Genomic DNA, 72,089 nt, shown 5'->3' with positions numbered 1-72,089 from the left:
TGGAAATTATCTCTTCAAATTTCAGGACGAATATATTTACCGAAATTTCAGGACTTGTTGTCATAACATGAGTTGTTCTGTTTAGCCCAGTAATCCCAGCAGAGAAAGGTTTACCGGTGAGTAGCCCCAGTGCAGATTCTGCGGCTGAAGCTTCCCCCTCCACTGACACTTCCACAGGGCTGCTGGGCTGGGTGAGAGGCTACAATCCTGGTCAACTACTCAACAAGGTATGTAAATCATACTATAGCAAATAATATGATCCGTTGTGACACAAAATCACTTGTGAATTGTTTATGTATCTACTTTGCGTCAAACTATGGTATCTGTAGTTTATTTCATTTGACTTGATTTCATACTTTCATAACTACTTTGTATGTTTACAATAGATTGTTGACAAAAATAACATTCTCTCTCTCTTTCACAAGCAACAAATTTAAACTTAATTAACCTGGTTTTTTCTCCCAAACAAAATTTTTTGGGCAATTGTTTATCACTATTTTGTATTTTATAAATAAGCTCTAATTTGCCATTAAAAGTAAATTGTAAGTTAAATGGCTGCATATTTTATCAGTTCTAAATGTTGTTTGATAAAATTGGCTATTTTTATTATCAAATACTTGGCCTGGTGATTAACTTTATTCTGATTTCAGGTAGCAGAGAAGGCAAAAAGCTCAGTAGACACAGTCATCACTACCCTGGACCCCCAAATGAGAGATCTTGGCCTACTTTGTGAGTATTGTAATGTGAATAGCCATGAATTAATTCTATAGAATCCTTTTTACACAAAACATTATACATACCTAAACTAGTAACATATGTTTCCGCCTATAAGACTGCTGGTGCATTGGGGCATTGGACTACCGGTACCTGGTAGATTGGATTAAAAAGTGTCGGTTTATCAGGGGTCAACTGTAATATGAATATCTTCTTCCGTTCCAGATATTCTGGCAGTCGGGGCGTTGGCTAGGACTCCATCTTCTAAATATTATGTAGTCATTGTAACTTACTGTATTATGAAATTTTAATAACTAATGACCTCTTAAATTAACCGATTCATGACAGTTAATTTTTTTCAGTATACGGTATTAAGTTTAGTTTTTTTTCCATAACACAATAAGGTAATATTAATGTTACTAATTTAAATAACCATTTCGTGTTTGGACTACATTTTTGTGAAATAACACGTAGAGTTGAAATTTTAAGAAAAAATAAAAAATTATGCGATTTAGTATTATTTTTAAGTTATAGGTTAATTTGTTATATTGCAGTTAGATTAACGCTTCATTAGTGCAGGTGGCCGCCCGGTCCCTAACTATTGTTGCGAGACCTCAATCTCTTAACCGCCTTCCCAGTCTTGACGGAGCATAGTCTTGCTCTTGTTCACTAAAGTCAAATAAAATAAAAATATCTTTTACTTTGTATAAAGTTAAAAAAAATATTTTTTTACAGTTTTTACAAAAAATAATATGTGCAATAGAGGTTTATAACTGAATAACTCAAAATACAAAATGAATCCCTCATGGGAGGACCTGACAGTAGGTAGGAGTGAGTCGTTTTATCTTGTAATAGGAAAGAATGAGAAACTTTGATAACATAGTCAAAACAAAGAAACTCCTACTGGCGTTAATTATTATTTTGTATTTTATTTATAATTAAGTTCTATGTTGGTATTAAAAGTAAATAATTGGTTAGCCTATTTATCAGTTATAATCCTTATCACTCAATACTTATTTATTTGCTCCACCTTAAATGCCCAAAATTTCCTAGCACTTTCCCTTCCTGTTTGATAATAGTCATGTTTAGAATGTAAAAAGTCTTGGAAGTTAGCAAAGATAATTGAATTAATTTGTATTACACTTCAAGTTGATTTTCTGTATTGAGCCTGATGGTGAAGAATATTTAACAACCACTGTAATATTGTAACACATGGTTTACATATGAGATTGTAACAATGATAATTGAAAAAAAAAAACTGTGTTCAAATGATCTTTTGCTCTGTGAAGTGTTTAGTTTGTATCTTCTATACCATTGGTTTCAGCATCTGGAAAAGGTGATTTTGAAGTGATCGTCGCATCAGACAAAGAGGTTAAAATCAGTCCAGTGAGAGAAGCTTTCCAAAGCATATTTGGCAGCAGGGTTGCAGTGAAGTAAGCTATGTTTTACGTATTTAACCCTCACAGTGATCAGTGATAAATTTCAAATATCTTGCTACTGTATAATGCTAAAACTTTACCCTGTGATTTTATAATTTATTTTCGTAAAAAAATACAACCGACTTCAAACGCTCTAAAAAGAATGAAATAATTTCAATAAAGTAAACTTTTGTATTAGGCAAGCTCACGTATTTTAAGTCGCCGCAGCTCTATGATGATTTTTGATTGAAAGAGGGTGTCCATATTGCAGGTGACTATCTATAACTAAAGGTGTTAATCTGCATGTCTTTTTCATAGTTATGCGTTAAGTGTTATTTTATTACCGTAATCAGAGATTGGTATTAACGAGTATACTTAAAAAGATTATAACGCATTTAACTTTGAAAAGTAACGTTTTAATGCTAAACTAGCTTCTTTTCCTTATCATAATATCAAACTAAACTATTTTCCTATTCATATAGAACATTTGTGTGTGTTATTTTCATAATGTATTTATTCTGAAGTAAACATAAAATGCAACAAAATATTTCCTTTAATATATAAACAAAACAGTTTAGTATGCTTTTTATATATTTATGTTATCCAGCTACAATTTATTGATTTTGATTTTCAAAATACACACACAATATTTAATTTCAACCGTATTTGCAGTTTGAGCTGCGCCGACTTGAAATACGTGAGCTTGCCTAATACAAAAGTTTACTTTATTGAAATTATTTCATTCTTTTTAGAGCGTTTGAAGTCGGTTGTATTTTTTTACGAAAATAAATTATTTCATGATTTTTAGTGACTGTATGATTTTTTATATATTAATTACTTGAAGATTTTTGATAAGCAAAACTGTTTGAAACAGTCAAAAGTTCCACAGAACAATCATTATTTTTAAACTGCTTGAGTCACCTGTTCAGGTTACATAATCAATGGGTATGAAAATAAACATTTTTATATATTCCTTAAGAAGGAAAGAGTTGTCCATTACATTAGGCCTAATGAAAAACTAATTGTCTTTTCTAGATACATTGAAGTGTCAGACATCATCGTTTCCTGCAATTGGCGTACTTCTACATTATAAAAAGAAATACAGTAACGTCTCAAAGCCTTTTGGAACGATATGAAAGTTATTCCTCAAATACCAGCACTAAAAATCTCTCAAAAGTGGAAAATTGGTCGTTAACACGTATAATACTTTTGGAAAATATTATATGAAAGATTGGTTCACAATACACCTTTATTTGTCAATATCATACAGCTATTCACTGAAACATATATGTTTTTGTCAGTCAGAATATTCAATACTAAAAACAGAATTACTGTATACACAAATCAGGTCAAACGTTAAAATACATTTTTTATAGTAACCAAAACAAAATGCATTTTCTCAATGTAATTCATTTAGGCTCCATGGCAGAAATAGTTTATTGATCAATATGAAGCAACTGTTTCATTAAGAATTGTCTGTAGCTTCATTTAAATGGTTTCAACTAACAGCTGAAGGAATGCTATCTTCTATCTATATATTAATAGGCAAGCATGTTTCTTTAAAACCTTTTTTCTCAGCTCGTGTGCATCGTAGGGAAAATCTACGCATACCGTTGGAAAGCTATTTTCCTGTAGGTGTGCAGAATCCCTTTATAAATTTAAATAGGCTCAAAGATAAGCACAAAAAATGAGTTTAAAAATTTGAAAAAATTAACATGGATCTTATGCGTTGCTATGCTGGTTACGAAATAACAACGAAATATAAACAGAAAATCAAAACAAATGGAGGAAACTCCAATCACATGTTTTATTTACAGTGTGGGGTGAAAATAGATAAGTGAGTACATTACATATTTTTGGTCGAGTTTCGACCACTGGACGACCTCTCGTTGCCTTCTCTGCACAAATGTAAACAAAATAAATGTTGAATATTTAAGGTTTTCAGAATTTTTCACCGAAACAAATATTATACTTAAACATAATATATAAGGTACCAAATAAAAACTCTCCTGATTATTTTGGTGGTGGAACCACACTGATCGGTAAAAGAATCACAGAGAAATTGGTGAACATACATAGAAAAAAAAAAAACATCGCCACAAACAAATTGAGAACCTCCTCCTTTTGTTGGTAGTGGGGAAGTCGGTTAAAAATAGATACAACTTCACAGTAACATGTTTCAGATACCATCCCATTATTTTTAAAATTTCATTTTAGCCTCTTCTTAATTCAAACTAAATATGTAGATCATACAATGAATAGTGTCAGTATTCCTTACCTAGCAGGCCTACATAGAGTTATTTTAGATTAGTTGTATGTGCAAAATTAAAATATATACACGAGCTAAAATAAATGAACAGCCAAAACAAATAAATAAACAAGTCAAGTCAATTGAGAAAATACTGTACCTCTTCAATGAGCGAATTGAGGAACTTTATTCCAGCACAGGTGGGCTTTTTATTTCAAAAGAAAATATGGTCGTAGCTTTTTTCTCTTAGAGCTCTTCCTCTTGTATTGTAATAAGGCGGGGGGTTATCCGGGGAAGTTTTTTTAAAAATAACAGCTATCTCGCAAATGAATTACGTTAAGACCGTTAGTATTTTTAGATTTTGAAATCAATGTTTGCACTTGTATCAATAAGATTATTGATCCACATAACCATTTATATTGAAATCGCACGTGTTCCCCTAGTTTATATCTAACTTGATATCATTGATAGTTGTAATATTCATGTTGTAATAGAAAAAATACCATCAGTACTGATTATATCAATTTTGCTACTATTTATGGGTAAGAGAGCAAGCTGGTCTAGTGGTTAGAGTGCAGGGCTTTTGTCCTCTAGGTTCCGGGTTCAAATTCTTCCAAACACCAATACATTTTATCTAAGTGATAATGTCACAACTCACAACCCTCTAGGTTTTGTCTGAAGTCATTTGTAAAACGATTCCGGACATTTGTAAAACTATTCTGGACTTCAGCCTAGCGTCCTAGGATGTGAAGATGGTACAGAAAAATACTTATCAGTAAGTTGTATAGTGTTTAATTGATGGTTTCAGAGGTCTTGCAGCTGACGCAAGGGGTCTAGCCTCGCAGCCTGTCGGATTCGAGGCTGGGCTTCGAGGAGCTTGGTTGAGGGTTGAGGCTATTCGTGCACTTTACCCCGAGGGTCCCATAGTGGCTGTTGAAAACTTCCTTGTACAGATAGCTCCAGAAAGGTATCCTAGTTGTTTTACTTAAGCTTAGAATTCCTTAATTAGCGCAAAGCTCAACTCTTTCTAACCCTACATATATTCAAAGTAGGTTAGCCTAAACATACTAAGCTAACGTAAGTTGACAAATCTTTTTATACCCAAAGCTTGAGGATAATGAGGATAGACTCTCTTCCTCTGGCTTGATGATGACCGGTTAATGGTTGAAACTGAATGCCATTGTAGTTCTTTATGTATACTTAAAATCTTCTAAGTATTTTCAGTATGAGTGTAAATATATCAAGAACTATTCTATAAGTTTCCTACAATTGCTCCTACGTGTACGATGGATAAATTTATTAGATGGTAGCCTATTTATCATTACCTATAATGGTAAAATAGGCTTCCAAACTTATGCTTATGATAAATACTCCAATAATCAATCATATGACTTAGATGAACTGTACCTAATAATAAAATTTTTTTCTATAATTAACTTGTAAATTTTATGTACTTTTCTTGTTTTACTTTAGATTTAGAAAGACTATGACACTATTTGATGTATACCATATGGAAAATATGTTCAATTTAATAGACATTACTATTGCTGCTGGTAGTACAGGGTGGGCAGAGTGGACTCCCTAGTTTCAATCAGTCGCTGAAAAGCGTGCACGCGAGTTAGCGGAGTGGGAGAGGTTTCATGTGGTGGGGGGAAAGACGCCATTGTTAGTAGTCACCATGCCGTAAACTGGCGAGCATCGTGGTTTTGTAGTCGAAAAGTTCTTAAAAAATAAGGATAGTGTGGTGGCGGCCCAGAGTGCATTTCGTAGACGGTTTGGTTTGAATTGTCATGATAGTGTTCCCGATGCTAAAACCATAAGGAAATGGATTACAAGTGTACGGGTGACCTAATCTGCAACTGAGGTTTACAAAGTTCGACCAAGGACCTTGGAAGCCCTTAAGGAAGCAATTGTTGATGTTATCACTGGAATAATGCCAGATATGCTGTGTAGAGTTTTTGAAAACTTCATTGAACGGCTGAATATGTGCATCGCTCGTCAAGGTCTTCACCTGGACGATATCAATTTTAAAACTTAATGAAAAATAAATGGCATTGTATTTGGATTTCAGAAATAAAAAGCTTTTGTAATAATCGTATATGGTTTTTATACAGTTAACCGATCAAATCAGGGAGTCCACTCTGCCCCACCCTGTATAAACACAATAATGTCCCAATTTTCTATCCTAATTTCTACTTCTGTTCTACTATGCCAGTTCACTATTTCTTTGACATTTACATAGACAGTCATGTTTGAACAGGCGAATGCAAGGTTTTGCTAGTTTGCCGACTGACGATGGTCATGTTTGTGCAGATGGTTCGACGTTGGCGCTCTAGTGCTCAGTGATATAGGGCGAGGTGTTGCTCTGGAGAGCTTTACACAGATGACACCCGTTCCTACAGCCATCGTCACTATGGCTCAAGAAGAAACCTCGGAGGATGAACAGAAGACTTCAATGGGGTTCAAGATACCAATTGGTAGCCTCATGGCAAGCAATCTTCATGTAAGTTCTTAGTTCTATTTATATAGGTCAACATTTGTTGACATTTTAAATTTTCTATCAGATCATTGTATTTTATCTTAATTAGCTGGGGTAGCTGAGTGTTTACAATGCTTGCCTAGCAATCAAAAGGTTGCTGGTGTAATCCTGAGAAAAGTCCTGAAGCAAATGTTGATGGAACTTCTTCACCAATAAAAAAGGAAATCACCAATGAAGACCATGTGGATTTTAGCGACAATTAGCTAGGCAGGAAAACACTTTTTCATTTTAGCGAATTTCCCTTTAGGAAAGTAGCTATTACCGTAGGTCTCATGGTAAGACTTGAGCACGGGACCGATTTACTTCTTCATTGTGATGTCTCCAGAGGCCACAAACAGTATTTATTCAAATTTATATATGTGTCCGTGAACGCGATAACTTGAGTAATTTTTGTTTTATTTTGATGAAATTTGGTTTGAAGGTGTAAGGCAGGATAATCATGAATGAGTTCGTGAACCAGCATGATCGGAAAATGTGAACGGATTTTTACGGAGGTTTGTATGGGGGAAAAATTGGTTTTTCTCATTCTTGATCATTAAAACACAAAATTTCCCAATTGCTCTCTAGACCATTTTAGAGAGCTTAAAAAGATAAATAATTTAGTAGGAAGTGTTTTTGCGTAGTTATTTGTTACGGAGAAAATTCAAAAAATTGTAAATTTGAAATTCCCATGTGATTTTTATTGCAAAATGTAGTTAAAGCTTGTTTATGGATATTTTGATCAACCTTGGCAAATTTATTTATTTTATTATACTAAGCTCGTAATATTTTACAAAAAAAAAAAAAAAAAACACTTTATCAACAGCACTCCCAACAGCAAACTTAGGTACAGTAGACTCCCTCTTATCCGGACACCTTTTAACCGGACAATTTTTATCAGCACATGGTTTAAGCGGACTAGATCGTCAGGAGGTGGGCAGTACTGAAACGACTGTTCTCGTGGAAAGATTTGAGACTAGTGATCACGTATCTAAATACAATGCTCTCCTAAATTTAAGTCAAATTCTGTATACAGTATTCATTTTAACGGTCCGTTTTAGGGGTGTGCGAAGCAGCAAAAAATTTTCGATTCGAAGCAACGATTCGATTGAAAAGATTTTCGATTCGATTCGATGCAACTCGATTCGAAGCAATACGGTATTTTTCTATTCATAATTGTCAATTGAGTGGATTAACAATAATTAAAATTTACCACATTTGTGTAATACAAATTTTTGTTGATGTGGTATTAGGCTTATTCATACTTAACATATGAATTTTAGGTGAAAAAATATTTATTTTCAATCATAGGGATTAGAATAACCTGTATTGCTGGAAATACCAGTGAGCTGCTTTACTTCCCTATTTCATAATTTTTACTTGGAATTGGCTCAACTGCAAGAAAGAAGAAAATAATTTTTTTTATCAAGACATTCATTCTCATTTTAATAACTGTTTAAATAACTAAATAGGTACCGGTAGCTAAATTACAACAAATTTGAATGGAACTTAATATAAAAAGACCATTGAGAAATAAATTAACATATCACAAGTTTAGGGCCTGTGGACCGGCTTCAGGACTGCAAGCAAGAAGAAAATAAAAATAATATGTTTCCACCATGCAATATGTATCATTCATTCCCTACCTCCTAACTTCCTTAGTATAATAACCTCACACTTACATTATTTGTTACATCATCATAAATAAAGAATTATTTATTATTGGCATGAGTAGGCCTACAGCTTTACATAGGCATTATTTTTATAGGGCCTAAAATAGTAATAGGCTAAGCAACATGACAAGTGGAGAACTCATTGAAGAAAAGATATTGTGTAAACTAATTTACTATAAAACTCAAAAACAGTAAATAACACACAAACATTGTTTATGGTATAATTATTAAGGACTGTAAAAAATGCATATCATGTCATACAGTAGTATAGACCTACTGCACGAGATTAAAATCCTAAAACAACTGATTTTGATAGCTAATGAATGAAAAGAATTAAAAATCCATAAAATAAAGCCAAACAATATCACAATTAATTAGGTACCCGAAAAGTAACTCATAAATAATATATAGAAGATTAAAATAATATTAAATTAAGAGATAAGAAAGTTAAATGCTAACTTCTAGTGCCCTTGGACAACAGGTCAATGTTTTTAAACTATCCAAAATGTTTTTGGAACAGCAGGGTCTTTTTCTCTGAAGGAAGGGTAGTAGTATGTCAACAAAAACAATGAATCACTCTCAACAGCCAGGCCCGGGCAACGATGTGTGCATTCAAGGTCATAGACCCTCCCCCTCCCCTCTTACACAACCCGGTTGCTACCCAGTTGCTTCAATTGCTGACAAAATTCAAGTGATGAAACAAGGAAGTAAAGACAAAAAAATATATTTCTTTATTCAAAAACACAAAACTGTTACAGATCATTTTCAAAGAAATTAATTCATTGTAATTTGTGAGTTGTAAATATTGTATTGGATCTTAGAAATATATTTTTTTAATCCCATCTAACCAAGATACAGATCTGTTCACTATTATCAGATATTTCTTTTGTTTATAATTTATTATGTAAAATACTAAAATATATATTTTTATTAGGTATGGAATAAACAATAAATGATTAAACTAGTATGTCTGGATAAATAGTCTTTCTATTCTTTTGACTTTGTTTTCTTTGCACTGTTAGTGTTGCTCACGGCTTTTGTCTTGTCACTCTTGTCAGTAGACGACTAGACTGGCTCTGGCTAGTGGCAGTGCGGCAATTGCTCTGTTTTGTGTCTTTAGGTCGTGAGCCAACTTAATCTGTAATTCTCATTTGAACATTTTAATTCCTCTGTAATAATAGATATAATAATATAAGAGTGTTTCATTGGAAATAAATTGTTCTTTTTTCTTTTGCCCGAACATTTGGGGATCGGCAGACCCCTAACAAAAATACCAAATGTATCAGTCTATAACATTAATCTTACTAGTTAAGTATTAAGTAACAATTTTTCAGACTTATTTTTAAAATGATTTTGGAGTAACCTATCTTGTTTTGGCTAGGTTTACAGTAGTAAAATATTTTTCACACTGCTTACATCAAGACAAAAAACAAAACATCTCATCATTTGCAATGTCAAAACAAAAAAATATAAAACAATTAAAGTTATATTTAATGCAAAGAATGTATTAAATAAGAACGCCTTCGTAAAGGAAACGCAACAGCAACGCGCTCCTGTATTGCGGGTATTGCATTGACTTTCTGCAGGCGTTTTTCGTATATGGATACTGACTCCCTCATGAATCGAATCGTTTTTTGACCACCACTGAATCGAATCGCGATTCGATGCATCGAATCGAATCGAATCGAAATTTCGATCCATTTTCGATGCATCGCACACCCCTAGTCCGTTTTAACGAGTTTTTCGGGGGACGTTAGTTTAACCGGAAAAACTGTTATCCCGACTGGCCTCGGTCCCAAGGAGTAAGGATAAGAGGGAGTCTACTGTACTTGTTTAATCTAATGTTATTTAAATAGATTTAATTGTATATCAATTCAGGCAAATGGAAATTTGCTTAGTCTGCAGGTTTGCTGCGGCGGGTATTTAATTTTTCAGTTTGTAATGAGTTTAGCGGTCTTGTGTGTTTCAATACCAAGTACTAATTTGTGGACTCCTGGTATTATCCTGATTTGTTTTACCAGAAGCAAAATACCTGCTGTAGACTATAAAACAGAACTGTTAACGGGAAAAACTGTTGATTTTGCAGGTACATCCATCAGAGTGGCACCAGGCCATGACAGGCGTTTCTCGTAGAGAGATGATTCTGCTGGCAGCTCGCTCGCTCGTCAACATCTACAAGAACAGCCTGCTCTAACACGTCTGAACACGCCTGTGCTCGCACATCTGTATATACCTGTACTTTTTGTAATCATAGTGGACAACCTGTTGTAGATAATGTGAAATGATTATACATGTTTTTTAACTAAAATTTTGTTTGTAATTTTGTTTACAAAAAAACTTTTAAATAGTCTCTAAGCAATTAATTTGAGTTTCAGATAAACTAAAACGACATCGATGTGGGGAATGTTAGGAAAATTCAATGATCGTCAATTTAAAATAAAATGAGAGTTTTATGAAAGTACCAAGCATAGAAAAATACCCGTCTTAAGTGTATTGGAAAAAACTAGAACTGCATCATAGTAGTAATCCTAATTCTTAATTAACCAATCAACCTTTTTATGTAAAATCACTTGGCCTTGGATTTCAATCTAGTCCAGTCAAATGGGGGTTAAAAAGGGGTCGAAGTGGAAAGTTTATAGGTAATTGTTTTTAAAGGCTTAGGCCTACTTTATTTTTTTGGGGGTGCTGAACACAAATCTGAAGTTGTCCAACAAAACTTATTCCGACAAATATGGGAAAATAAAATTAAATGTAAAAAATCTTTTTAGTCAAAGCAAACTAAAAAAAAAACAGACACAGGATGCAGCGATCGTTAAAAAAATTGCAAGAAAACGTTTTATTTATTTTTATTTATTTATTTATTTGAAACAAATTGAAACACACATTTTTACATATCATTTTTCACCATGCTGCAAAAGCCTGACATGGCCTGTCTGCAGCTCATTAAACTAAAGGAAATCAAGTCCAAACTCTTATCACTTCCATCAGTCAGTGTGTGTGTCCTCCTTATCTCTCTAGCCTGTTATATTTTTTATGGCTTAATTTTGTAGTCTTTTGTGAGCAGAGTGACATACTAAAAATTGGCCAAAATCAGTGCAAGGGAAACCCATAAAATCACAAAAAATTGTGGCTTTTCCCAACATTGGACAAATAACAAAAAAATACCACGTGCATTTGTTAAGTAAATTTTACGAAAAATTGACATGAGACCACCACCGATATTTATTGGGTGGTTAGAACTTCATTTCTATATGGGACGCGTAGGGGTTTCCCGTGCATTGATTTTGGCCAATTTTTAGTATGTCACTCTGCACACCAAACACTAAAAAATAAAGCCATATAATGTTTTCTTGAAATTTTTTTAACGATTCCTGTGTTTTTTTATATATTTTTTTTTAGTTTGCTTGGACATTTTTTTAATTTTTTCATATTTGCCGAAATAAATTTTGTTGGACAACTCGTGTTCAGCACCCCAAAAAAAACTCATCATGTTCCATCCCTCTCATTCCCATTCATAGTCAGTTAGTAAAACAGATTACCAAAAGTGTTCAAAATTAAACTGCAACAGTACATGTTTGCAATTTTTCCTGAACATTTCAAATTTATCCATGTTTTTACCTCCTGTATTAATATAGATTACTGATAAATTACCTTTTTAGGCTAACCCTTGAATATCTTAAATTTAATGAAGACAGAAGATATGACAATGGGGCAGCATGCCTCAAAACTATAGTAATTTTGATTTTAAAGACGACTAGGATTGATGACGTGAAAAGGTATTTAACCTTTTTATTAGTAACATTTTAAAATGTAAAAAAACTCTATGGAGAGGATAGTTGCAGAAATTCTAGATAGTCCTATGTACAAAAATTCTACAAAGTAATTAAGAGCACCAAAATATTACTAGACAGATCTTTAATTTACTTTATGTAAAGTGAAGGTTTTAGCACATAAAGAAAATCATTCAATTTTTGAGAGATCAAGCGAAATTGACTTGTGCCAGTTTACGGAAGATTTACGCTCGCTGGTCCTTACCTCGTGTAGAGTTCTGCGTTTTGCTCGGGCTGCGATTTTCATCGACCTGCGTGAACTGCCCATGCCTAGTGTCTTAGTTGTCAACGCAGTTTGTAGTTTCAGTCTGAAAGTTTGTGAATATTGAAATCAGTAAATGTCTTGGCAAGTGACAAAAGTACAGCAGCAGTGTTAGTCAGTAATAGTTACCATTTGTATTGTAGATTTGAACGCATGTAACTTTAGTCATTATTTGCTTGCCCATTCACCATACATTTAAGAAGCAGTCGCTTGCTGAATTTGTGATTTGATCTTTCTTTCTTCTTTCTTCCTTCGATTAACGGACGTCCGTTGACGGGGCTTAGGGTAATCAATGCTCTACCAATGCAGATACGTGCGATAATAAGTTCAGCCAGAAAAGATTCATAATAAGAGGTGATTTAGTGTAGTATTTTGAAGGAAAAATCATATGACTTGAGAATACTGTACTTGTAATATTTAGGAAGAAGGATTGGGTAAACTCACTGTGGAATTGATAGCACACAAAATTTTCATGAAACTCTTTTGCTAAGTGAGTTGTTTTGAGTCCATTCTTTCTTCCTTGAATATTAAGTGTGTGATAATACCAATGGCTTTGCATACTGTGGTAGATTCAATATTTGCGAAGCTGACACAAGAGGACGCAAAAGCTGAGTTGATGATTGAGATGACAGCTTTGTTACTAACTAAACTGGTTCTTTAGACAGAATCATCTATTAAAAGCTGATCAAGGACAGCTGGGCCCAGTTTAGCTTATTCATCCTGCTGGATTAAGTCATATTTTGATTTGTTTCATATTTGGCATCTGGTTAACATTTGATGTCAATTAAATGTTGAATAGTTCTTTCTCATTGTGAAATTTATTTACAATTTGCAGTCAATGATGGTGGTGATAATACCAGAGTGTAAGCAACAGTTAATTAATTGGTTGGTCTCCTTGGTTGTAGAAGCTCAAAATTTCAAGTTTAAAGTTGGACGAGAAATAAATAGATACACTAAAACACACTCAACTTAGACCGTAGAGAATTATTTTATTATTTATACCTTTAAAGTAGTGTCTTTAGCTGCTCCATGATAAAAAATAAAATATATGAAAATGAAATGCTAAGAACCATCTACAGTCCCATTAATGAAAATGGTGTGTGGAGAATCAGGACAAAACAAGAACTAAGGTAAATCTGTACAGACCCAGATATAATAGCCCAAATAAAAAGTAGGAGACTGAGATGGGCTGGTCATGTAAAGAGAAGAGAAGAAGGTTGATTGCTAAAAATGGAGTTGAAAATCTTCCTCAGGGACCACAGGACAACCTCGGTTAAATGGCAGGACCAGGTGCGAAGGACATAGGAAAGCTAAGAGCAGAGACAGAAAGGTTGAAAGACGAAGAAAGGTGGTTACTTTTTATGAGGTCAAAAACCTACGGAGGTTTGAGTGGCTACATAGGTTTGCGTAATGATGAAAAATCTACAAAAGAGTTTGTTTAATCTAACCTAGCGTGGGTTGGAGCTGTCTTTATTCTTTGTAGCATCCGGTAAGTTTCCGCTCGTAGTTCGGGAGTGCTCATGATGTCCATAATCTCTTTTTCTCTCTGTTGCGTAATATTTGGCGAATCGTAATTCAATCGGTTCGGTTCCGTAGCTATTTTTATCACCTGTAAAACATCAGTTGATCATTTCCTATTTCCAGTTGAGGATTTCCTAGTAAATATATTTAAGTACAACCAACTATTTCAGTTCGACAAAGTAAAACTGTGTGTGACAATATTTAGGTTGTAAAGGGAAGTGTTGAGAAATATTCTGTGGGTAGGCTGGATGAGTGTGGACATTTTGGTTGAAGTAGAGCAGGTAGTAAGGTGTTAGGATGAGTGTGATGAGCTTTGCAGGCTCAAAGTGAAGGTCAAATCCCGTTAGCCATCCTCCAATCTTAAACTATATACTATTCAATAATTTTACCAACATAAAAAATACACTAAGTTTTAAATATTTGCACCAGTTTTGCTAACATGAAAGTATTCCAAATACATTTTAATTTCAGTACCATTCTCTATAACTAAAGTACTAATACCATTCTATATGCTTGTGCTCTCTATCCTCATGTATCTTTACAAACTGTCCCAAAACACTCATCTGCAAAACCTTGTTCCTTTCAGCTGGACGTAACAAATCAATATTCATGGTTGGTTGAACTACATGTCCATGCCAACTTGCTCAAACTTGTTAGCTTATTTGTTGAATTCCATGTGTTGTATCCTGCACTGAGCAATACGAAAGATATAATATCAAGCGCAGTGGATGTATTGAGTAAGTTTGATATGGGCTAGGTATAATGCGAGCTATTTTATTTTTGTTATGATTTTTTAAATGTGTCATACTTGCGTTCTAATGTTAGAAAATGTATTTTAAATGGACTAATATTTATCAATTTTCTCCAATCAATGTTGTTTTAATCACAGATCGTGTGTACAAAACTTATGCATCATCACGTTTTAGTTCGGTGGGATGCTAAGAGAATTCAACCAAAAAGGTTTAAAGCATGTTCTACCTTTTGAACAAAGTATGCACAATCGTCTCGCTCCATTCTCCGAGCATTGATCATAACGTCGGTGAAGCTAGTTTTGGCTTCATCGGTGTCTCCTTCCATGAGCACAGAGAGAGAGGTCAGAAACCCAGCATTGAACTGCCACAATCCGCTCTTTGTCTCCTGCAATATTTTGACAAATCAAATTGTGGATTTGAAATGACATTATGAACATGGGATCATAGTAAAGCTTTCATTTTTTAACTAGGAAAAAACTTTTGCTGTATTGAAAATTATGAGAGTGAAATAGGAATATTCTAGATTGTGTAGAATGTGGATTTGTTTGTGTTTTTCCTACTAGGATAGACCTTTCTCCATTCAGATGATCTGATCCAATAAATATTACTTTCTGATTCCAGATTGACTAAACAAACAATCACCTTGGCCAATTTAAGTGCAGATGATGCCATCTTGTAGGCTTTTTCTTGCTTCAACTCTTCAAACAAACATCTTGACAGTTCATGGTACAGATACATCCTTTCCATCTTGTGTATTGAAACTTCCAGACGAGCTCTTAAATCCCTCTTCATCTCTCTACAAAATATATGTTAAGGGCTTTAAACATTTCACAAAGAAAAATTATGAAATGAACATAATGTAAGGAGTTCTAGTCAAACTTGATTGTTGAAAGTACACATTTATCTTTTTAGTTTTGATAATTATTGAAAAAAAGTTTGATAACAATTTTACCACCTAATACTGCATTTGGCTCTTCTTTCCAGACATTAGCGAGTTTTTTTTAAAAATTGTTCTTGTGTTTTTCAGTGCCATTGGTTCTATTTAACTATTTGTTTTAGAGAATGGCACAAACACTGGTATTTTTTCTGTGTAACGTAATTTTTTTACCATCAATTAATAGTCCAATTATATGTCTGGTTCAAAATCAATCCCGATGGAAATTAAACTAGAACCTTCAGTGATATGAAGGCAAGCAACTTTAATATAGGTAATCAAAATTCAAATTCAAAACTTCTTTATTTGTTACATACACACTTTTAAACACACACACACACTTTTTTGTTTTTGTACACACTTTTTAAAGTTTTTCTAAATAACATTCATTTTTTGAGTTGGGATTTTTTTTGTAATTTAAACAATATTGAAATAGATTTAATTAAGGCTATGTAATCAGAATTAGTTGAGATATTGATGGTATCTACCGTTGATGGTATCACTCACACCTCTTGATAGTCATCTAATTTTATTGATCTTTCCACAATTGATAAACTATGTGCATATAATATTTCATTTGTGTTTAAACCTTTTTAATAATATTTAAAACTAGCCTAAAAGCGATAAAAAAACCCAGCATTGAAAAAATTGACTTTTTCAACACATCTACACACTTGACATTCCAAATCTTTGGAAAGTATGTTTCTCTGACTCTGTCAACAAATCGGGGATTGTTGATCTTGGAGTTCAAAACAAACTCTATTCGGAGGTCGTTGTCATCAAAAGACCAATCAGGAACCAGTGTCTTTGTGTCCATATAGGCCAGACCAATCAGGGAGTACAGACGATTAAGAACTTCTTCTCTCTGAGACTTGGGGAGCAAGTTGTTTGGCTGACACTCGATAAACCTGTGGGCAAATCTCAATAAAGTAAAAGTAACAATAGGTCTACCATGTGGAAATAACCAATGGATCAAGTAGATAGGAACCTCCTCTTTCTCAGATTCATGGAGCAACATAGCCTTAACACATTCAAATTACAATCAGTATGTTAACCTCCATATAGCGTTACTGATCGCTTGCAGCTTTACGCCTCTTTCACACGACGCGGCGCGCGTAGGGCTATGGGAGTATATGAGTCCTTTCACACTATGTCCGGCGCGCGAGTTACCGCCGGATGCACCTTGAGCCGGACGATAGCGCCGCGCGGCGTCCACGCCGCACAATTCGGTAAAGGTGCATTGGTTCTTATGGGAGCTTTCACACGGTGCGGCGCGCGCCGCACGGCCCAACCCCTACGCTGTCTCAATTTAGGCAAACTACCTGACCAAGAGGGTGCAACAGTTAATTAAGAAATTATATATCGTTGTATCGGAAAATAATATATTTATTAACAAAATATATTAAGTTATTACAAAACATATATTTTTATGTTCATCCCATGCAAATCGGCCAATTTAAAGTATCAAAACAAAATTTTTCTTTTAATAACTAGAGGAGAATATTTAGTATTAAATTAATAATTTAGTAATTTATACGCAATGAAACATTTATATAATACGTGAAGGCGATTTCTACAAAATACTACTCCTCCGTTAATAATGGACGGATTTTTACAAACGATGTGTCAAAATTAAGTATTGTTTGTGTAGATGCCCCCTTTCACCAATTCCTGTAGTAAAAGTCCTCGGGCTTTGCCCCTCAGGCCATCAAAATCCCAATGTATATCTTATGAAGACAAGATTTTGTTTAGTTAAATTACTCTGAGGTTAAACAGACAAATAATTTGTATTAATTACAGCTGTTCATAGTACACACATGATACACACAAGAGTTTTCGTTTTCAGTTTCGATAGATGGAGTGGAGTGAGCGTTCGTTTTCAGAGTGAGTTCGTTTCCAGTTTCGATAACTGGAGTGGAGTGATTAGTTACATTATCTTTGACTTTACTCTCACACGTCAACGGAAATTGTGACAATTATTCGTAAAAAAAACTCCTTTAATATTTTGCAATTGCTCAAATTCGAGCAACAGGTGCACTAGTTTATTAAATTTAAAATTAGCCCATTCATTTTATTTCAACTTTTAAGTGGAGTATTCATTTAAAAGCCACAACTGAACAGAAAATTAAAAATATTTAAGAGTGCCGTACGGCGCGCGCCGCACGAAACCGTACTAGTGTGAAGACACACGCTTGTCCGGCGCAGCGCCGCGCGGCGGACGCCGTACGGCGCGCGCCGCTTCGTGTGAAAGAGGCGTTACTTAAGTTTCAAAATTTTTCCTGGGGAAGGTTCCATATTCTATGGTAGAGGGAGGAGGGTTGTGTTAAAGCTGTTTTCAGCCCAGAATGCTATTTAGCCTAAATCTGAGGGCCTGTATACCGGCCATTTGGCTTGTCAGTTTGGCTTATGCACAGCAAATTTACAAACTGAATCGAACGCGTGGTTATATTTTGCAATTTGAAAATATCCAATGTACCTAAGCTATCTAATGTGTATATTTATCCAAAAACCACAAGCAAGAATTTTTTCTTAACCCAGGTTTAAAAACTTGAATTGCATTAGATTTTAGCGAATTTCCCTATAGGGAAGTAGCTATTATGGGAGGATATCCTACTAATCCCGCCAATCCCGGAATAATAACAATGAACAATGGATTTAAATTTAGTCTTAATATGTATGAAACAAATGTTTACATATCCGGTTGCTTCACCATTACAATAAAGGACAAGAAAAAGTAAAAAATAAGGTTGCAAAGTCACTGATTAAAACTGTTATATAAAAAGCCAAATTATATCGGACCCGAATTCTTAAATAAAATTTCTCCCCTAAGTCCCAAATCAACAGGTGTTGGAATTTAAAAGGTGTAAAAAATATATAGATTTTGTAATATTTACTACATATTTTTAACTTTTTTTGTAAACATATTGTTCTGGTAATATTTTATAAAGGCTTTTAAAATGTTTGAGTAAAAATATTTTATTAGTAGTATTATTAAAATATTTTAGTAAAAATATTTGTTTGATTAATTTTTTTAAATGTTTTCTAAACATTATCCAAAAATATTTATAACATTGGTTTGAAATATTTTCAAATTATTTCTAAAATATTTAAACAAAAAAGTTGTTCGGAATATTCCAAAATATTTTAAACATATTTTCAAAACATTTTTGTGCTACTAGGGAAGTGTTACCTTCTGAGACGATCACATACATTCATACAATCTGCGAGCTTTCTCTCTCGCTGTAAAGAGTTCCCTTCATCAAACAGTTTATTCATGGTTTTCATCACTCCGCATTTACTTTTCTCAACATCTTCCTTCTTTTGTTGATTGTATTTTGTGGAAAATGTCGGTTTGTGATAATCCAGCATGTACATAGGACGCTGCGTCATTAATGTGTCCTATAAAAACAATTTGATCATTCTTAATTATTATCAGGAATTTTAACACACCCACTGCAGCAAACCTACAGTAATTAGAATACCTTAGTTGCTGTTGCCTTTGTTTAGACTGTTGTTCTTTAGAGGGTAATATGTTTGTGTTATCCTATGTATTTCGCCAGCTTGTATGGCGTCTTCAGAGGTCTTCATCTTCTTATTTACCTGAACGTACCTGAAAATGAACCTTTTAGGTTCAAAGCATTGGGTGCTAGAGAAAAAAATTGGATCATTGAAAGTAGTCCTACAATAGTTATTTAACCTTTTTTATTTGTAAAAAACACGACCCAGAGGCTTAAAATTTGTAAGTATTGAAAATTAAGATTTGGGAAGTGTTTAGTTACCATTGATGTACATTGATTAAAATTATATCATTATCATAGTTATTCACACTTGATTATGACTATTATAAGTATATATCCAATGGTAACAAACTGTACAAACCTGCTGACTATTGATGACATTGACTGTATCCATTAGAATATTTTGCAACTGTCGATTGTGCTGTTTGTTCCCAGCCTTCAGTTGAGGTGACTTCAACATTTCCAACAAGAACTGCTTGTCAGCAGCTAACCGCCCGAGGTACTTCTGGGCAAACATCTTGTCTGTATGCTCCTTCTCGTACTGCAATGATACATGAAGATAAGTCATGATAATTTCCTAAAAAATATTTAGTCAAATTATTCCAGAAGCGTTGGTTTTAAAGCTTTTACAAAGTAGGTTTGAGCTCCAAAAGCCAATATATCGTGCAGTGATCCATAACCAAAGTTCCACTTTCAACTCTTTTTTATTTTTAAGTAACTTAACAATAAGTATGAAACGGCTGTCTATTCGTGACATGTACTGTAACCTAGGGTTGATCCCTGTTAGTGTGTCAGACCTAGTCCTGATCAGTGGCCAAAGATCTAAGGCTTTGTCCCTTCAGGAAGGAAACAGCAGAATTAACTGAGGATATGAATCCTGTCTCAGTCAGGTCTGTGCAACTCATAAGGAGTTCAATAATTTAAATTTTTTAATGTTTATAAGGTCAGGCGAAACAAGAAAATTAATCATTAAGAAAATAAAGTTCCTGAATAATCTGGAGTTTGAAGTGTTAAGGAAAGTATGAACAACATGGGGAAAAGAAAAATGTTGTTTCCCAAAATACACGTTTAGAAAATTTACAACAGGGAATAGATATTGCTGTATGTGGCATAGTGTAGGACCCAGATCCAGGACCAATTAATTTATTTGATGACCCAGCGAGGCAAAAAACATCATGTAGAAATAGTTGCACTAACTTTATAAACTCGATATCATAAAAACAACTTTTTATTTTATTCTAAAAACGTTCCTTAGCCAAATAGCCTATTGCATGGATTTTTATTGTGCATTAACGTCAAAATATTGTAAATGAGAGACATAACTCCTTAGTTTTATAAATATATTAATTTTTTATCATTGACCATGCACCCACTATACTGTCAGCAATTTGGGACACGCTAACAAAATACTTTACTATGTTGGCACTTGGCAGTCTATAAGAAGTTTCTATAAAGTAGATAAATAGTGCAAGCTGCCTATAACTTACACTAAAGAAATGTGATGTTTGGTGAGAAGGAGACCAGTAAATTTACTGTTGATGGTTACTGTTTCCATAGTATAGAACTTAATCTATGTTACTAGCTCTAGCACATGTCAGTTTACTACTAGAAAACTATCAACCAACCAAGACATTACAAATACCAACCAATATATTTAGTAGAGTATGTAATCCATGGTCTTACTTTACTTTGGGCAACAGCTAGTTCATCTTTGTCATCATCTAAATGTGTTCCGCCCCTTTGCAAGTGCATGTCCACAATGACTTGACCCAAACGGTCGTTGTCCAAGAACGGTCCTGCATTGCGACCAATGCAGTCTTCAATGGTTTCTTTTCCCTGAAAGTCAGATGATGCAAAATGTCATATGAGTATCCATGAAGATTTTCTTTTTCAACAGCATCTGAGCAGCTCTCAGCCTAGCTACTAAAGATTAAACTGCATTATAAGGGCAAAACGTCTGGCTCTCCAACTGGCAACATGATTAACTGTGAATAAGTTTTAGCAATTATGGAGGTTAAAATACTGATTGAGTTTTGTGTTTTTTTTATGTTTTTGCTGCAAACCAATAAAATAAAAATATTAAAAAAACTGTTTGATTAGTGCTGGTAGTCGTCTAGTTGTATTGATGTATTGATTGGGCTCTAAGAAAACAAAATAGCCTAAACCGATTATTCTTTCACAAAATAATAACTAACTTCTTTACAAAAATAAATATATAAACAACTTCTTATAAACAAAAGGGAACTTCTTTCTTTCTATAAGGGAAAAATAACCCTTACAAAGTGAACAAATATAATCAGTTTAAAAACTACCTTACCACAAGTATTCCTCTGTAGAAGTTATCAGGTTTTTTACGCCTTCGAAGTCCACAGTAGTTCTGTACCAGGGAATCTTCAAAATCATTTTTTTCGTAAAGTGTGTAAGCATCATTTTCGAGGCATCTGATTTCGTCGGGATTGTTTTCAAGAACGTTGATTGCATCAATTCGAGCTGCGTTGTGATCTACTTGTTTGCTGTATGCTTTACTGCGTGCTATGATAAGTGGAGTTTCGAAGCCAGGCTCTGCATTATCGATGGCGTTTGTGAACAGTTCCACAGCTGCATTGGAATTGCATGTTAGTCAGACACTGTTTGGTTGGCTCTACTGACTATTGTCATTCTAGTTTTATATTATCATGTTTTATTGTTATTGTTTACTTCTTATTGATTTGTAGTATTGAAAGACTTACTTAAACTATTCTATTGTGATTAATTCTTATTTTCATGGGTTTATTCATCTCATTCATCTTATTCATCTCATTCATCTCATTCATCTCATTCCTCTCATTCCTCTCATTCATCTCATTCATCTCATTCATCTCATTCATTTCATTCACCAAATGTTGAGAAAAGGCTAGATTCAGTTTATGGTGGCCAGGAAGGACATCAAATATAAATATGATGGTAACTTCATGCCTAACATGCGTCAAACACAGGGAAAATCTAAATGAACCGCTCATTCCTTCCGAGTTGCCAACACGTCCATGGGAAAAGGCAGTAATGGATTTGTTTAAGCTCGATGGTAAATGGTTCATTGTTATAACAGATCAGTTCTCAATGTATTTTGAGATTGCAACCATACAATCGCTCACTGCCTCTGAAGTAGGCCTAATTGAGAAATGCAAGTCAACGTTCTCTCACCACGGTATTCCTGAAGTCTTATACTCAGACAGTGGAACACTGGCATCACTAGTGCTGAATTCAGAAAGTTTGCCTAAGAATACAACTTTTTATGCAAAACAAGCAGTCCTCAGTTTCATCAGAGCAATGGCTCAGAAAAAGCAGCTGTCAAAATTGCAAAAGCTGCTCTAAAGAAGAACAAAGGAGATCCATATTTAGCTTTGTTGTCTTACAGGAACTCTCAACTTGCCAACAGTTACGGACGCAGACTACAGGTCAATTTGCCTACTTTTACCATAGATGAAGTAATATAATACTCTTGTAAGTGTAAAAGTCAAGCATCTTGGAAAGTAATTAAGAATGAGTTAGGAATGAATACAAGGAAAAAGAGCGTTTTGACAGAAGTACTAATTGACGGATCCATAATAAAAGACCCCAAAGTTATTCCAGATTATTTTAATGATCATTATCTCAACATTAGGAAAAAACTGAATATTAAAAGTTCACCAGAAAAAGCAGTTGACAGTTGCAAAACAGGGATAAACCCAGAAAGTTTGTTTTTTGAATTCAGAGAAGTAAATGTTCATGAAATTTTAAAGATTATACAATCACTACCAAATAAAAAATCTACTGGTTGGGACGAGATTCCTGTCACCTTAATCAAAGAGTGTAAAGATTATATAGCTATGCCAATCTGCACATTAATTAATCAGTCACTGTTTACAGGTGAATTTCCATCAAAACTAAAAATATCAATTGTTAGGCCAATTTATAAGAAAGGGGATAAAAACTTGATTGAAAACTATCGTCCAGTCTCATTGTTACCTGTCTTTTCAAAAATATTTGAGAAAGCTGTAAATGTTCAATTACAGGAATATCTAGAGAAAAATAAATTAATAACCAAAAGTCAACATGGTTTTAGAAAATCTCATTCCACCAACTCAGCACTCATCTCTCTAACTGACAATATTTACAGGGCATGGGACAGGTCACAGACCACTGCAGCAATTTGTTGTGACCTGTCAAAGGCTTTTGATTGTGTAGACCATGATGTTCTGTTAAAAAAAGCTAGAGATACATGGAATCAGAGGGTACAGTCTGAAATGGTTTAGATCATATTTAACTAAAAGAATACAAAAAACATCATTTAGTATAGATAACATGACGTATGAATCAAAATATTGTACTGTAAATTCAGGAGTCCCTCAAGGATCAATTTTAGGCCCAGCTTTGTTTGTAATATATGTTAATGATCTTCCAATGAATATAAAGACAGATATAGTAATGTTTGCAGATGATACTACAGCATTAATTAGAGATAATAGCACAGAAAAAATTAAATTTACAGCAGAGACAATAATAAAAGAATTAGAAAATTGGTTTAAAATAAATGGACTGTTGCTGAATGCAGACAAGACAAATATAATTCACTTCAGAAGTATGCAATATAGAGAGGGTGAAATAAAGGTTACAGTTGGCAATGATGATTTGAAGAATCAGAAGTCTGTGAAATTATTAGGGGTAATATGTGATGAAAATCTGAAGTGGCATGAACATATTGTACCATTATGTAAGAGATTAAATAGCATTTGTTTTAATATGAGTTGCCTTACACACTGTATCAGCATGGAAACAAAACTTATTTTGTACTATGGCTATTTTTACCCGCTAGTGAAATATGGAATAACATTATGGGGCGCAACAAATTTAATAAAAAATGTATTGAAAGTACAAAAGAAATGCCTAAGAGCCATGACCCTCAAACAGCCTGGAAGCTCATGTAAAGAAGTATTTAAAAGTTTAAAAATACTTACAGTACCATGTATCTACATTTTTGAAGTTCTGTGTCATGTAAAAAATAATTTAAATTGGTACTCTATAGAAAAAAATAGCCACAATTACAAAACTAGACACCAGAATTTGCTTATATACCCTCATCATTCTACAACGTCTTTAGAAAGAAGTATTCATTACATGGGAATTAAATTGTTCAATAAACTTCCAAATCACTTAAAAAACACAGCAATGAGTCCAGCACAATTTGCAGATAACATTAAGAGTATTTTGATCAGAAAGGCCTATTATAAAGTTGACGATTTTCTAAATGACTCTTAAATGTTATAAGCAGGTCCTGTTACTTCCATAATATTTTATAGGGTAAAAAGTTCCTTCTCCATGTTAATCTTGTTGATTTTTAAATGTTACATATTTTATATATATCGTTTTTGTTGTGAAATTTTAATGAAGACCTCGTTATTGACTAAAATTACATGTTTTGTACATTTTTTATGTTTTATTTATAATTAAATTCTATAAATCTTGTTATTTAGTTTTAAGCTTGACGTTATCTTTTTTATTAAACCTTTTGACCAGTCTATTTAAAGAGTTCCTCAAATGTTAAAAACTATTTTATTTATTATTAATAAATACATTGTAAAAAAAGGACATTATATAATATTAGAATATTAGACTATAAGAAGAATGACGAAGCACCTGTGCATTTATCTAAAACCTCTGTACGTTTATGTGCTAATAAACATGATTTGATTTGATTTGATTTGTGCAAAGTAGGTTGGCATAGAACGGTATTTTATTCCTATATCTTCAAAACAAGTATTTCACCTCTTTCGTAAATGTCTGATTCTTTAATCCTACTTCACTTGATATAACCGTATGATTTTATTTAAACTAATTCATTCTTAACCAAAATGTATTTGGACGTTTTAATATAGATAATGAACGCTTCCTATCTCTTTAGTGCCTCTTAAGTGTCGTTTATTTAAGTTTAATAATCCTGAAGATTAGGAAATATTTCAAAGAGTCTTCAAGAGTAGTAAAACATTATCGGAGCCAAGCTATTGTTTAATTTTAAATTGCAAAATGTTTTAAATTGAACTGTTTTTGCAACGAACTGAGTATGATACCATAGATGAAGACTTTTACCATGTCATATGGAGAAAAAACCGGACTTCAGTCATATCCGAAACTCCGAGAGAAGGAGAATCATTATAGACAAAACTACAAACAAAATTATGATCGACATGGTGCTCGACCCTTATCAGATGTAAACCCAGGAACCAAAGTTTGGATATCTGATCTGAAACATGAAAGAAAAGTGGTAGAAAAGCTAAACTCACCAGGATCTTATAAAGTACTGACAGACAAAAGGAACCATATAGTTTGAAGAAACCGGTTTCACCTGCGACCAATGCCAAATATTCTAAAGGAAAGTTACCACAACCATCAACCATCAACAAATGGTCAGAAGGATCATCGAATCGAGGAAGGCAACGGAATGTGCTTAACAAACTTTTCAACAGTTCCTTCAAACACCTCTGGAATGTCTTCAGCTAACATAACAACCAGATCAAGACAGCTTATAAAACCTCCCAGAGACTCAACCTAAAGAGGGGGATGTAATGGTTGGCTCATTTTAGTTTTATATTATCATGAGTTTATTGTTATTGTTTACTTCTTGTTGATTTGTACTAATGAAAGACTTTTACTTAAACTATTATTCTATTGTGTTAATTTCTTATTTTCATGGGTTTAATACAGACACCAAAATAAGCTACTTTGTTCATTAAATAAACAAAACTAAGCTTATAAATCGATGATTGCAATATGAAGGGGCGTAAGTGCATGATAAGCCTATGTAAATAGACCCCTTTGTTTTACAAGCAACAAAATGTTTTTTTAAACATTTTGTTGCATTTAGAGTTGATTATTTGAATGCATGTTTACATTCTTCCTCAAGAATCAAAATATTATTCAAAATATCAATAGCCTAATCAAAATATGACCTGAAAATGTCTTACCATCTTGGTATTTCCTCAGGCGATTTTTTAAATAGCCCATTCCTCGATTTGTATTGAACCTGTAATACATTTCATCCCTTTTCTTCTTTTTTTCTGCTGCTGCAATAGCCGTCATATCGCTTAAAAAAATTAAACTTTTCGGGCAAAATGTATATAATATAAATTTAGTTTCAGGCTTTCGATTCCAAAATTTTAAATTAGACTACAGGATAAATTTCTTGTAAAGTTATGTCAAACATGAATAAACTATAAAAATTATTAACATTTAAAAATGTGTACAAAGCCTAAACAAGTTTGTTTGTTTCCAAAATGTGTTAACTTAAAAATAATAACTGGATCAGAATCACCTGTTTTGTAGAGTTTGTCTCCAAAGTTAATGAGATAAAAATTCATTTAGACAATGATTTAGGGAGTGTACTTTGAACTTCTACATTTGGATTAGCTTAACATGCATATATTTCGGGGTTTGTCTTTACAGTGCGTGCTGGTGGCACAACAATTTTGGTACTTCAGGAAAAATCAATCTGCCTACATGTTAAAACTAAAAAAAGAATCTGCTGAAGAACACTGATAAAAAATAAATTATATAAATGTCTTAATTTATAGATGTTTTAAATTTAGCCCTTAATAGAACTCAACGATGTGAAGAACTATGTGACTACCATTATTACATTATCAAAACACTAGCAACCGCTGCAATATTAATACCCTCGCCTCAGGAAACCTGCAGACTAAGCGAATTTCCATTTACCAGGCTGGATTTCTACTCAAATATTCCCTGAAAATTGTCAGATTTATTTCCGATTTAAATAACATTTTTTCAACATAATTTTCATGAGTACCTATAGGGAAGGTATAGAGGGGTGATTTTTATTGAAATGTTGATAGCTTAGTATGAAATAAACAAAATTGCCAAATTTGATCAAAATATATCCGTTGATCAATATATCCATATGCAATATATCCATAAACAAGCAAACTACAACAGTTTATTTATTCTCCATAAGAATTAAGAATAACATGTGAATTTTAAATTTAAAGTTTTTTTAATTATCTGCATGACCGTTCGACATACAACAACGCTTAAATATACAAAATTATTTCATTTTTTAATAAGCTCTACAAAATGGTCTGGACAGAAATTGTGAAATTTAATGTTTTTAGAATCAAAAATGGGAAAAACTAATTTTACCCTATTAAATCCCCCATAAACCCGTCCGATCATGCTGGGCTGCAAACTCATTGAAATAAACGTAGGTTTACACGTTTGTACCAAATTTCATCAAAACCGGATCATTTTTGCACATATATATATATAGGACCCTATATATCTATTTTTTAATTATAGTAGTAAAAGTACAACTGAGCACCCTGAATATTATATTTTTAGTAGAAGTTACAGGTTTCGGACATAAAGTCATAAGTCCATTTTCAAAACTTCAAATAACATTAAATACTTAACTTTTAATAAAATTTTAATTCCTTTTAAATGTGAATCTATTAACAAAAAGTTAAGTATTTAATGTTATACTAAAGTCCGTGAACGCGATAACTTGAGTAATTTTTTGCCGATTTTGATGAACTTTGCTTTAAATGTGTAAGGCGGGATAAACTTGAATGAGTTCGTGAACCAGCATGATCGGACCATGGGAACGGGGTTTTAAGGGTAAAAAATGGTTTTTCTCATTTTTTACCCTCAAAACACAAAATTTCCCAATTTCTCTCTAGACCTTTTTAAAGGGCTTAAAAAACAAATAATTAAGTATATCAAAGTGTTTTTGTACAGTTTTTTGGTAATGAAGAAAATTCAAAAAAATTTAAATTTAAAATTCCAAGGAGAATATTGTAAAATGAATTGTAGTTCAGTACGTGTTTAACAGGATGATGTACAATATTCTAGGGTGTTTTATAACTTGCAGTGTGCTTCATTTTGATATGCCATATGCCTAATTAATAGAATAATGAGATTGTAGTGGAAATTTAGCCAGGCAAGTAGAAATTTGCTTTGTTGGCAGGTTTGCTGCGGCAGGGATTATTTGTTTTTCATACAAACATAGGCCCATATATGCGAAGTGATGATTGTGGCAACTGGACGCTGAGAATGGCCAAAGCTGTATTAATTTTAATCCAAATTTTGAAATGTTCTAAATATGTTGAGGTTGAAACGCGCTTTTATGACAGGGAAGAGTATGTGCTGTATTGAATAAGTATCAATTTAGCTAGAAGCTAGCTCCTTTCTTACGGCTGGCTAAGACGTAACCTACCGTGAAGAACACCCTTTATACCTTTAGAGTCACCGAGTCACCACGTGCTTAGATCAACCCAATTTTGCTGAAAATATGTCAGTCGAAGGGAAAACAACCGGTGAAATCTTTGGACTAGTTTTACCCAAAGCGTATGTAGCGTTATTGTTTAGGTCAAGACAAACCCATTTCACCATAATGGGTCTGTGGTGCCTATAGTTTTCCAACTCTCTGTATTTGTGTGTTTTTTATAAAAAACATTTATAGCTCTTAAACGGTTTGAGACACACCGTTGAGGTTTTTTTGCGAAAATGTTTGACTTATCTTTGACTAAAATTATACTACAAAATCATTAACCGTTTCAAAATGGCAGCAATTTAAAATATTTGATGCCAAATTTCACGAAACCCGTTAACTTAACAAAAGAAATTGCAAGAGACAAATAAGTTAGTAAATTTTATGTAGTTTTCGATGATACCTTTATTTGTTAAGAATAGATAAATAATAACAGAGAAATGTCTATTTTTCCAAATGCATGACCACTTTTCTCCATTTAAACAATGCTAAAACAACGTAAAAGGAGTATTAGCATTGTTTAAATGAAGAAAAGTGGTCATGCATTTGGAAAAGGAGACATTTCTCGCTCTGTTGTTGTTTATCCATTAACTTAACAAATAAGGCATTATTGGAAACTACCGGTACATAAAATTTACTAACTTTTTTGTCTCGTGCAACTTTTTTGTTAAGTTAACGGTTTTTGTGAAATTTTGCATAAAATATTTTTGATGGCTGCCATTTTAAAACGGTTAACGATTTTTTAGTATAATTTTAAACAATGATAGGCCTTAATAAGATAAACATTTTTGCATAATCTCAACGCTGTATCTTAAATCGTTTAGGAGTTATTAATGTTCTTGTAAAACACACATAAATACAGACAGACGAAAACTAGGCACCACAGACCCATGTTCCTATGGTGAAATGTGTATTTCAGTGTCGACCATTTTTGGGATGCCGATAATCTTCACGACTCATGAGGAGTACCACGGCCCCCTTTAACTCCAGGAGGCCGCGGCCTTTAAAGTGGCAACACCGCAAGTAGTGTTTTAACAGCTGGTTTGTTTGGAGGCAGCTAGTGGTATTTCTGTATTTTTTAAGAATACGAAAGCTTGGTTGCTGGTTATGAAAATATATACTTCACCTTCTATGTACAAAAATAGATTTTCAATTGAAATATTTTATTTTCAATCTTTTAATAAATCTATGTTAAATTTAAATGAATAATTCGCTAATTATTCACTAGTGAGTGGTGTCAACTGTCTTCCATGTTATCTTATGGGACGTCTGGCGCTAGACAACACTACTTGCAACGTTTCCAATTCTATCAGGCCGCGGCTTAGGGCTATAGATGGCCTTCGGCCTTGGGAGTACTCAAGAATTTAATCGCCCTTAAATAAGCAATCAATGGATGTAATCAACACTTTCAGTCAAAAATGCATTTTTTTTTAATTACTTTAAAAGAAAATTTGCTTCGTAATACATTTTAAAAGGATATTTTTGGGGTTTGCTGCATAACTAATATATATTAGTCGATGGAGTGTTTTATTTTTGTAACTGTTGCTAGAACTGGAAACATGTAGTTTAAAACTTTGTTTTTGTTGACTTTTAATATTTTTGTTGTTATTGCTTGTTAGTTGTTTTTCATTAAAATTTTGAAAGTAAGTACTGGTTATTGATTCAATTAGTTTTAGGTAATATACGTAAAATAAAATAAACTAGCCCTTAAGTATAGTTTTAATGAGCATACGAATTTAATACTAAATACTTTAATGTTATCTAAATAATGACTTGGACGTCAGGGTCAATCTAAATGTCCCTACATCACTGATTCTGTCTGCTGCTACTGCAACTCGGCTTGACGTCAAGATTTCAGCTTCTCTGTGTTACTTTTAACGGGTCGAATCAATTCACGAACAAGAGGTTTGTTTATAGTATCGCCCTTTCTCTCTAAATTAGTATGTTGTATTCACATATCGTATGTTTAAACTGCAATCTTTCTAAAACAGTTATTTATCAGACGAAGCTTTAGTCGTAATGGAGGTTAAGCGGTATTGGCGGGACTCCATTGCTGCACATGAAGTGGCTTTCTGTAATGTTGTCAAACACACATTTCTTGTCACTGTTTCGATTTACTTACTTATCCCCCTCGATTTCCTCATGTTAGTCGTTATCCTATATGTTTTCCTCGTTATTTGAGGAAATAGGCTAATTTGTAACTTTTCTTTTGTGTTACGTTTAGGGCCTAGGCTTAGGCCTAAAATAAGTTACTTGGAAAAAATAAGAAACCTAAACTTTTATTAAGGCCTAGTTTGTAAAATCCAATTTGTGAATGTTAGGCCTAAGATCAGTTCCAATCAACTTATATCCAGCTGAGTCATGTTTTGATTTGTAAGATCCTAAATATTGTAGCCTATTCATTTGCTTTTGTGGTTTGCCTAACTTATTTTAGCTTTAACAACTTTGACCCAAACTTCAAACTCTTCAAAGGTTTGTGCTTGCCCTAGCCTAAATTGGCTTAAATGTGTTTTAAAGGCTGTAGGGTGGGCTTAAGCGTATTACAGTCTAGAACTAAGAAGATTTATATCACCCAACCAGATTTCTTTTTAGTTTTTTCAAGGTACCTACTTTCTTTTTAACACGTTCGCGGCGGCATGGGAGCGATCGCTCCCATACGGAACCCTAATGCCAACCTGGTGGGTGGGATCGCTCCCAAGCTGCAATGCAGTACGAAATGATTTTATTTTTAAGCCAGGATTAGAGCTAGAAACTTGAAACCTCGCTCAGCACTGCTGGATAGTATACTGTATTTTGTTGTGGTGTAGGTTGGTAGTAAATTTCCCCGTAAAATCCCCGTCTGGCAATCTCATAAATCTACTTTTTGTCCCGTCTTTTTCCCTCCATTTGGCAATACAATTCCAATGGGACCGGCTACGTTCCAAGCAGTGCTGCTATCTGTGGGTGTTAAGCTAACTACGTCGACTCTCGTTGTAAAGCAGGACATCCTCGCACGTTATTTGCTATTCGTCAGGACGAAATTGGAAAGCCAATCACACGCGGCAATCGGGTTTGTTCGGCGCTGAGGGCCGTGCCGCACTGGAGATACGCCGCCACTGGATTTGATGTGCCGCCGCGAACGTGTTAAGGGGAACATTCATTATTATCGATGAATTCTTTTCAATAATATATCGATATTTTATTTTTTAATCCAATGTACCGATATTAGGCTAACAAATTGAAACATATCAGGTGACAACTAACTTTATGTTTCGATAAATAACTTAAATGAGCGTTGTTCAGTATCAACAAACAATTTAAAAAAGTTTCTTAGTTAACTTATAGTGAAATTAAACTTTTGTAATAAACTAAGTTAACATAACCTAGCTAACCAAACTTGCTGTGACATTTCAAAATTCCGTTTGATATTCCCCATATTTGCCTTTTCTATTATCAAACAGAATTTTAAAATCGTAAGGCAAGTTTGGTTAGTTATGTTAGGTTAGTTTAGAACACAGTTTTCATTTCTTAATCCATATCCATACTTTTGCCTATTCAAGATTAGTTCTCAATTTTTTTATTTAAATGCGTTTTAAGATATTAAAACAGAAGAAGGAATAACTTATGGATGGTTAAAGAAAACAAAACTATAGATATATCGAAAAATAAATCACCCGTAAATCTTTAGAAGAGGGGCTATTTGGGACAAACCACTCAAACTACATGCTAATTAATAGACTTTCTTGAGGATGTAACTAAATGTGGTTAACTCCATCCTCATATAAGAAAAAATCCTTACTTTATCCAATGTCAATTGAGGGAATAGATGGTGGTATTTCGCAAACCTTAAATTATTTAACTGAAAGATTAAAAAAAAACCTAAACTAACCTACTAACCTAACCCAACCTAACCTAACGTAACCCAACCTAACCCAACCTAACCTAACATAATAAAACTCCGTTAGGTTAGGTTAGGTTAAACAACAAGGCAAAACAAAGACGAACCCATTCAACCTTTATATAATATCAATGAAAAACAACACTGACGATTATTCTCCAGCTCAGTTACTAATGGGGAGGGTATAAAAAAATTATACTATAGTTCGGCCGCTTAGAAAACGACCTCCTCCAGCATTGGTTTAGCATTAGCGCGCAGACGTTTTCTAAGCGGCCGAGCTATAATAAGATTTATGTTACCTGGCTTCTGTCTCCGATCCACGGTAGTTTTAAGAAACTACAGCTGTTTCGTGCCCTCTACTGGCACATCCTCACCAGCTGGTTTGGTGAACGCCAGCTTTTCTATAAAATATCCCTCGGTGTTGAGTTTGTCATGGTTAAACACGCACGAAACATTTAAACACTAAGGAACGACTGCGAAACGTGATACGGCGCTGGTGAAGGGTAAGTCACACGTAAGGTGAGTATCACAAGTAAGTATCACGTTTCACAGTCGTTCCTTAATTAGTGTTTAAATGTTTCGTGCGTGTTTTCGTGTGTGTAAATGTCTACATGTATTTTGTAAAACCATGACAAACTCAACACCGAGGGATATTTTATAGAAGAGCTTGCATTCACCAGACCTGAATATGTGCCAGTAGAGGGCACGAAACAGCTGTAGTTTCTTAAAAACTACCGTGGATCGGAGACAGAAGCCAGGTAACATAAACCTTATTAGTGCTAATTTTAACGATCCAGTGGCCAACCATCATGAAAAAAAGTTACTTTTTTACAATAGACCTACTTACAGCAATAACGTTTATGTTGCCTCACGCCTTTAAATTGATTTGTGTGGCGGGTGTTCTATGGTTTACCTGTCATAATCGATGGAGAAAGAGGTTTTAACCTGAGACTATAAGGAACTTTAAATACCACAGTAGTACCTGCCTACTGTAACTGGCTTTACTCTAAATAAGTTAAATACCTAGTTGAGTTGTCATTTAACTTCAACAAGATTCAACTCATGAATGATGTTTGGTATTGGTTCAGCTCCAACTGTAAATCCTGTAGGCCTATATTGATTAAACATGTTAAGCTTATCAGTACAGTAGCCCGTAACATATTTGATGTTGACAAATTCCTCTGAGCTTGGGTGTTTTTCTTAATATTATAATGTGATGTCTTAAGGTCTCCTGAGCGAGGACTGTAAATCTGCTGGTATCAGAAATGGATCCTGCAACAGACGAGGACAATCACGACTCAACTGATTCAACATCACAACCGGCCAACAATGTAAAAACAGAGAAAACTTCAAACAGCGACAAATCTAATCGACTTAGAGCAAAGCCTGATAGTAAGTACAGTGTATAGGTTATGCTAAACTTAAACCTCTAGATCTCATGAGTGTTTTCAAGGGAAAGTTCCATGGTTTTCATGCACATCTAATAGCTCCGAAGGATTTCAAATCCGATAACCAAACAGAAATATTGCCATAAAATCAAAACAAATAGGCCCAAATGAAAAATTTGGTACTATTGCAGTAGCGAACGTGTTAAAGGAATGGTATTTATTGTAAACTGGCTGTACCCGCGGGCTTTGCCCCGTTTAACTTCATACGTGAGCTCGTTCGGATGGCTCAATCACGTCCTGGTTGAAGTTAGTTCGCTACGCTCACTCACTTTTGGGTTAGAGCTCGTTTGCTGCGCTCACTTGCCTTCAGGTTAGCTTGTTCGCTACGCTACCTCGCCTCCGGGTTGAAGTTCGTTCGCTACGCTCACTTACCTTTTGGTTTCAAATTACCTGTTGTCAAATATAAAAAAAAGTAATAGTGCTGCACTCTGTTGGCAATCCTTGTAAGTTTAATGCTATTGAACATCATAGAACAGAACCAACTTGTTTAATTGAAATAGCTGTTATGATTCATTAATTCCATTTAAAAATGAGTACTCATTAGGTTAACATGGGAAACTCCAGAGCCACTGGGGCGGAGCCCGAGAGTCCGATCAGAATAAAAACCACTTAGCTTTCCTATTTAATGCCTAAAGAATCAGTGTACCAAATTTCAGCCTCCTAGGTAAGTGGGAAGTGGGAGAATTAGTGATGAGTGAGTGAGTCAGTCAGTCAGTCAGTCAGTGAGGGCTTTGCCTTTTATATATATAGATAGTCTAAATACCGGTTTGAGGCGGCTTTCATCATAAGATCAAGAACTCTGTGATGACACTGGCCTCTTAAGCCTACAAAGATATTGTTAGGGTACTGTTTGTACCGTACGCAAAATGTAATAGCCTAGGCCTATTTAAAAATTCCCTTGAATTAGACTAAACTTCAAAGTTAGAGGATGCTTATGCTTGAGCTATTTCTTTCTTTTGCAAGATTGAGATTGTAAGTCACTTCATTTATGAACAGTTCTGATCAGTTATGTGGAACCTCAAATTGAAACTTATAAAATGTCTCTTAAACAAAGTACTTAAGTACTTATTAAAATTCAAATAAGTAACAGAAAGTGTTAATATGTTTGTTATTTTCAGTTCCTGTGATATTTTCCGATAGTGAAGACTCCTTAGATGGCTTTGGTTACTATACTAAGAAGAGGAAAAATGATTCTGAGAGCGAGGATGACTGGGATCCGAGAAAAGGAAAAGCCGCCTCTCCCAAAAAGAAAGTGAAAGCGGAAAAGTCACCGAAAAAACCTAGAAAGCCGAGAGAACCCAAAACTAAAGCCAAAAGAGAACCAAAGCCGAAGAAAGAGAAGGGCGAGAAGAAACCGAGAAAACCGAGAGGGAAAAAGGCAAAGGAAGAAGTTAAGGAGGAAAACTCAAATGATTTGTCAGATGAGCTGTCAAATAATCCAGACCCTGCAGAGAAAGAAACTGAAGCAGATGGTGAGGCTGACAGGGAGAACGACACAGCCGATGAGAGTAACCCAGCCTCTGCCGATTACAGTGTAAGTTCATCGTAATTAAGTACTGTGTAACGGATACCTATAAACATTTCCTAGTAATGTTAGTCATTTATAACTGTACTGCCGACATTGTCGTCTTCAGTGCAGTTATTTTAATCATGACTGTACAAATTTAAAAAGTTAAGCGAATAATTTTAGTTTTGTAAGAAATTTAATCACTGACAAAAACAGTATTCCTAAATGAAATATTCCTTACGACTCAGGATTTAAATACGTATAGTAGTTACAGATAACTGTATTCTCTAGAAACTCACATTGTAGTACTCTGTTATCCATCTTATTAGCCTACAGGCTATCTGTGCTGGACATATTTTTACTCAGTTCAATATTGGTTTTTAATGTTACAATTAAAAGAAACGAGACTGAATTTCTATATGAAATTTCTTCTGTGTCATTTCTGGTTTTTAGTTACTCGTTGGGCCACAAAAGTCTTTAACCGTATGTAAATAGTATGAAATGGTTATAGTTAAAATAGTTTTGTTCTTAATAGTATTCAAGTTGATTTAATATCCAATATTGTCGTAGTCTAGCTAAAATAACATAATGTCTAGTTTAACACCTAATTTAGAATTAGACAAAGGGTTGTTGATTCTCATTATATTTATTTACATAAATACTGTTTGACATCTGAAGAAGCACAAGTCCCAACTTATTAAATACCTGTAGGCCTAGGTCTTCAATGTGATTATATTTTCCTTCCCCCTTTTTCTCAGGGAAAGAATTAAATAAGTTTATGTCTCAAACTTTTAAAGTAGTTTAATAGTGTAGTGGTATTTTTAAGTGGTGGCAGAATATAAATGTGTGTTCATAACTTTGCTCGAAGTATAAAATGTAGCCTGTAACTTAGTACAGTATTGATTACACCAGTAATTCATTGTATCTTTTTCCCAAAGGAAGAATACTCTTTTTGCTGTTCATCACTGTTACACTAGGTTTTATAAAAAATGTCAAGGTATACAGTAAATCAATTCCACCAGTGGTTTAGTAGTAAAAAAGTTTCAACTACGGAAAACTTAACAAACAGTTCTTAAGCTTACGTAAATTCAAAAGTATTAAATTACAGTGAAACTTGCACATCTTGATAATAGAATATCTAAAAATTGGAAATAGATAAAGCTTTTATATATAGGACTTATAGCACTATTTCAATTCAAGGGAAAATTTTTACAACGAACAATGTCTAAACTAGGCCTAACTCAAAAAACTCAAAATGAAAAAAGTAACAAAGTGCTAAACGCTAGTACAATTTAATTTGTAAAATTCACTTAGTCTCAGTGGTGTAGCGAGGTCTGGAGCAGAATTGCTTAAGTTCGTCCCGTTTCCTCTTGTCACAAACATGAAGCATCACCATTCATTTCCCTCTTAACGGTGTTGCAGTTGATTTATTTAATAATTGCTTAAAACACAACTTACTCAACTAATTTAAAACTCAACTTTAATTTCACAATAAATTACAAATTAAAGCAGATTTTGGCACTCTTGATGCCATATCTTAGAAGACCAGTTATGCTTGCGTGATGAACTTTCTTTATCGTCTCAGTCACCATTCCTTAAACTGGATAATTAACAAAACGTAAATTTTGTACACTGTTTATTTATAAATTAAACCCCGAAATGGTTTCCTTCTGGTTTTGCTGTTAAATACAAACAACACTGTTACTGATACAAATGTATGTATGTACAACTACTCTTCCATAGTTAATTCATAATAATAAGCCAGATTGATCGTATTAACTAAAAAAAACATGGCACTCGAGCCATTACAAAAAAATTTTACCACCACCAGTAGTAAGTCATTATTTTAAATATTGAAAACCAAATTGAAAGCAGATTAGAAAGTAAACAAATTACTTGAATTCAGTATGGTTACAGTTTTTTTACTAACATGTTGTTTATAAACTTTAGGGCCTGTTTGATAGGTTTCTGGTAAAATATGGTTGTTTGTATTTATGCCAGTTAGTTGTAATGAATTTTTCACTCTCTTACATTACAAATACTTTCACTGCCATGTTCAACACGGAAAAAGAGTTTGAAATAATTGACAATTAATTCAAAACCCTACAAAAACCTTCTCCAGTGAGTGTTGTGCGAAGTTTTATGTCAAACATTTTACACTATGTAACTTTGTTGTGACACTTTTTCACAAACTTTTATGTTGAATCTTAAAAGCCTGAATTTGTAGTATGTTTTTAGTTTCTGTTGGACAGAGACACAACATTGACAAAAAATCAATGAACATACACTTTTTCTGATGTGGAAGAAAGGATATTTATTTTGTCTACATATTTTGATATTTAACTTTACTGCAAAATATATTTTTGTTTTCTTTGTATAAAGTTTCTTAATTTATAGTCTGTTAATGTTAATTGTTGATTTATATATTTTATATCATTGTAGAAAAAAGGCTTTGTTTATGGGTTTTTTTACAGTAAAATTGCATGCTTAGTAAACAGATTTTATTTTATGAATGTTTAATGTTAAACGAATCACACTTATAGTTTCAACAAACTTTTATAATTCCAATCTAATAAAAAAAATAATTTTAGTACAAATTTTTTGTATGATTTAAGAAACTTTTATCTAACGTGTATTTTTTAACCACATTTTATTCTCTGGTAGAGTCAATCCGATACTGAACCGAGGAACTAGTGTTAAATTTCTCCACAGTGAAGATTGACGATGTAAACATATAAGAGAAGATTATTGCAAACAATAAACATACTATTTTTACATGCAATGTCAAGTTTTTCTTAATTTATTTGAATTGCTTCCACTAGTGTAATTGTAAGTAGATAAGTAGGTAGTGAAATGTCAATAGATGCTTGTGCTTGGAAATTTTATAACAGAAGATTTATTAAAACATTGTACACCACAAGGGTTTGTCGTTATTTCCCTTAATTTCACTTTATTCTAGTTTATAGTTTTAATAATTTGTATCATCCTATCGAAAAAAAAAAAAAACACTTCCATTGAATCATAACAAATCTTTTGTCTGCAATGTAAAATTTTCAAAGCATTATGGGGAACAAAATGTTTACCGTACCATAACAGTAAGTAAGATGATCCAAAGTAAGATAATTACAGTTGTAAATATAAAGTTAATAAATAAATAATACAATGTTTGAGTGGAGTAAACTGTTTAAGGAACTGCCTATTTTTGCAAAGTAAAGATGTCAGAAATTTTAATTGTGCTCCTCCACTGGGAATAGGCAAAGTATAAGCCATTAGTTATCATTGTCAGTAGGCTTTTCAAAATGTTTAAAAAGAAACTATCTCAACAGAGTTTTTGAAATTGATAATCAATGTGGTCATCCACCGACAACACAAGTGTACTCAATTAAATTGTGCTAAATATTATTGGTATTAAACCGTTTTTAACGCTACAGAATACATCATGTGCCTTTGGGTAATTCAGAAGAAAAGCATCACATTCTACCGGTGTTTATGCTATTATGAAGCTGTCTAAAACAGTATTGTGGGTTATCATATTTTGCTTATCACTAACATATTTTGCTTATCAATTAAAGTGTTGTCATGAGCATTATGGTGTCCCACACTTAGGAAGGTAGATGAATTGTAGACACAAATAAGAAATAGCAAAGGACAAACAGCAAAATTCCTTGAACCACTATTTGCCAAAACCTTCTGTTCTTTATTGTTCAGATATGAATTTAGAAAAGATATTGGCCTGTGACTTCCCAAACGGAATAATTAGTATACAGAAAATCTTTTCCACACAGGCAAACGTCATGAAGTGGCCTGATCTTGTTCTCAAAAGCCTAGAACTTTAGAAACTGAGTTGATAAAAAAAATTACCAGTTGGTTTTATGGCGAACTGCAAAACAATCACAGCCATATCTTGGATTCAGTTCCCAATGTTACCATAATGATTTATTAGAACAGTTAATTCTTGTACTGAATACCAACATGGGCTCCTTGTTTGTGTGATACGCAACACGCACAGTCCCAAGCCCAAAACAAGGCAACATTTTATGTTGTTTGTTGCTTGTTGCTATTTGACCTATAGATGTTATTTTGTTATAAAACAAGACTTTGTTATCTACAAACAATTTTATTACAGTATATTGAAACACACCCCAGAACTAATTATTTTGAAACAGTATAAAGGACCCAATAAAATAGTGGTTGAGCAGTAGCATAGACAAATAGAACAAATATAGACTGTCAGAGGAAGGTTCAGCGATGTGCCGCTCGGTTTTCGATTCGCTGCCGTCGTCGGATCCTCCCTTATGATACCAGCAGACGCTGCAGCGGTGTGCAACGTAACTACACGGCAATCCTTGCTGGTGGACGCCAGAACTTATGCTAACCGCAGCACAGCTGACGGTCTATTTTGTTCTATTTGTCTATGGCAGTAATCTTTGGTAGGTGAGGTGTAAATAAAATGCTATGGTAAAAATCATCTGGGAAGAAAGGGAACAAAAAGGAGGGTTTGGTAATCAAATATAAAATGATGACTGACAGTTTATGCCTACAAGTACAAAATGCACAGTTATGCATTTTTATTAGTTAATTTCATTCAGCATAGGTGAGTGGATATAGTGCTCAGTATCAGTAGGGTGGTGATCAGTAGGTTGCCTTGATTTTGAGGAAAGTCAGTAGTTGTTAATGTTCAAAATTTCTCCCAACTGTCCTTGAACATTAAGCTATAGATAGTGATTATTTTTTACAGTATCAAAGCTATCCCCTTATTCCTTTTAAACTCATCTTCAACTTAAAGTACACACTTTAATGTGCAGTGTTGTATGAATCTGTAATATAATTTTCTCCTTTGGATTTTAGTTAAATGTTCATCATATATATTTTAGCTTCCTGATTTCATTAAGTAAATCTCTACAGATTCTTAATTTAAGTATTTAAAAAAAATCATAAATAGAATAGATAACTCATACCAAAGACACTGATAATAAGATATTTTTCTTTAAGCGTCTAACATTCGGTTTCCATCTTATTTATAACAGTTCACTTTTTATTTTGAGGTCACAATTTGTAGGTTCCAAAACCAGCATGGCAGAAAAGCGAACTTCTTTCAGAAATGATTCAGACAGACCAACAAATCGCAGAAAATATCATAAAGCTTTTTGAAAATGATAACACCATTCCGTTTATCGCCCGATATCGCCGAGAACTCACAGGGGACATGAGTCCGGAAGACCTGAGAAAAGCCAAGGAAGCGTTTGAAAATATCAGGTAAGGTCTGAACTCATTTACATAAGAGAGATATTTCCTAGTTCAAATAATGTATGTCTTTAAGATTAAAATATATTTATATACAATAACAACATTGCCTTGCCAAATTTACAAAATATCTCGGTTAAGTACAATTGATACCAGTAGCTACTCAGTAATAAAGTAAGGGAGCGTTTTACGAACTCCAAATATAAACAAGTCCAAGAGTATAAATTTTAAATAATCATTGTTTCAAAAACTTCAAATTTCACAAACTCCATACTAATTTAATAAGCAGAGCGTTTCACAAGCTCCTAATTTCACCAAGTACAGTCCCGATCAGAAGTTGCTGCAGGGGTTGCCATGGTCAGATTGCAGGCACCATCCGCCGTAATTAGATTATCAATACTGCATTCTTTACAATGGATTTTTCTACAGGATCTACAATGGAGTTTTCTGAAAATAAATGTTAATCTACTGAGTCTATTACAGAGATGTTCAATATGGTATGACCATGACAGTAGTTGATCCATATAAACACCCAAAAACTTTGACCTTGTCACACTGTACTTCAGAAATTTTACGAAACCCAAAGACCATAGTTTGAGTTATCTCATTGTTTAACAAAAAGCTATTTGCAGAAAAAACATTCTGCTGCTACGTTTACAGAGTGTTTTGCCTCAAGCTCGAGAGATTCGAGATTCTAAATCCCTGCTGAGTGTAAGCAAAGTTGTGTCATCAGCATAAAGGTATGTGCTATGAAAACATTAGTTTGGACACTATAAAAACTCTAACTTATGGAGCAGGACATCATGGTCGACTTACACTGTCAAATGCCTTGCTGAGATCAATGAAGTCGCCCAGGCATATTCTTTTTACTGTTGTAGTTTACTTGTTTATGAATTTATCTTGATCCCATTTGGCGCAAATTTGTTTACATATTTATATTAAGCTATCAACATTTCAATAAAAACACTCCTTACTACCTTTCCTGTAGCAGCAAACCCAAGCACTCATTGAAATTAATTATATTTAAATGGGAAATAATTCTGACAATTTTAAGGGGATATTTTAGTAAAATTCCAACCAGGTAAATGGAAATTTGTTCAGTCTCCAGGCGTGCTGTGGTGAGGGTATTTTATGAATTATCACATAACATTTGTTGACAGCAATTTCAAACCATGCATGGTTAATAACTGATACCATTACAATTAAAATACTTAGTTCTGGGTCAATTGTTGAGGGGTTGGGGGTTACTTTGTTAGGCATTTCTAGGCTGCTTCCGTTGAGTCATGGTTGTGTGCTTTGGTTCAAGTCCTTTATTATTCATTGTGATTAGCCACCATGCCATACTAATGCACATATACCTACCAAACTTTCTGTCACAGCTCTGACTTGAACTTGTAGTTGATAACCTCAGTTTTTGGCTTCTGTCAAGCCATTATCATATGCATAATGGTGACCGGGGGAAACACTTCTGTTAAACGATTTTTCAGTGTTAACCTAGGCTTGTGTCAAGTACCGTGTTTTCAGGCTGTGTTTTGCGTGGAAATCACTTGACAACGTCGAAAGATGGATAATTTTAAAACCCTGGTGAATACAACTAGTATTTAATAGAATTCCTGGGTCACCCATTACAAGGAAAAGTCAGGACTGTGATGAAAACTAAAATTTAGTAAGGTGTGACTCATTTTGTAATTCTTAACGTCAAATAAAGTAAACTTTGAAACATGTTAATCCACCTGTCCACCTTTATCTTATATGATGGGGTGAAGAGAATAATGTTGATGCTTTGAGTCGCCACTGTGGAAAAAATTAGTTACCTACAATTGATTATAAAAACCAACCTGGCTAGAACCAGCTAATCTTTAGTGAGTCGGTGGCTCAGTCGGTAGCGTCACGGACTTCGGGCCCAAGGCAGCGATGTCGTGGGTTCGGATCCTGGTCACTGCCACTAAAATTTATCAGTACAGTTCACCTTTGTACTGTACCGGCTCACTCCTTGCTTTGCTGTAAACGTTCCATGCACGGGCGCTTAGTCTATGTGGACGGGCAAATCCAAGGTTAAAGGAGGCAGCCAACCTCTAAAAAAAATCTAAGTAAGTAACCAAGATATCATCTTATTTATTCTATTCAACACTCTTATCTACACACTCTGGTGTCTTGTCATCAAAATCTAATCTAATCTAATCAAATTAACTTGTTCCAACAAACCCCAAAGGGCATGGGCTTCAAATATGACATTCACCGCCAATCGATGAAAAGAGCATGGTGGAAGGAAAATACATAGGTGTGCTATTACCGTCATTTGCTGACGTCACCCAAGATTGCAAACAATAAATCAGCTGATGTGTTGCCATATAAGTATATATTTTTTGATTTGATTGTTATTGTTTTTATAATTTTTCTAAATGGTAAAATGGTGTTTGCAATCTGAGTGACGTCAGCATATGACGGGAATAGCACAACTATGTATTTTCCTTCCACCATGTGAAAAGTGTTTATTGAAAAATTAAAATCGTCTTTTAAAAGAGTGATTACAGGACTGCACAGAAGATAATAGGGAGTGTGACAACATAACTTCCTTATTTCAAAACTAAATATAACAGTTCAGGGACCTTGTCATGGGGAGGCTCCCGGGGGGCTTGGGGGATGCCTAAAACTGTCTTCAATCGTAAAAAAAAACTCCCATTTAACCTGTTGTTTGTCATAAGCAAGTAGACATTTACAAATTTAAACTATGACGATTGCATTTATTAATTTCTAACCATACTGTAATACCTCATCCTAGTGTTAATTTTTACTACTAAATTTTGGGATTTGGGGGGGGGGGTTTGACCCCCTAACCCTCCCCTGGCTACAGCCTTGCGACTCGTCAATAATAAAGGTAAAATAGATCGAAACAATATTGTAAGGGTAGCATCCTCATAAAGAGTTATCTTGTCAAAACTATCAGAAACTAAAAAAAATTCTTGTTTGAGAGCAGAACGCTGAAGTGATCTCAATATTGAAGCATTCGCTGCTTTAATGTTCCCAAGTAATCTAATGGGCTGAGGGACTTCAGCTCGTTGCTTTACAGTACTTGCAGTTTGCTTAAACATACTTGTCCTTGCAACTATTGTTTTTGGTTCAAGTTAGGGGCCAGCCAGGCTAAACAAAAAGGCATCCTGGGACGCGATCAGAGAAAATTTACTTACAAAGTAATCCTCGTCGAAAAAAGCATGCTCTTCACTTTAAAAATGAATGATGACGGAACAGTGCCCTGCCCATATAAAACTTTAGTATGCAGCCTCTCTAACAATACCCACATTTACGACTATCATATCAACTGACTGAAAAACTGTAGCTGATTTCCCTGTTGTTTTACTGCCATCATTACTTTTATGTAGTACACGTTCTTTTTAGCTCTAAGGGTTTTATGTTAAAATATATGATTCCACAATCAATAATTTCATTTTCAGTACTGTATTGACATTTTGTGATACATCATGTTAAAAGTGCACCCAATAAGTTGTGTTTGTGTAGTAGGTATTTACAGTCTTTTTCTTTTAATATTCTACCAGGTCCATACAGGCTAAAGCAGTGTCTATTTTGAAAGCCATCAACAAACTAGGTAAACTCACACCTCATTTGGAAAGATGTGTGGTTGGAGCAAGAAGCTTAGTTGAGCTTGAACATTTGGTGAGTTTCTTGATTTTCCCCTTTGTTTTTTTAATGATTTGTAGATTTTGCTCTGAGGTTCAACAAAGCGGCTGTTAATTTAAACTATGTGCTATAGGTAACCAAAGTTTCTGTTGATCGGTGGTGGGTCTATTATAATTTAAGTACTACTGTTTCATGCTTGAAAAATGTCAGAGCATCTCGAGTCAGGTAGTGCCAAGCTGGCGACAAAACAATTGGTGTAGCTTTAGACTTCACTTGGCTAACAACATGATATTATTTTTCAATGTAACACCATTATTTCTATACGGGTTAGGTAGCTGAGACTTTCCTAGAATATTTTCAAACCCTAATTCAAAAATTGTGTAAAGTTTCAAAATGTTCGGTGAATAAATGGGCATGTAATATAAAATCAAACTTCTAAACCTCTTTGTGGGACACTCTGTATATACAGATTTCTCATTCTCATTTTTGACCCTCAAAACATAAAATTTTCCAATTCCTCTTTACACCATTTGAAAGAACTTAAAAAACAAATAGGCCTAATTTAGTATATTGCAGTGTTTTGTGCGGTTATTGGCTACAGAGAAAATTGAATAAATTGTAAACTTTAAATTTTCCATGTTATTCTTACGGAGAAAAAGTAAACTGTTGTAGTTTGCTTGTTTATGGATATATTTTGATCAAACTTGGTAAATTAATTTATTTTATACTAAGCTATTAATATTTTACTAAAAAACACACTTTATCACCCTCCCTGTAGCAACAACCCTAGGTACTTATTAAACCTAATGTTATTTAAACGGACTCTACTGGTAAATTGAAATTCGCTTAGTCTGCAGGATTGCTGCGGCAGGGGTATTTTATTTTAAAGTCCTTATTGTCACAATACTATTTAAAATTGATTCTTGCATGTTTATGATCCTAGTTTTGATTGTTTATGGCTTTTGTTTATTGTGTAACCAAGAATCGTAGAAAAGTCAACTATGGCTAATTTAAAAGCTGGCATCTTTAAGCTCTAGTACCCTTCAACACGACAAGCTGTTCCACTGTTTTTAGTGTGTTTGAATTTTTAAAAACATACAGTTGCAATATGTAGATTAAGTTGAAAGCACAGTGTATTTAATGGTTTATTGAGACCGTGATAAAAGTGCAACGAAGATGATGAACTGTCTTCAATCAAAATTGAAGCAGAAAGAGTATCCAGCGATCATACAAACAGTTTTATTTCAGGAAAAATCAGCTATAGATAGGCCTCAAATGAAGCTGTAGATTTGATTGACATTTGATTTTTGCTATATCAACTGTAGATGGGTGCAACACTACAAGTAGAGTGTTTAAAGCACAAGTAGTGTAGAACCTACAACTGTATTTGTTATGGGGTTTCAGGGTTCCAATCAAATTAATGTCTAACTGTATTAATATATCTGTAGAATTTTCGGTAGCGTGTGGAGTGGACTGTATTTATAAGATAAGCGGAGTTAACAATTAAACTTTGAGTGATTTCACAGAACTTTAAAAGAGTACATTACAAAAGAGAGAGAGGGATCTTCATTTCTTGATGTTCATGTTTTCAACTAACAGAATTATTAATAGTTAATTGTTAAAATCACATGTTGTTTTAAACATTAAAACAAGTTAAAAATCAATGCCATCTGTATTTATTTTTAGATGAAAGAAAGCATTATTATAACAAATCACAATTGCACTGAATATTTAACAAATCACAATTACACTGAATATTGAACAATATCTATTACCTCAATCTAAATATAGCCTATCTACCGTAGGACTAAAAGACATTCACACTTTCAATAATTTATTTTCTTTTACTTACTACTTTTTTTAAAATAGCAAGATCCTGAACAAACCAGAACCTTTGGCTATAATAGAACTAGAAATCGCATCCCCATGTTTCGTAACATAACATCATAAGTTACTCATTTTTGTCGAATATGCAATATGTAAGCATATTAATGTAACATATTCAATATAAGTTAGATACATACCTGAGCTATGAAAACTAGAGTCGATTTATTTATTGGTGCCGTTTCATGTTCCAGTACGCTCCTTACAAAACGGGAGGCAAAAAGACGAAGGCAGACACAGCGAGACAGCTGGGGCTGGAGCCGGTGGCCATGACACTGCTGGAGGGCTCAGACTATGTCGCCATGGAGCCTCTCATCAGGAAAGATGTTCCTGGCAGGGAGACATTGTGGGCTGTAGAAGACAACATCTCATACATCATAGCAGATGTTATCAGCAAAGATAAGGAGGTTCTGGACCACTTGAGAACCATGTGAGTAACCTTCATCTCATCTGTTATTGATAATACAATCATCTCGCGTGGCTGATGACAAGCAAATTAAAAGAGGTGCTGCATCATTTGAGCGTTCGTTTTCATCCAACATTGATCATGGATCCATCCCAATATGTAAACAAAAGCCAATAAAAAGAGGATCATTTGAAAACTGTGTTAGTTCAATTGTATTTCTAACTGATCATAAAATCACCCTATATAATAATGGATTCTATCAGCACAAACAAACAGGTATTGCATCTTTGAGAACTATGTGAGTTCACTTTCATGTTTCATCTGCTATTAATCATAAAATAATTTTCTGCACGATAGCAGATGGTATTAATACAAAGAGGTGCTGGATCATTAAAAAAATATGTGAGTTCATTTTCTTCTGCTATTGATAGTCAAATCACATCCTACATCATGGCTGATTACATCAGCAAAGGAAGTATTAATAATATTGAAAAGATATGAGTCCATTTAAGCATCAAACACCTTTTACACACACTTTGTGTACATATTTGTAGTAGCTAAAATGTGTGACCATCAAAAATTAATTATCTTCCAGGAAAAATTATTAACCACAAGATTGAAGCTATTAAAAAAAATAAAATATTTCTTTAGTGGAGCACAAATTGATAATTTGGGAATTCCTGTAATTTGCTTGAAAGAAAATACTACAGATATTGCAATTTGGAGATTGAATTAAAATTTGTATATTTAGAGACACTTTTTCCATAGAATTCATGAGTTCATAAATAGTTTCATAAGTAACTCCAAAAGGGTGACTATGTTGCAGTAAGCATGACTTGCAGTTAAACTCAATCACCAGGATTTAAACACTGTATAGGTTTTTGAAACCCCATTGATGGATAATAATTTTACTCCTATTTATTGCAGGTTGAAAAATGCAACAACTACAATAAGAATTGAAAGCTCTTTATCTAGAACAGCAAAAAGTGGCGCAAAAAGTGGAAAAGTGAAAAAGGAAAGCCAGGCTGGGCAAAGTAAAGACATTGAAGAAGGGAAATATGAAATTTATTATAATTTCTCCGTTCCTGTACGACATGTAAAACCCCATCAGGTATTTTACTGCTCTTTCATCCTTCAACCTACAATCCCATTGTGTTTTGGAAGAGAATATTATCTCACAGTTACATTGCTAAAGATCTATTTGATACTAAGATCTGAGTGATTAATAAACTATTCTATATCTCTCTCATAGACTAACCAATACAAGTAGACTTCTCATCTCATTGTAAACTATGAGGCTCGTTTTTCATGTCTAGTTTATGTTTGGTGACACTGATCGGTAGTGTTGACGAAATTTTGTTTCTAATATTTTAGGGTTAATTTTATGATTTGAGCTTTACTGTTTGGTTATATAACAACTATGGGACGAGTTATTTTTTAAGATTAGATCGTATTATTTGGTTAAACGAGGTTTTAAATGACTGAAATAACAAGAAACAAATTGTAAATAAAACACGACCTCTACAGTGCATTGGACAGAACTTACAATAAAATTTGCTTCAGCTGTTCCATAAGGATGAGAAATCTACTAAGGGAGCATGTTTTATCTATGGTTTTAGTTAGATTGTATTACTAAAATGCTCAAAACAAAACAATCCAATGAGTTCTAATTTGGGGAAAATTCACCAGGTGAATAAGTTAGTTAAGTTACATATTTAACTTTAAATTGTAAAAATAAAGTTTTGAAAATACATTATTAGTTTTTGCATAAACTCCCCCTAATTTATTTCTCATCAGAGCCAATGTTTTCACCGTGTGTTTAAAGAAGCAATGATGAAGCGAGAAAATATTTAAACATCCAGATACAAAGTGGAATGCTAAAGATATTTCACAAACTAAAGTAGAAGAAACAATGAGAAACTAAACTCTTGCCACAATAGGATTTTAAATGTTAAATAGCTAAGCGCTACTTGTAAAAACAATTCATTGTACATAATCGTTATTTAAGCTGTTCCTCTTTCAGGTCTTAGCTCTGAATAGAGGGGAGAACCAAAAGGTTTTATCAGTCAAAGTTGCCATTCCCGATTGGTTTACAAACAAAATGCATCATTTTTGTAAAGATAAATGGTTGAGAACAGGCTACGAGTACACTTTGCGAAACCACATGTTTGAGAAAAGCTTCAGGGACGCATTCACCAGGTTGAGTAAGTCTTTGGAAAAACTCATTTATTCCTTTTTAGCCCTTTAGTAGGCCATCTAAAAAGACGTGTTTGTAGGAGTAAACATGAACATTTTTGTATGTATATTGTACAGTCCTACTTGTTTCAAATTTTTACTATATTTGGAATTTCATTTATTAAAAAGTAAATGATTATCTCCTTTATTTCAGTTCACCCGCTGATCGCTCGACAGATCCGATCTTCTTTGAACCAAGAGGCAGAACAAGCTGCCATTGAAGTGTTTGCTACAAACTTGAAAAAACTTCTTCTCACTCCTCCGTTACGAGGCACTGTCATCATGGGAATTGATCCAGGTAACCTGACTAGCTATGGACCTAACATTGGTTGGATGAGTCAGATATTCTGTTTGAGTTGGAATCCCTTCATTAAAACTGTACAAATCCTTTAATTGTCGGAGGTATTTATTTTCTTGGCAGTAAGCAAGCATTCTAGCTACTGTAAGCAATAATTCCAGCAACCATAGATATTCAAGCTATCCATAAACTGACTTGCAGAGAGACTAGTAAATCTAGTTATTGCTGGCAGGTTTCAACAAAGGCTGCAAAGTAGCAGTGATATCTCCTTCTGGATCTGTGTTGGCTACTGACGTTCTTAACATCAACATCCATTGTCCATCTTCTTTTCAACCTCACCAAGACAGTACGGCTCAAAAACTGAAGGAACTCTTGGTGAAAAACAGGTGAAAATCTGAATTTAAAATTTAAAATCTGACTATTTGTTTGAAAGGCTACATAACAACTTAAAATTACAGTAGACCATTGTTCGGACTTGTTTTTGGACGATCACAAAATATGAACTGCCGATTACTGTATTCATATAGCCATGTATAAACAAGTCACAACTTAACTTGCTCGTCTGGCGCAGCCCAGTTGTTATTGTTGTTCCTTTATTATTTGACTGCAGTTTACTAGTTTTGCACATTTGGTTTTGTATTTTTCATTACTTCTTATGTTCAGACTAACTTATATTAGTTCATATATAAGAGTTTGGTTCCAAAGAGACAGACTCTACTGAATCTATTTTTTTACTTTAATCAAACCATACAGGCTTTTATTTTTATATGAGAAATCAAATTATTAAAAGTATTTAGTCTATCCTGACATGGTCTTTGTCGCCTGAGAACAGAAACCCATCCTCATTATATGACCGTTAAAGTCTATCCATGAAGATTATTATGTAATCTATATATTTCATGTAATTCAATTAACGGAGACTTCAAGTATCTGTAAAGCTATCCTTAATTGTCTGAACTATGGGTGTCCAACCTAAAGTCTGTGGGCCCCATCGGGTCCACAGAAAGCCAGCTTAGCCTAATGAAATTTTTTTTTAAAGCAAACACTAACGATCTTCGCAAGCGATGTAAACACCTGTGTTGTCTCGGCAATACCGTGATCATTTTCCGCGATCGAAGTAACACTAGTTGCCAATTTATTGCTGTCTTGGCAAAACCGTGATCGTCTCCCGAAATCAAGGCAACACTCGTAACCAAATATTGCAGCCTCAGCGATACCACGATCATCTTCCGCAATTTCAAAAACACTCGTAACCTTACATTAATAGGTGTCACATGTGTATACCGTGTTTAAATAAATAGGTAAGAGTATATTACATATCTCTAACTTGCAATTTATTTCTTAGTGGAGGAAAATCTGCAGTAAACATGCAGTGGCTGAGTCTTCCAAATACAGATTAACTTAGTTAGATGGTCATATTATATCAATCCTAGTACTATTATCAGAACTGTAAACTGTAACCCTAAAGCCTCGGTCACAGCAGCCGCTACTAACCAGCTGCTGGTAAATATAGCCAGCAGCCAGCGGATCTGTAGCGTTCACATTTTAAAACCACTAGCTGCCAGTAAGTAGCCACTAGTTTATAGATGCCGCCTGCTCCGGTACCACTCTTCTTTGACTTCTTTATGTTGTAAAATTTATTTCTATATGAATCATTTAGACCATTTTCTCTTTTATTAGACCAAAGCAAATTTTAGTCTTCGTTCTTCAAGTCTGACTTTAATATGACTCATTATAAGCTGCGTCTTTAGTATTCCTGTCAATGTAGTTGGCAGACGAAGCATATCTCAGGAAAGGTTAAGTTTGGAATGGATTCAGAAATATTACAATGTCTTTTCCCGACTACTTGTTGGTGTCAATCATGTTCAATATTCACAAAAAGAAGTATAAAATACAGTACAACGAAACTAACATTGCATTAACAAACAAAAAATGTAAACTCATGTTAATTCACCAGCTGCTTGAGAGCTAGGGGATCACATTGGCTGGCTGCCACCAGCAGGGAGGTCACGTGACTGCTAAAAGGCTAAACATGTTCGATTTTTTATTTAGGCGTTGCCAAAATGTGATGTATACCAAGGAATATAAAAAAAAACAAAAAATCTCAAAACTACAATTAAACTCTTAACTAGTTAACGACTTCGTGGGTTTATGACAGGGGAAGGGGTTTAACTTTCTGTACTGAAATATGACTGGCCAGCCTTCCTTCCACAAATTTAGAATATGTGGCCCTCGACGTCTGATCATAGCAAAATTTTAGTCTATAAAAGAATGTTGTAAATATTTAATTTCATAATTTAAATGCACTTATATTTTAGAGGTAGTTGGACTAGTTTTTCTCTGACGGCAGGTGCGAGATGATTGGCCTTGGTAACGGCAAGGGTTGTCGGGAGACCGAGGAGTACCTGAGTTATCTAATACAGAAGGGTTGGTTCTCACCGCTGGACGTCCAATATACGATCGTCAGTGAGCAGGGAGCCAGTATATACAGCTGTAGCAGCGAAGCCGTTAAAGAGTTTCCAGATTTGGATCGTAACCTCATCAGTGCAGGTTAGTAGTAAAAATAAAAAAGAAATTAGTCAGCAAACTGGCACATACTTTTTTTATTAGTTTGACATTAAATTGAACTACTAGTTCTATGGACAATACATTTACTATGAGATTTTATGGGAAGAATACAAAATTTTGTGAAATAGTTGAACCGAAATTTTTACAGCATTGGGAATTGTGCCATTTTATTTAGAAGACTATAAAATGCAAAATTTTAATCAATAGCTGTTTTTGTCTAAATCAGATTTTGTTGTAACAAACTCAGAAAAGTTAATTTAAATAGTTTTTCTCTAAGAAACAAGGACTAAAATGGCATCTATTCAATGATTTGTTTAATTTCCGGGTTTGCAATATTGGATTCTACTAATAAAGACCTTAAATTTGATGTGCCCATCAACCTATAATAACATTAACGATTTTATTCTGACTTCTAGCAGGCTGTTCTTTGAGCAGGGAGCATATTTCTTACTGAATAATGTTTAAATGATTTTACGCCCAGTATCATTGTTCCAAGTTTTGTATCTCTCTTTTTTAATATTTATTTATTCCCAGACTTTTTTCCTCCCTATATATTTTGAATTAATTGAGTTAACCTCAATTAATATTAGCCTCAAGGAATTTAGTGGTTTAACTTAAATTTAATTTGCCCATAATCAGTTGAGGTGGTTTAAGCTCCACTTTTAATGTTTGCACCTCTGTGGGAAGTGAAATGATAGAGTCAGTGGTCAACTTGATTTGTACATAGACGACCAACTCTGTTCTTGTTACTCTATGGACTGTTATTTCTCTATGGTTGTTATCACAGTCTCGCTAGCACGTCGAGTACAGGACCCACTGTCTGAGATGGTGAAGGTAGAGCCGAGACATCTTGGTGTGGGGATGTATCAACATGACGTGTCTGAGAAACAACTCAACAACACACTAGACGAGGTTGTGTCAGAATGTGTGAGCTTTGTGGGGGTTCACATCAACACGGCGTCACTATCTGTGCTCAGGTCAGTGTTTGGAATATTGTACATTTGAATCAATATTGTTATTCAAGTACAGGTGTATGAGCAGCTCAATTAAAAGACCAAATTAAAACAAAAGACTGCCACTGTGCTATCTTGGGCTATAGAGATGTTGGCTACCACACCAAGGCTGCGTATGTGACTTTGGGTTTAATTATGATATGTTGAATAAATTGGATTGGGGTTCTTCCACAGGCCCCTATGCTTTTTCCGAAGACAAAGTCAAGGTGCCTATTCCATGTGAGTTTCTGACATCCTGTGTTACTAACTGTCTGTTGATGACTAGACGTGTCGCTGGTCTCAACCAGAACCGAGCGTCCAAGATACTGGAATGGAGAGAGACTTACGGACCGTTCACCAACAGGCAGCAGTTAAGACTCGTGAAGGGCATTGGAGAAAAGTCATTCGAGCAGTGCGCAGGCTTTATACGCATTCAGCCTCCAACCAGGTATAGTTAACTTTTGCTAAATCTGATTTTCCGGTGAGATTAAGATTTCTTGATAAAAGGCTCTAGGCCAGAATAGGTTTGATAATGTGTTTGATAGGAAGAGCAGGCTCACTTGAGTGGGTGAGTCCAATAAGTTGATAAATGTTTTTTCCTATAAAGACGATTATCTCACATAAACAAAATCAAATCAAAATTTTCTGTGAGTTGTGTGTAGTTTGAAGACATAGTTAGGTAATTCTTTACTAAATTTGCCTTATACAGGTTAGTTAATGGTATTAAGATATTAATCAAATGAAAATTTGAGAAAGAAGAGTTCCAGGCGGTTAAAAGACAAATAAATAAAAGGTTAAAATACCTGATACCTAGTGGTCCAAAGTACTTTGCGTATGTCCAATCAAAAATCTCACCAACCAGTTTAGAAACAACTCACCAACCATTAAGACCACAATAACCAATACGTCAACCGTATACTGGCACACTTATACACAAAGAGGTTTTTTCATTGGTTTTTTTACTATTGCACTAATTATCATTAGTGTTAATAGTAAATTCAATTAGGCTTACGTTCAGCTTAAGTGCTATCTATATGTGTTTTTAATATATTTTACATTCTTATAGCGAAGAACAAAAAAGGAAAGTACCACCTATGACCATAAAGCAAAGTACAAGTGTGGAAACGCATTTCAACCCATTAGATCAGACGTGGATACATCCAGAATCTTACAACGTTGCTAACAGGTATGACAGCATTGTTTATGTTTATAGGTTTAGGTTTGCCAACATTACATACATGCTTCCAACATTGGCTATACCTGCCACAAATTCTACCAGCTCTGGTATATGGTTAAAGAAATGGTATACGATAGATTTTCAACTGAAGAAAAATTACACCCAAAATTACCAACACATTTATTTATTTAGGGCTTTTCACAATTAACACATTTAACACATTTAGTTAATACAGAGCGTTAAAGAGTAAAATATTAAAATAATTTATTTAGTGCTTTTCACAATTAACACATTTAACACATTTAGTTAATACAGAGCGTTAAAGAGTAAAATATTAAAATAAAAAGGTGTTGTTAGTTGATTTCAAAGAGTGACCATCACAAAATAAGTCTTACAAGATCACTGGTTTTAAAGGTACTCTACTCGAAAATATTATTCTTGGAGTACTATTGTGTACTTTGCCAGATAAAATAAAAATAAGGATAGTAATGTCTTTGATTACTCTTTATTAATTTAATTGATCAGCTGACTTTTATTTTAAAATATGTCAGATGATCAATTAAATTAACAAAGATTAATCAAATACATTACAAGGATTATACGAATAATTTTTTAAATTGGTTTTTTCATGTTAACAAATAGTTTTGTAATATCTTGAGCATTTTGTTTCAGATTCATAAGAAAATGTGGAGTTGACACAAGAGATCTTGGAAGCCCTGGTTTTATTGCTGCCGTTGAAAAGTGTGCTCGGGAAAATGGTTTGTTACAGAATTCAATTTCGTTGTGTATTCAATATCAGAAATTATATCTTATATGTTGTGTAAATTGATGAGTATAGTAATTAGAAATAGGTATCTTTCCGTTAATATTAAGTATGTAAGTTTTAAATGAACAAATCCAAGTAAATTTGGAATTACCGTACTCCAAGGGTCCATAATTTTTAGCTCTTTGACTCTTAATTATTTCTGGATAACCGATGTTAGGACAGTTGGTTTTCTATATGTGAGAGGTGCAATGACAACGTTACATTCCATGTATCCAAGACAGAATCGCGTTTTGAATGAAAACGGCAAAACCGTCTGTAAAAAGGGCTAAAAATGTTATTAGTTTTATTTATGTAGCATGCAATAGCCAATTACTTTTCTACAAAATCAGCTGACAGGTCATGTTTTGGTGTAATCTTAGTGTGGTTGGGCACCGTGCTGACGAGCGATGGGGGAGGGGGCGGCAGATAGTCAAATACGCCCTTGTCCTACTGTATTCATTTTTATAAATTACCAAGGAATTTGCTAGTTTATTATTTCCAGGGGTGGAAAGTCTAAGCAGAGAGTTGAGTACTAGCCAGGTTGTGCTACAATTGATTGTAGAAGGACTACAGAAACCTCTTGATCACGACTTCCGCTCGGAGCTAAGCAAACCTCTGTTTCGTCGAGGAGTCACTTCACTGGAGGACCTTACTGTCGGGACGGTTCTTACAGGTTTGTTTCAAAGATGCAAAGTATATTTACTTACTTAAATATTTACTTGCAAGAAATAGTTATTTAATTTAATTTATAAATTTTGAATAGGTTAAACAATTTTTGTTGTAAATTATGAAAATAACTAACTTGGCTTAATTTTTAATAAGATTTGGGTGAAACTTAGAGATTTTGACCATGCATTGTCACATTTGGGGGTGGAATCAGGCTAAATTGGGTTGATTTGGGACTCAATTGCTATTTGTCATTAGGCTATCACTAACAAAAGGTTGACATTGTTATTCCCTCTGATCACCAATGGAATTTATCCATGTAATAATGCCACAATCCCCAAGGACTAGCCTGAAGTAATGTGTAAGTTTATTCCAGCCTAAAGCCTAGCGTCCTAGGATGTGATGTGAGAAAATAGTATTGGCTGCACAAGCGGTTAGACAGCTGATAAAGCAATTCCATGCTGGAAAATTTAGCTTAAAAAGTTAATGTTTCATTCCTCCCAGTTTCAGACCACGTGGAAGGTAAAGAACAGTATGAAATACTTTCTAGTTTTTGCCGCAGGTCGAGTACAGAATGTGACACATTTCGGAGCGTTTGTCGACATCGGAGTGGGTAAGGATGGACTGGTTCATGCAAGTAAGTTTCGCCACAACAACCCACAGCTCGGAGATAGAGTTGAGGTCAAGGTCGTTAACATCGAGGTGGATCGCAAGCGGATTCAGTTGGAGTTAATCAGTGTTTTGTAAATGTTGTTTCTTTGCTCTCAGGATGTATGTAATTTTAATGTAAAGGCGCCAGAAAAACATAGTTTTATAAGGGTCTCGGTAACAGAAATGAAAATTTGTAAAACTATAATATTTTTTAGCTCTGAAATTGGAAGCAGCAATGGAAATAAAAATAACAGAAACACTCATTAATCCAGAGCCTATTAAATATTAATATGTACTTTGCTTAATCTAGACAACAGATAACCAACATGCATCCCTAAATAAGATTCCCCACTGTAAAATAGGCAGCTAATGTACATATGTTATCACAACGCACACTACCGCTTTTTTATATTTAGAACACATCATCAACTTTATTCTGTTAAAGAGGTTATGAACAGGGTCCAAATAGTCTCAGAGTAGAGCTTCCTTTTATATTAAGATGATTTGATTTATGCTTTGAAAAACTTGCAACAACAATTGGTTCAGTTAAGTGAAGGTTTACTGTAGTTTTTTTTCATGAATTATAAATAACTAGCTGTACCCACGGGCTTTGCCCCGTTTAACTTCATAAGTATTCGCATGGCTCAATCACGTCCCGGTTGAAGTTCGTTCGCTACGCTCACTCACCTTCAGGTTGGAAATCGTTCGCTGCGCTCACTTGTTTTCAGGTTAGCTCGTTCGCTACGCTTACTCGCCTCCAGGTTGATGTTCGCTCGCTACGCTCACTCACCTTTTGGTTGCAAATTAGCTGTTGTCATACATTTAAAAAAGTCATCCCTTTTATTGTTTATAATACAGTACTTTTATAAAGGTTTTTATGTTTTAATATTTAACATTGGAGAATTTAAACGTTGTTAAGTGCACAGGTGTGCTGCGATTGGGGTTTAATACATTTGGACTTATTTAAAAAGTAAAATAGTTTTCTGTGCTCTAATCTGTAGAAACACTGTGGCACTATTCCAAATCATGACTAATGCTAATACAGAATGTTGTAGTTATTCAAACGTACAAAACAGTTGGTGAAAGTAAACATCTGCTTTTAAATTATATTTATTTGTAAACATTCTAGATCAAAAAGTCTGACATTGGCCCACTTAAACCCTCTGGGGCAGAGCCCTTTTGACGGATCTGCACCAAACTTCACTCGAACCATCCTTGAAAGATGCTTAATAATGCCTGAAAGTTTCATTACAATCTGTCGAGCGGTTTCGGAGTCCATAACGTATATACACATATATATACATACATACATAGTTCCTCTTTTATAGATATAGATTAGTCAAAAACAAATGAAATTGCACAGTGTATGTGACACTTTTATAATAATTTATTTAGAGAGAGACAATTCATTATTTTCAAAACTCTGGGGATCTTCCCTATTATAACATGAACTAAGTATATTACAAAGAATTGTTTAACAGCAAAAGTCACTGTAAAATGACAGAGTTTTATTCAAGTAAGTAAACTGATAAACCTACAGGATGTAGTCCAGAAATGCACTTGGACAAAAGTTCCAACAATAGATTTCAGTTGTATGAAATCAGTGCTAAAGTCATTAGTTACAAGAAAACGATTAATTTACTTACTTCTAATAGTCCAGCATCTGTTAAGTTATGCACTGGAAGTGTAACACAGTTTGACTTTTGATTGTTGTTGGGGGCATCGAGGAAACGACTAAAACTGACAATTGCTAATATGGGGGGAGGCAGGAAGGAGCGTGGGAGGCCACGTTAAAAAAAGTGCTCATATCTTTAAACTAGACACAGTAGAAATGTGCTCTCTATCAGCACTGCTATAGACATTATACGGTACTCAACAATGTCATTATAAGTAATTTAAATGTTGTAAGTATGATAGACTAGTCACATGAAAATACAGAGTTTTCCCCTTCAAAAAGACATCTTTAAACACAAATGTTTTTGATCAATTTATGTTGGTCTCTTACGAAAGCAACGAATAATGTTTACACCCATTATTTGCCGCAGGGATTCTGAAAATAAGCGGGTGTAAAGATGAGGATAACGTGGAAGAAATATTTTGATGGATGACACCAGGGAAATTTATGTAACTTTGGTGTTGTGCAAAGTATTTTATGATTTATTGAAGCTTATAATGCTAAGTAAATCATTTTAATTCTGTTAATGGATCACACATTACGATTTTCCTCTAGTTTTAATTTGTTAACTAAATTTGCCTATTGGCCCAATAAATTGTCATGGAAAGAGTAATTAGAGAAACACCATTATTAATAATCTTTATCTTAACAAAATTACTGTAAAAAGTTGGAAAAATTAACAATTAATTGTTTTTTAGTGTACTTTAAATTATTCTTTGATTAGGTTACTCATGTTATTTCTGAAATGCTGTATTGTTATGTAAATCTGATTGATAACATAAATTGATTGTATTTCCAATAAAAATGTTGTTGAAATTAACACCTATTTTGAACTGTACCCATTAGTCATGTTTACAACTACTTCTTATAAACCAAACTTTAATCAAGTTGGAAAATCAATTTTTTTTAAATCTACAGGTAACGTTACATTTCAATCAAATTTAGCAAGCGCTCATCACAAAGTGATCTTAATGGGTTTGTACAACAAAAGGTTTACCAGAAAGATTGTACTATATCACCAGATTTTAAAATTTAATTTTTACAATCAACAACCTGCTTGGTTTTAGAGAAAAACAAAATCAGAACAGTAAATAAATAGAAATTTATTATTACAAAGCTTCATTTTCAAACCCAATTCCATCACACTCAATAATGTTTCTATCTTTGTCTTGGGGGTGAATTGTGAATTTAGCCTGAAAAAAAAAACATGTAGTTAATTAATGGTGGTGAGATGCACAGAGAAGTAAGCAGAGGGAACATTCAATGGTTCACTAAAGTGGTGTCTAGCACTAATGCTGCTGTCTAGGGCAAAGTCTAACATAATCCTCCTCGCCCTCATGTACTACAACGCTCACAGTGGAGGAAGAACTTTTGCGATAGGAATTTCTGCACAGTGCTTGCCGTTTTATATAACAAGCTTAACTTTATTGTGTAGGTGCCATTTCATAAAATTACAAATTACAATACCATTTGTCCCAATCTGTTTTGAATAAAAAAGTAACAAGAAATTAAAATTTAGTTTTTGTAAACTTCATATAATATAATCTCTTAACTTCCACTGATCCATTATCAACTAGCTAAAAGCTAATTTTTACTCTTTTCACATTTTCAGCCACCATTTTGGAAGTATTTATTCTTTTTTAAAGTAAATGTAGGACAGTGATATATATAATTTTTTTCACGCACAAAACCATGTCACATTTTACACAATTTTAAAACTATAAAATCGCTTTGAAAGCTTTAGTTTCGGTGTTTCAATTTTTGTCTATAAAGTAAAGTAAGTAAGAAGTTACTTGACAAAACTGGAGCAGGGCTTCATTTTAAAAGCAGTTCAGATATGAGAAATGGCAAATAGAAAAAGTTTCTAAATGACATTTTTAATACACATTACACAAACACTTTTCTCTTAGCCCAGATATCTTTTGTAAGACATACCTTTGTCATAAGTTCGGCCACATATATAGCAGTCTTGGTATGTAACGTAACTGGTCCACACAGAATGCGAGATTTGCCTTTAGCTAGAGCCATGAGTATTATCATCTATAACAAACATGTTCTCTGAGTCGCTTGTGGTGGTCTTGAGTTGCAATTGGCCAGATTTAGCGTGAGTTGACAAAATTAATTTTTATTGGTAAGGTTAAAAACATACTGTACATAAATGGCCAGTTTGCCAAGCACAATGTGCATTGGATTTTGTCATAAAATTTTAAACGGCACCTTTTCTTCTGCAGAATTCTTTAAATATTGCAAGTGTGACTGCAATATAAAATAAAGTGGTTATGAAACACTGCATAGTATACAACAAACAATTAGGCAACTCATGTCACAGCACATGCCTAAAATAAATTGGCGATTGACAAGATTTGAACCTCAACCTCCATGACAGAAGCCATTCTCTAAACACTAGACAAAACACATCACATGCAATGAGAATATACTAAAAGCAGTGGATAAAAGAGACAGGAATAAAAAAAAACACTCTATACGTAAAAAAAAGAATAAAAACCAGATTGATCATAGGCTACAGTTGATTTTTTATTTACCAAAGCTAACTTTTTGAATGGCCCTCGAATGTGACAGGTGAAGTAAGATAAGTTGTTTGTACCTGATCTTGAGAATGTTCATCCACGCAGATCTCTAATGATATAGACTTGTCCAGTTCCTTGGCAGCTGCCTCGCCAACTATCTCAGCTTTTACGTCCCGTTTTCCCAGAGCTGTCCCTGCATAGATACAACCTGTCGTTGTCTCTCCAAATATGCTGTAAAATGTAATATTTGTATTTTATATCATCTCACCACAAAGTGTTATTATACAAGATTCCAAAACTAAAATTCTTTAGATGGATTTAGTTTTTTCCCCCTTGCTGAAAATTATGCTGTTTATAAATTTGCATTTTATGTGTGTATTACCTAAATATACCAATTATTCATAAATAGTGTTGTTTTAAGAATAAGAATCTGTATTGTCATTTGAACATTTTACAATGCAATAGGGTTCATTATTTTGAGAATTAATTGCTACATAGTATTACAATATAATTAAATAATAGCAAATAAAAACTAAAGATCAAGTAATTGATTTAATTATTAAATTAAGCTGGCCTAGTTTAAAATCTGCTAATGGCAAGGTATGTGATGAGTGATTAATTAGATAAAACTTTAGTAAAAATAAAATACATTAAAAATAGAACGAACCGTACTAAATTATAATAGTAGCTTAACCTGTGCTATACAAAGATGAATGAGCATACAATTACAAATATAGTCAAGTACAGTTACAAATACAAGTCATAAATAATTACCTTCTACCGCGGCTACACCACTCATCCACCTTTCAGTGTTACAATTTAGCCAGATAAAAAAAATGTGTTTGTGTTTTTGTAAGTGTTATGTGTACATGATGACAACTCTTCACAATCTCTAGATTGAAGAGGATTTATATTTTATCTTTTACTTAGTACTTGGTCAACTTAAAAATGAACATTTTGGGTTCCTAACCTTGGTCGCTGGACGAAAACGGACCATTGACTGCACAACAAGAAAAAAACTTTTGATTTGTAAAAAATGTGACCCAGAAGCTAAACATGTTTATAGTTGATTGTGATTGTACATGTTAATATAGACCACTAAACATTGATGCCGTGTTCCAAGTGTAGCTCGTCACAGCATTTCTTGTTTTGGAACCGCTCTGCTAACCCACTGGCCCTTAAGTAATTCGTAAAATCTCATCTGCAAGCGCAAGTGTCTCACAAGCTTATGGTGGCCATAGTCGAGGCCGTCCAATGGTGACATGGTGGGCTAAGTTGACAAACATGTTACAATAACGAGTATAGCACTGAGGTTTTTCTACGTTGTTTATATTCCCGTACAATACATAACAATGCATAATCAGCTTACTATGGCCGGTATCAGGGCTAATAAACGGTTCGGTATCTGACTTGGATGAAGTTGACGGCATTTATATATATAAATAGCGTCTTTATAATATAAATAATAAATGATTTCCAATCTCATTCAATTCTTTAAAATATTCCTGCAGTTGTGAAGATGTGGCACCTGATGATAAAATTGGTTACAAAATAGGAATCTTAACAGGATCCAGGAAAAATATGTGCAATAATCAAATAAACACCTCTTGTTAACTGGGTGAAGATATCTTAAGATTACCAGTTTTAGTTTATGATTCTCAAACAGACATGTAGATTCTAAAGTTAACTTACTAAATTCCAGATCCAGTCCCTACGGCAGTGTCTTGCGATTCCTTACGTTGTTCAATACAAGGTGTAACGCTACGCCACCTTCTTGAGAGAAAAGACTCAGCACTTTGCGCCATCAGTTTACCCACCTAAATCAATTAAAAGAATGAAACTCGATCCTTAAAATAAGGAAGCTTAAGGTTTATTTTACCTACTATCAAACGATCCTGAAATATCCCTCGAAGGGGATTCAAACCTTGAGACGACTTTTAACTGTTTAGTCATGGTTTTAGGTTTGTTGATGTACTCATGAGTCAAGGTACTCTTTGAGTTATAAAAAAAATATCAAAGCGTTCTTTATAGTAAAATTATTTTTGTTCTGTGAAGAATAATGATTTAAATTGTTGGCTTTTAAACTCCAGGCTCGTGTGGGATTGTCTTGCTTCTGTGTCTGAGTTGGGTAGGAGAAATGACCTTACGCTTTGCTGGGTACCAGGACACTCAGGCATTAAAGGAAATGAAGCTGCAGACAGATTGGCAAACACTGCCTCTGCGACATCATTGTTAGGCCCGCAACCCTTCTGTGGCATCTCACGAAACAGTGTATGTTCTGTGATTGCGTCATGGGCCAAGGAAAAGCATCGCAAACGCTGGGTCGATGTTCCCCTTCTTAGGGTCAGCAAGCTTACTCTGTTTAGGCCTTCCAAAAAGGTTGTCTGTGACCTCTTGAGACTAGACAGACGAAGAATTAAATTAATTGTTGAACTGATAACTGGTCATGGAAGATTCAGGAAACATCTACAACGGATGGGCTTATATGATGGTGAACCGATCTGTAGGTACTGTGATAGGTCAGAAGAGACAGCTGATCACTTACTCTTTGATTGTAATGAGCTCTCTGACGCTAGATCGACAACTCTTGGAAATATGGCTAGAGGTAGATTTCTTCCTGAGGATGAACTAATTGGGAAGCTACAGGCATTCATTGGGCGCCTCAACTTGTAGGTCAACAAGAAAGCAATTAAGTATCTGGGGTGCGCAATAATTCGATTTCGGATGAAGTGCTTTAAGGTCTCGACCTGCCCCTGTTAGATAAGATAAGATAAGATTGTTGGCTTTGAATTTTAGAATCAGCTTACAAGTCACGAGAATTGGCTTACTACTAGTGTAGTAGGATTAGTTCAACCAACTTCTAGTTCTAAATCATTTACTATAATAATTCTTGCATTAGGTCCCGAAAACTCATTCTTTCTCTGCTTTACATTATTCTCTACATAAATTGTCTACTAAATTAAGCTTGTTTGTCAGTAAAACTAATAATAAACTAACACAAATGCACTTCATAAACGTAAACATTTTATGAAGTGCATTTGTGTGAGTTTATTATCAAATTACCACTGCACTGAATATAAAAACACTCAGGCACCAATGTTAAAGTCTTTAACTTTCTGGACTGCCCCTGGGTGATAGATATTATATGTGATGGTAAAAGTGATTATTTTAAATTGTCGTGTAACAGATTGTGTGTTGACCTACTACAAGAGGGCAATTGCCAGCAGTGTAGGCTGAGCCCCAAATCCTCTTGATCGATCCAGGCTCCACCATTTCTACTGGACTCAGATGTTTCACAGGACTAATTTCTACTCTCAGCTTTCCTCCTCCTTTCGGATAGAACCCTCTATAAAATTGGAAATTATAGCGTTAAATTATGACATCCAGGACTAATATTTAGGAGGTTTTGTTAGTACAGAAATAAAAGCAAACATAGGCTCTTACTTTCATAAAATATTAAAAAGTACATAATCAAAGACTATTGTATATTTTTTAACGTATATATTTATTGGCTGACAGTTCTCAAGATAAAATATGCAAGACTAAATAAACAGTATCAGCAATCTGACACATACTTTCTCCTATAAGGGACTATAACATACTAAATTTTTATCAAAATCGTTCAGGCAATTTTCGATTCTGTTATTTTATGGGTAAATCACTATTAAAAATCAAAATTGAAAAAAAATTCTTGGAGCTTCCACTACCTACACAAATTTCATCAAAATCAGACCACAGGAGTCGTCTGTAGCTCTGTTCTAATTCACACATACAGACAGACACACACACACATATCACTTCGAAAACCACTTTTTTGGGTTCAGGGGGACCCAAAACATATATATCCACTACAAATCTCTCACTCAAATTTATAAAAAACAATGCTTTCTCCATGTGTATAGGGGGGGAAAAGAAAAGTGTTACAAACCTGTAAACTAGAGGCAGTTAACTTATCTACTTTTATGTTTTATCATCCTATACGTATGATTTGCAAAACTTACCTTAAAATCAAATCATAGTTGAAAGAAGCTCCAAATCTTTTCAACAAGGCAAGGAACACCTAAACAAATTTAAATAATCACGATCACATTATAAAATTTAATTCAGTAAGTCGAGAGCTTGTTACATTATTTATAATAAAATAATCAATGGTAATAACAGTGGCGGCGGAACCAGGGGGTCAGGGGGGTCAGTTGACCCCCCTGAAATTTTAGGAAGGGTCAGGGGGTCAAGGGTCAGGGGTTCATAAAAAAAATTAAAGATATAAAGCATTCTGTACTGTATACGTTTATTTTTTCAGCCCAAGAAGAAAAGTATAAGTAGGCCTAATAACAGTTACTGAAGATAAGTACAAAGATAAACAATTTAGTTATTAATAATAATCTATTACATTTATTATGAAGGGGCTTAATACTCACAAAACCTTATAAAAGTAATAAGTAATTTCATTGATGTTCATGATCGTATGGAATTTTGGAGAGTTAATTCCTGGAGAGTTAATTACTGACTTGGACAAGAAAAAGCTTACAAGCCAATTAAACCGTCTACAAGATTTACCAAAAAAGAAGGAAGTTAAAAGTGTACGTGATTTAGTTGTGACTTTAAATAGTGAGCCTCAAGAAAACAAACGATTTTTGTCTGAAGTAATAAAGGTTGTCAAGTTACTGCTTGTCTTACCAGCGTCTGCAGCAACTGCAGAAAGAACCTTTTCTTGTCTTCGTCGCTTGAAAACGTGGCTGCGTTCCACGATGACGCAGAAGAGATTGAACCATCTTGCCATCTTATCCGTCCATAGGGACATTGAATGTATTGATGATAAGCACATTGCAAGAATGTTTGTCAATAGAGTTGAAAGTCGCTGTGCAGTTTTCGGGAATTTCAAAGGCTGAAGTTCAAGTTAGGGCCTACTGAAGTTTCATCAGCAGAAGTTTAAAAATCTAGTAAACTTGTAGTAGGCTAATATCTTGAGATTCTACTGTGGGATTTTACTTATTTTCGCAATAATTCATCAAAAAGGTTTTGTATTTCTTAGTAATTTTATGTTGTGCCAATACAATGTTTGTAATGTTTTTTGTGTAAACCATTATTTAGCCCCAGTGGACACACTTACTTGGTTATACCCTACCGTCTTACTTTTGTGATTAACTATAATCAAGCAGCCAATTTTAATTTAACTTATTATTAATTCAGTTTTGAGGGGGAGGGGCAGGGCCTGCCGAAATTACGCGAACACATAAATCCCTAGGGCTTAGAGCTTGTTTACTCTTCTCTGTCATCTGCAGCAACTCATTGCTGACAGCTTTAGTAAAATCTGGGCACCAGTACTTCATTTTTTGTTTGTTTGAGATGTGTGTGTATTATTTATTATAATGTTTTTATAATGAACAGAGTAGCGTCTTTGTTAAATTGTAAATTTTCTTTGTTACTGCTTGAACAAAAATGTTCTTCAGGTAGCCTAAAAACACGTTTTAAGGCTTTTATTTTTCAAAATTTTTCCCCGGACCCCCCTTGTCCCCTGGGGGGTATTCCATACCCCCCAGACCCCCCGGATGTGGACCTCCACCATAGGCTTCTGACCCCCTAACTAAAATTTGCTTCCGCCGCCCCTGGGTAATAATATTATAGTCAGGCCCACATGACAAAACCTATTGACAGGTCAACTTGGAAACAAGAATGAGTAAGTATTGGTTTAACCATAGGTAAAACATACTCAACCATAGGTGTATATTTCTCATAGGGTGTATTGTTTTTTTACAATCGTGATGGAAAATGTCCGCAATAAACCTTTGAACAACATTAACTCACCATCACCAACAATGAACTTCAAACAAAGGAAAACATACTCCCTTTAACTTATTCACCCAATAATCAATGTCACAACAAAACTTGTTAAATTACAGATTTCAAAAAATCAAGAGGGATTAGGCTATAAGAAGAACGTATAAAGAACTCAACCGTGATTTGCTGGCTGATCTACAGTAGAACCTCTGATATCCGGCCTACGTTTTATCGGTCCTCGGTTTATACTGCCACATCCTGTAAGCCAAGATGAAATTGTATATCCCATGGCTTTGTTACCGCCTTCGGTACTTTCCTGTTAAAGAGAACATCCATTATTATCGATGATCTTTTTTGATAAATCGATATTTTATTTGCCGATATATTGATACATATAGATTTAGAATTCATTCATCAAACATCAAATCTCATTCAATTTTTAATGCCATAATAGCCCACAACAGTAGACAGGAAAAGAAAAACTACTTAAAGATAAGTATACATCACAATTCATTGTCGACCTATTTTCACTTGGTTATGACGGATGTATTTTTTTCTTCCGCCATCTTGGATCCGCCATTTTGAAATGTGATAAATTATTTTAAATATGAAGTTGGTGTTGTGACCCATCATTTTAAACTATGTTTTTATGCTGAACACAATGCCGCAATCCGTTTTTCATTTTCATATTTGGTTTTTGAAATATTGGAATATTTACTTCTTGTAGTTGTCAGCTGATATGTTTCAATCTAACAATATCGATATATCGGATTGAAAAATAAAATATCGATATATCAAAAATATCATCGATGATAATTAATGTTCCTTTTAACAGGAATGTACCCTGTCTTCTTTAAGACGCATAGTTGCACCCACTAGTCTACGCGACTGAAGCGCTCCTCCCTCCTACTGTATCTGTTTACAGACTATTTTATTTTTGACCTCACATCATTAGTTTAAATGATTTTAATTTAGAGTTTTTTTATATTAATTACTTAACCGTGTTTTCCTAATGGATACGTACATTTTCTATTGGTTTCACAAACAAGTGATTTTTTATAATTTGTTTACTTACAGTTGTAGTGTAGTCAATCTGAGGGGCCATGTCTGCATTTGTGCCACCCCGCAGATCCAGTACTGTTTTTCCTGACGAAAATAGTGCACAAGGCAACAGCAGCTGAACTAGCAAGCTTATACTTCTGTAATATAAAATTTTTATAACTTAAATGACATCATTTTATTTATGCCCTATTACCATACATCTTGCTTAGATAGTTCCAGAACTTTCTAGGCTGTTTTTGCATTGTAATTTACTGATTGCAGTGTTCCAATTCCTGATCCCCTTAATATTAAATTTAGGCCTATGTTTTTTTTTAGTGAATTTCCCATATAGGGAATAAGCTATTACCGTAGTACTCATGGTAAGACCTGGACCCGGGACCGATTAATTTTTCGTTTTGAGGTCCCTAGAGGCAAAAAACACCATCCGTTCAAATTCATATATATATATATATATGTGTCCGTTAGCGCGATAACTCAAGCAAAAATGATCCGATTTTGATGAAATTTGGTACAAACATGTAAACCTACATTTATTCGAACGAGTTCACAAACTAGCATAATCGGACCATGGGAACGGGGGTTTATGGGGTAAAAATGGGGTTTTCCCATTTTTGACCCTAAAAACAAAAAATTTTGCAATTTATTTCTAAGCCGTTTAGTAGAGCTTAAAAAACGAAATAATTTAGTATATTGAAGCACTGTTGCATGCCTAACGGTAACGGAGAAAATTCAAAAATAGTATAATTTAAAATTCTTGTGTTATTGTTATGGAGAAAATGAAAACTGTTGTAGTTTACTTGTTTATGGATGTATATTGATAAAATTTGGAAATTTTATTTATTTCATCCTATACTATTGACGAATAGTCAAAAATACTTTTTACCTTCCCCGTAGCAGCAAACCTAAGCACTCATTAAATCTAATGTTATTTAAATTGGGAATAAATGTGTCTTATGGAAATATTTTAGTAAAAATGTAATCAGACAAGTTGAAATTCGCTTAGTTTGCAGGTTTGCTGCGTCGGGGGTATTTTTAATTTGTATGGGCTCTAGTATCTACTCTTCAAAATAATTGTCAGAGGTAGCTATGGTGTTGGTACTATCTGCATTTAATTGTTAATTGTTTTAGTTATGTAGAATGGCTGGCTATTGTAGGAGGATTTAGTTGAAATAGCCAGTTTTTCAGTAAGGTCGTCTCTTAAAAACTAAGATGTGACGGCCAAATTAATCATAGAAGCCCAATTTCTTGTTTAATGTTGTTAACATTTAATAATTATTAAAATTCATAACAGTGGTACCGGGGGGGTCAGTCGACCCCCCTGAAATTTTAGGAAGGATCAAGGGTTCATGTAAAAAAGTTGAAGGATATAAAGCATTCTGTACGGTATATGCTTATTTTTTCGGCCCAAGAAGAAAAGTATAAGTAGGCCTAATAGGTCTATCAGTTACTGAAGGTTATTTACTCTCAGTTACGGTAACCAATTATGCCACAAAGTTTCAAACATTTTAAAGAAAAGAAATTACAAAATTTCTTACAAGACCTCAAACAAACTGGAAAGCATTTTGAACAAAAGGCCACAAATAAAAAATAAATATGAAAAATCCGGGGTACCGGTATATAAAATAGAAACATTTTAGCGTAACAGCGCTTGTGCTCCCCTCAGAGCCATCGTTATAAAATGCGAGGCCTGGGGCAATACATAGTTGCGATGCCTTGTTTAATAATGCTGTCAGTTTACGCTCACTAGTCAGTTAATTTCTGTTAAGTTGCATCACTTACCCAGCTGTGCCAGTGTCGCCTAAATACTCGCCAGGTTTCAGTTTGCCGGGCCTAAATGTTACTTCCATAGACCGCTGTTGGGCCCCTGTCAACTTACCATCTGTCATTTCCCTCGCTAGTTCCAAACCTTAAAAATCAAAATAAAGTAAAAACTAGTGGCCTGGCCAAGGAATATGATTTACCCTGTATAAAAAAATCCTTTACAAACACAGTGCCCATATTAAATTGGGAGCAGCTCTGGTCATTGGTGTTCAATAGTAATCTAAATACTATACAGCCGCATGTGTACCTGTATAAGATTGATTCAGGGATTATATTAGCCTCAAAAGTAGTATAGTACGTAACATTATGTATAGGCTATCTCCACCATTGAACAATTTAGAAGATATCAAATAGGACCGTTCTTACTTTCTTTAGAAGTTGAAATGTAGAAATTTTGATGTGCTCTTAGCTTTTTGGTAGAAAAAAGTTGAAAATGGTCTAACCTCAATGTCTGGAGAAAAAGTTTCCCTCGGACTCCAAATTGTTCAATTTACGCTTAATTTAGCCCCAGTATTGTTTGGTAAAAAGGATATACAATTTTATCTTCTGGCTTGGAAAGTAAACACCAGTAGAAAAATAGTTTTTTGATGATTTTTTTTTACTTTGTGGCTTAGCGCAAAAAATTCTTTTTTAAAATTCAAGATTAGCACATCAGAAAGTTCAGAGTTCTCTTATGAAATGGTGAATTATTTAAGTTAGGTACTGCTAAAGAAACTAATTTAAGGTACTCTTGAATCAAACCTTTTAAATGCTGGGGGCTGAGTCCAGGTTTACTTCTTCCGACTCGAATATTGAATATCCTCACAGGAATTCTTTGGAGTACACTGAACGCAATAGCCATTCTGAGCACTTGGCCTCCCTAAAATGTTACCAACAAACAATAATTATAAATATTCTTTATTCATAGGTGATGGAGGAGGAGGACCTATAAAAGATATTAGAACAGAGTCAAAGTACATTCGAGATCATAAGTTATCTTAAAGTATCTATAAAGGCGCCAACGTCTTAACAGGTACTTTTCGGTATACTGTACCTCTTTTGCCAATAAATTGTCTATAGTTATAGGTAGGCCTACATTATATGATGAGTGTAGTCTGATGAATCTGGTCAGTTCATCTAGGCTAAGTTACAGAAAGCTATACTTGGATAGCTGAGTGGTTATAGAACTCACCCGGTAATCAGAAAGTTCAATATAACCTAAACTTTACCTTCCTAATCCAACCTATTCCAAAACACTTTATAAGTTACTACTGATTTGTCTGCAAACGATTTGTTCAGAATTCTTAGTCATTCAGAAAAAACCGTTTCGAATGAATCTATTCCATTGTGTATGGAGTCGGATATACCTAAACATGGTATGGTTGTTTGTTTGCTTTCCACAGTCCACATGTACGGACTCATCCAAACCACTATATTACTATCTAAACCGCCAATGGACCTGAAATTTGTAATTTTTATTTCAGTTTTATAGATACTTAGGAATCTTTCCGACAACAACTTATTGTATTTTCAGATTTGGCGTGCCAAAAACTGTAAGTAGACATATAAAAATGAAATTTTTATCATTGTAACTATACGGAACTTTTGCCAAGTAGGCTAAACTAATTTTATATCCCGTTACCAGGCGAGTACCCTACTGTAACTAGGTCTTAGTTACTATTCTATCATGCTATGCTAAACACATCACTTACCCCTTCCAACACACTGCCATCTATGTCCATTACGCCCTCCATAGCAGATGGTTGGTTTCTTTGAAAGGCCTAAAAATAATTTAAGCGTCAAAAATACAATTTTCTTAAAACTTAGGTGCGTTGCTCACACACCGACTTTGGACAACCGATTGTTTACCGGTAGTCCAAATTGACCGCTGATAGACGCCGGTAAAATGCCGATGAGCAGCTGGCCATTGCCACTACCCTACCACCGGTACCGGGGATGTGCCGGCGACGCAATGGCATAAGTGACTAAATACAAGCTTGCATACGCTCCGATTGTTTTCCGACCGTCTCTGCAGTTCTTGCTCCACCATCCTCCATACCAGACGATTGCTTTCCTACTACTTTTTGTATTCTGATGTTGGATTTAATTTTTCAACTTATCGTGGAGTTCGTCAAAGGATTTGATGTCATTGACATTCTGAAATAGTTGAAAAACTTACTGCTATCAAGCTTTAGTTTTTCAAAACATGTGTAAAATTTTTCCATGTTTTCTCTGCTTTGATTAATTGGATGAAACCAGAACTTACGTTCAATCCTACGGTGCTTAATACGTTGATACAATAACCAAATAACAAAAACTCTTTTAGGATTCGTATTCAATAATCTCGTCTCGTCCTCGACACAAAAACAAAGCAACTGATCGTTTTGCCAATAAAAATCCGGTATGTCTACAAGCACCATAACTTACACCGATCTGTATAGAAACAAATCTATATAGAAAGCTACTATATGCTAGAAACAAGGAACTTTTGAGAAAACCATAATCAGCACACCTATCAACCGCATACTCGAATAAAAGGTCCAGCTGTGAAACTTCCCAATAAAATATCAGTGTTTTTATACGCTCTCCTAAGGGCCTAAGGAACCTCAACTAAAGGGCTGTATCCAACCATATAAAAGGCAAAGCCCTCACTGACTGACCCACTCATCACTAATTCTCCTACTTCCCATTTACCTAGGAGGTTGAAATTTGGTACACTGATTCTTTAGGCATTAAGTAGGAAAACTGGGCAGTTTTTATTCTGATCTGACTTCGGGCTCCGCCCCAGTGGCTTTGGAGTTTCCAATGTTAAACTTAAGTTTTTTTTTCAAATTTAAAAATAAATAATGAATCCTAACAGCTGTTTCAATTTAACAAGTTGGTTCTATGATGTTTAATAGCATTATAAAGTCACAAGGTTTACCAACAGGGTGCCGTACTATTAAATTTTTGTTTGAATTTATTATAACAGCTAATTTGAACAAAGCAGCCACTAACCCTGTGATACACGAGAACTGTCAAATACCGGTAATTATTCCGACATTGTGACTAGTTGCAAGAGAGTGAAATTTTTTTTCCATAATGACCTAAATTTCACGCTGTTAGTTTATCAATAACATGAGTATTATAAGTAAACGAACCTAAAATTGTGAAATGCGAGCTTTATTTT

General features: G+C 34.3%; 4 protein-coding genes across 4 annotated transcripts in view; 2 read left to right on the top strand and 2 right to left on the bottom strand.

Annotated features, from left to right (window-relative positions):
* The window catches only part of LOC128996615 (protein PRRC1-like), a 27,068-nt gene extending 16,189 nt beyond the window's left edge, over positions 1-10,879 (top strand). Inside the window, exons 4-9 of the mRNA XM_054422019.1 lie at positions 86-227; positions 651-729; positions 2,039-2,147; positions 5,189-5,347; positions 6,694-6,883; positions 10,658-10,879. Coding sequence (XP_054277994.1) covers positions 86-227; positions 651-729; positions 2,039-2,147; positions 5,189-5,347; positions 6,694-6,883; positions 10,658-10,765 — 787 coding nt within the window. The 3' untranslated portion in view covers positions 10,766-10,879. The remainder of the gene's footprint in view (positions 1-85; positions 228-650; positions 730-2,038; positions 2,148-5,188; positions 5,348-6,693; positions 6,884-10,657) is intronic.
* Positions 10,880-12,469: 1,590 nt separating this feature from the next.
* Positions 12,470-26,644, bottom strand: LOC128996755 (outer dynein arm-docking complex subunit 4-like). Its single transcript, XM_054422207.1, has 10 exons — positions 26,366-26,644; positions 21,706-21,986; positions 21,072-21,224; positions 19,750-19,929; positions 19,061-19,269; positions 16,545-16,778; positions 15,579-15,732; positions 15,163-15,321; positions 14,112-14,272; positions 12,470-12,709 (listed from the first exon to the last, which is right to left on the bottom strand). Exons 1-10 carry the CDS (start codon positions 26,478-26,480, stop codon positions 12,532-12,534), a joined length of 1,824 nt encoding a protein of 607 aa, XP_054278182.1. The 5' UTR covers positions 26,481-26,644; the 3' UTR covers positions 12,470-12,531.
* A 3,846-nt stretch (positions 26,645-30,490) lies between these two features.
* LOC128996687 (S1 RNA-binding domain-containing protein 1) lies at positions 30,491-56,193 on the top strand. Its single transcript, XM_054422123.1, has 17 exons — positions 30,491-30,588; positions 33,787-33,952; positions 35,127-35,542; positions 40,575-40,771; positions 44,314-44,431; positions 46,474-46,709; positions 47,613-47,796; positions 48,709-48,889; positions 49,075-49,218; positions 49,451-49,604; positions 51,569-51,768; positions 52,574-52,763; positions 53,065-53,226; positions 53,845-53,964; positions 54,628-54,713; positions 55,263-55,433; positions 55,989-56,193. The coding sequence occupies exons 2-17, from the start codon at positions 33,826-33,828 to the stop codon at positions 56,171-56,173; spliced, it is 2,871 nt and encodes a 956-aa protein (XP_054278098.1). The 5' UTR covers positions 30,491-30,588; positions 33,787-33,825; the 3' UTR covers positions 56,174-56,193.
* Positions 56,194-58,775: 2,582 nt separating this feature from the next.
* Positions 58,776-70,700, bottom strand: LOC128997025 (RNA 3'-terminal phosphate cyclase). The gene is made up of 10 exons (XM_054422603.1): positions 70,633-70,700; positions 69,683-69,800; positions 68,900-69,026; positions 67,134-67,257; positions 64,282-64,340; positions 63,485-63,626; positions 61,973-62,097; positions 60,358-60,511; positions 59,688-59,792; positions 58,776-58,945 (listed from the first exon to the last, which is right to left on the bottom strand). Exons 1-10 carry the CDS (start codon positions 70,672-70,674, stop codon positions 58,862-58,864), a joined length of 1,080 nt encoding a protein of 359 aa, XP_054278578.1. The 5' UTR covers positions 70,675-70,700; the 3' UTR covers positions 58,776-58,861.
* Positions 70,701-72,089: the final 1,389 nt, after the last annotated feature.

This window comes from Macrosteles quadrilineatus, unplaced genomic scaffold (genome assembly GCF_028750875.1).
Source record: "Macrosteles quadrilineatus isolate MER2022 unplaced genomic scaffold, UCM_ALF_1.0 Scaffold_6__1_contigs__length_79288215, whole genome shotgun sequence".
NCBI classification, from domain to species: domain Eukaryota; kingdom Metazoa; phylum Arthropoda; class Insecta; order Hemiptera; family Cicadellidae; genus Macrosteles; species Macrosteles quadrilineatus.
The sequence above is the reverse complement of the archived record's forward strand: the minus strand, read 5'-3'. Positions and strand labels throughout refer to the sequence as shown.

Bases quoted from the DNA above. Each gene is read 5' to 3' on its own strand.
- LOC128997025 (XM_054422603.1), bottom strand. From the start codon at position 70,674: ATGGAGGGCGTAATGGACATAGATGGCAGTGTGTTGGAAGGG. The intron at 69,801-70,632 runs GTAAGTGATGTG...GTAACATTTTAG, and splicing joins ATGGCAGTGTGTTGGAAGGG to GGAGGCCAAGTGCTCAGAAT. The intron at 58,946-59,687 runs GTATGTCTTACA...TTTTTTTTTCAG, and splicing joins TGGCCGAACTTATGACAAAG to GCTAAATTCACAATTCACCC.
- LOC128996687 (XM_054422123.1), top strand. From the start codon at position 33,826: ATGGATCCTGCAACAGACGAGGACAATCACGACTCAACTGATTCAACA. The intron at 44,432-46,473 runs GTGAGTTTCTTG...TTCATGTTCCAG, and splicing joins TAGTTGAGCTTGAACATTTG to TACGCTCCTTACAAAACGGG. The intron at 53,227-53,844 runs GTATAGTTAACT...ACATTCTTATAG, and splicing joins CGCATTCAGCCTCCAACCAG to CGAAGAACAAAAAAGGAAAG.
- LOC128996755 (XM_054422207.1), bottom strand. From the start codon at position 26,480: ATGACGGCTATTGCAGCAGCAGAAAAAAAGAAGAAAAGGGATGAAATG. The intron at 19,930-21,071 runs GTAAGACCATGG...GTATCATTGCAG, and splicing joins TAGCTGTTGCCCAAAGTAAA to TACGAGAAGGAGCATACAGA. The intron at 15,733-16,544 runs GTGTGTAGATGT...TATATTTTGTAG, and splicing joins CCAAAGATTTGGAATGTCAA to AGAGATGAAGAGGGATTTAA.